Source organism: Dermacentor albipictus, chromosome 7 (genome assembly GCF_038994185.2).
Source record: "Dermacentor albipictus isolate Rhodes 1998 colony chromosome 7, USDA_Dalb.pri_finalv2, whole genome shotgun sequence".
NCBI classification, from domain to species: Eukaryota; Metazoa; Arthropoda; class Arachnida; order Ixodida; family Ixodidae; genus Dermacentor; species Dermacentor albipictus.
This window is the reverse complement of record NC_091827.1, coordinates 61200561-61269415: the sequence shown is the minus strand read 5'-3', so window position 1 is coordinate 61269415 and position 68855 is coordinate 61200561. Positions and strand designations below refer to the sequence as shown.

The window sequence follows — 68855 nt, the reverse complement described above, 5'->3', positions numbered from 1 at the left end:
GCGTCGGCGTTGTCGTCGGCCTCGTAACCAGCTCGCCGACGAATCTGCTCCGCCGCCGCGCATGAGCGCTGTCGGCTCTCCGGGCGAGGGAGGATGATGGAAGGGAGGAGGAGAGACTGTGGAGGAGGGCTTCTACACAAATGGCTTTTTGGCGTCCGTTCCTGGTTTTCGCGTCGGCGTTGTCGTCGGCCTCGTAACCAGCTCCGCCCCCCTTTCATCCCCCCAGCGCTAGCAGCGACCGACTGATACCGCTTTCGTGAGTCCGCTACCGCACTCACGAAAGACGTCGTGCACTTCCTGCAACTCGCATTAACCGTCCATCGATCCACACCGATGTTAGTAGTGGGGGACTTTAATGTTGACATAAAGACAAACAGCAATTTCCTAACACTTATGCGGGAGAACATCCCGTTCCTCTCGCTCGTAATGCGTCCCACGGCTGTGACAACCTCGCGAGGCACTTGTATACATCTCGTCTTTGAGAATCAAGCATTGGTGTACCAAGTCGAACATATATCAGTCTATTTCTCCGACCACAAAGCTTCCTTCATGACTGTCAAGAACTGTTAGTAGAGTCTTTGTTAAAGGAATACGTGTGAAAAATAAAAAAAAATTCTGTGATAGCGCATACATGTGTTGCTCGATTTCTTTGCCTCAATCTATCGAAAAGGTGAAACAGCTTATTTGCTGCGCTCAAATTTCGCATTAGGAAGTAACGTAATCGTCGGTAATTTTTTAAGTGCTTGTTAAATAACAACTGAATGAATTTAGGCTCGGGAAATGAGTATTAAATGTTCTATGTACGTGCAAACCAGCACAAAAGCCATGCAGAGCTGCTCTTTCTACTTTTGTCCCTTGTAACGAAGCTAAAGAGCAGACGGCGTGCCGCGTTATAGGAGGCACGGGGTTATTTTTCTTTCGTGATCGGGCATGTACTGTAGCGTTCCAATCCCGAGAGCTCTGCCAAACCAGTCATCAAGATATATACGTCTCGTTTATACCTAGAATTACGCGTTTTGGAAGTACGATTTTTTTAGCGGGACTATTTCTTTAGTCGTGGAGGCATTCGGCGGTCGTGATTCGGTCGGTCATCTCGCGTTTTGAAAAGTTGTACCCGGCTATAGATTTGCTAATTGCAAGTTGGGAAATTGTGATATGTAACGCTGATACATTACTATGGGACATTAGTGACCATTGTCCAGTTTTCATGTGTTATGATGATGCGAGCAAAACCAGAGGCCGTCAATGTGGCTCAATTGTGTTGATTGTATTGTCGACCAAGCGTTACAAGCTTTCAAGTCTCATATTTCCTCTCGCATAGTTACGGCAAGCAGCCTGGAAGTCTGTAATAATTGTGACGGACTCCCGGACGTTGAAATAGTATGGACTCCAGGACACGAGTCCCTCCGTGGAAATCAGCGTGCGCACGCTGTAACCCGAGCTCATGCCTTCCGGGCGCCGCAAGAGAGGGATACGGCCGCATCTATGAAGCCCGTGCCTTTACAATACAACGCCGCGCTACAATACCACAGATTGAACAGATCACAATACCCACTTCCACACAAGACCCTCTCACGTGAAGACGCCGTAACATGGCGACAACTAGAAACCAATAGATACCCCCATTTAAGCAGACTAGACCCAATACACCCTACACAATACTCAAACAAATGTCCCCTTTGTAACGACTATGCTTCCCTATATCACACCCCATGGGCGTGCTCCAAAGTGAAGGCAGCCCCGCAAATACCCAACCCCACACCCGAGCAGTGAGAGGCCATGCTGACTAGTTCGGACCCTCGTAACCAGCAGCAACTGGTGTGGCAGGCCCAGGAGACAGGCGCAGGAGCCCTCGACTAAGGGCGCCTCCCGCACAAGCAGAAAGACAGCCGCTTGTCCTTTCTTTTGTTAAATAAACGTTTTTCCTCCTCCTCCCCCTCCTCATATTTCCCCGCAAGATTGACCTTGCGTTATATGATAAGAAATATGCATATATGAAAAGTATAAAAACATGTATGACTATTGTGTTCTATTGCATTTTCATTATTCAAACCAAATCTTTAGGCTGCTTTTGGGAGGAACGGCTGCCCTACGCCAACACGTGCCTGTTATAAGTGCGTGCAGCGTGGACATGAGGTGTCTTGCCACCGTCTTCCTACACACAGCAAACTACGATTGCTATATCCACCTATCTTCCTGCAATTGTAAATAAATAAAAGGAAACACACTACACATCGAAACCTCCGTTGCGGGCAATTCTTTGAAATTATTGTAATAGTTGTCTCATGTGTGACGCTCATATTTATATCTCCTTCTTGTGCTTCGGTCGCATGCGGTTCTTGCTTCATTTCATTCTTTACCGATCCTGACTTCACTAGCAGCACATTTGCATGAAATGCTACCACACATGCTTCAGGTAGCATTTCAGCATTCAGAAGCCTTCAGTAGCATGTGTAGGTTTATAGACCAGTTGTCTTCACCAAAAAAGCTCAAGTATACGTGATGACTGCGGTAGAAAGGATGTTTCACATACGCCGCCTATTACATGAGTGGTGGCGCTGGCTAAAACTCTCAAGCTTAGTTCCGGCAGATAAACATTACGTGTATATATACAGGGTGTTTCAGCGAACACTTTCAAAAATCTTTAAAAATGGCCTGTGGCAGATATCACAATTTTATTTCATGAGCTGTTCTACTCGAGGCGGCGCACAACACTTGCACAATAAATTGAGATGCAAAATCGATTAATTATTAAAAATGCACGAATTAAATTTTTAATTAAATACATTATGACCCATATTGCAATTTACATATTTAGTCGTGGAGTTCGCAAGGCGGATCCACTTGTAACAAATTTTCAAGATGACACCAGTTTCGAGATATAAATTCCCCAACTTTGCGAAGAAATGCTTTGGCGATCCAGTTAACTTGTTAACAAAACGTCGTTTCATGCACTGAAGTACACAAGTAACTGGCATGCCAATGCATTTCTCCACAAAGTTGGGGAGTTTTCACCTCGAAACTGGTGTCGTCATGAGACGTTCAACCAAAACGTTCTTCAAACCAGTCGTGAGGACGGTATACTGAGACGCACAGTGCTTAAAACTCATCTTTACTTGTTATATTTTTAATATCCATAGTTGTAGCAATTATAACCTAGATTAAATCACGTAATATGCGCGCCTGTCTTGTGCACCAAATATTAATTGTACTAGCTACTTCACGTATTCCTGTGCCTCACTTTCTGTTCACTAACGGCGAACGGAACCAATAAAAAGGACAACCTCGGGGTCAAGGCTTCGGATAAGAAACATGAATGGTCGGTCCACCAAAAATTTAAGCTCCTCTTCTGGCATCCTCGCGCTACGGCACATCATAACTACAGCGGTAGCAGCTGCGGCCTCAGTGCCTTCTTCGTTGACTTCCACAAAGGCCTTGTGGATCACATCGGTAGCGACCAGCTTCCCCGCGTCGCTTATGGCAGAAAGATTCGCTACCGGTCCGAAGAAGTCGTTGATCCCCATTGCTTGTAACGTGGCCTTCAGGCTGACAGCTTCTTCCAGCTTGAATTTCGGCTAGTAGAGCTTGACGTTGGAACACCTGCGCATGTTCTCCAATATCTTGGAAAGTGCTGAAGCGGTCAAGCGCTCCTCTAGTTTGGACAACCCCTCGATGTCCTTGGGAAGAAGCACCACCATGGATGTCTTGCTGCCGTGGTACGGTATTTCCAAAGATTCCACCTCCATATCATTGGAGTGGCCCATCGAGAAGCTGGACTTCTGAAACATCATCTCAACTTGCGTCTTGTTTCTCGAGTCCAGATGGAAGTCGGAAGTGCGCGTATACTTTGAGTCGAGCTGTGAGCTCCATAAACCCTTAAAGTAGATGGCGTTTACAAGAATGAGAGTGGTCATCGCGTCCACGGTACCGCTCGGAAGGAGGTCCTTGATCCTTGATTCTGTCGCCTTCTCGACCCACGAGTTGACTTCCTGTCGAACGCTCTCGTACTTGTTCCTGAAGTCGACAGACTCTATCGTCGTGTTGTACTTGTCGCGAAGGAGCGCAACGTAGCTGGATAGCACCCGAAATGTCTGTTCAGCGTACATCCGGTTGGAGATGTTAAGTTTCACGTCAGCCGCGTAATCAGGAAGTTTCGAAAAGAAGCTCGCAACGTGACTGTGGACCTCGTCAGCGTCGACATGGAGGACAGCGGACAGTTCCTTAGCCGTGTTGCTTCGGGCGCCTCCCAGTGCCATCGAGAGGGCAGCAGAGATGCTGAACGGCGAAAAAAGGATGTTCCCGTCACCTTGGTCCTTTGCCATTAGCTGCTTGTAGAGGTCCACAGAGAAATTGAGGACTGAGTAAACGAGTGAGCTGGCGGCCATGGTCACGTCCTCTGTAAGAAGGAAGAACACTTTCAGAGCCTTGGACAGCGCAGCATTCCGTTCCTTAAAAACTTTGTTGCGAGATTCTTTGCGAATTAAGAAGAGTTCCGTTGCAGATGCTCGAATGCAATTAGTACGACGATAATGCGCGGCCGGTCCCAGTCCCGTTAAACTGGTAACTACAGGGAATACTGCAAACGATTCACCGCTTTAAGCTTTGTCTTTCCTTTCCTTGATTTCACAATTTTGAGCTGCAACAATGAGGTGGCGAAAGCTTTTCAGCACAAGGCACAGCCATGCTTATAATGGTGTCTTTATAAATGAAACAAAGATGTGAGACGGTAAATCCATTAGCACAGAAAGAAGTGAATCTCGGGGATTGAGGAGGTTGTCCGAGTGTTGACGCTGTCAGTGCTCTTACCATTATCAACACTTAAGAGACATTTTACGCATCCTAAATCGGCTACATACTACATGGGCACTGCAGCGGTAGCTCAGTGGCTATACACATTTCTGCGACTAAGCACAAGGTTGCAAGTACGATTCCCGATCACGGTGGGGGCATTCTATTTTTCCGATGAGAGCAGAATGCCGAACCACACGGAGGAAATCCCAGCTGGCCACAATTAATCTTGCCGTGGCATCCTACAATGGCGCCTCTCATAGCCTGTGTATTGGTAGAGATGTCGAAATCCATGAATTGCTTGCTCATTACCGTCTAATAGGCTGCAAAGCGACCAAAAGAAACAAAATGAGCTCGCGTTGTCTTGGCACACTTGCAGTCTCTGTTGTGTAGGGGCTTGCTACTCTTACGGAGCTGTAGTAGGGATTACGGTGATCACTCACATCGTCTCCCAGTAGTGAAGTGTCTCACTTTTGCGAACATTTCATTTTAGTGCACGGTTTTCAGCGCTTGAGTTAGTTGCAGGAGTTTCAAGCGTGCCTGTTGCTAAGTCTGGATTTTGCTCGTAAGCCACAATCAATAATCGACAATGGTGGATTTTTTTTTTTTTACTCAACAGGCCCGCGACATGGCGAAGAGGCTAGGTCTTTCTGTCCCGACGGGACGGAGTGCACATTTCGATGCACCTCAATAAATTTTTCCATCCATCCATCTAAGCGGTCATCCTCGCTTAAATTGAATTAAACAAATTACTGTCATAAAACAAATCGCCAAAGAAAGAAAGGACAGCTTTAAGAAAGAAAATATCAACGGGTTCGTTCGTATTCAGGAGGACGAAGTTTAAGCAAATCTATTGACTGCCCACCATTCCCATGATGCAGGAACAGCCACACTCAGAACTATCTCTGGTACTAGAGCAAGAGTGCCCTGTAGTATGTTTCGCTTATCTCCACTACATACACTGATCTATACCGGCATTGTTTGTGTGAACTTCCAATAGCGCGAGCACTTCCGCATGTTATATGCGCATTGTGACTTGATGCATTTGTGGGAATCTTGTGGCATAATTCACTTTCTGCTCAGTTTTCACTGATTCCACTATAAAACTTGTCACGATTTGTCGTGAGTGCCTGCTAACGTTCTTTTTTTTTACTTCACGATTGTGGCATGGGGTATGTGAAATGTTCGATAAACTTGTAGTCTTTACTAGATTGTAAACTTGGGGGAGCTGGCGGTAATTCATATTTTGGAAAGTAACAGCGCTTAACGGCCAAGAACATAGGCAAAGAAGAGCACAACACTGCCGCCGTCTTCTTTTTAACCAGCTCTTTCCTGTGACTGACCTGCAAATGCTCATTGAATTGGACCTCAACTAGCATGAAATGGCTATCGGTTTAACCACTGTGTAAACATTCATTGTACAGACTCGCAGGCCTCCTTGAAGGCCTGCCAGTTTGCTTAAACATTGTGATGAGTGAAGGCTGCAAAAGGAGGCTTGTGGACAGCGTCGCATGCAGCGGATATCGCGGCTAGTTCCGCCGTTAATGGGGCGTTTCAGACAGGGTGGCGGGGAAAAGTAGGCCGTGGTGGTGCGTGGGCTATAACACACTATGGCTGAAGCCTTGTAACTTAGGGCGACATTGGTGTAAACAGCGTGATGATTGGGAGGAGCGTCACGAAATAAAACGTTCCACAGAGACAAGATGTAGCACGCCTGAAGGCGGATGCGAAGCAGTCGATTGTAACGAAGGTTGGAAGAAAACATTGCAAAAAAATAAAAACAGATTTGAAATTTCAGAAAACATACGCTTCCTATGAGCGATAAACTATGGCGCAATGGGTGTACCGAAGAGCAAACCACAAAGCTCGCTGCCCTACATAACGTTCTAAGTTGTTTCAGGAAATTGCATGTAAGTGGCGCAAATGCTTTCGTCATATATTGTAACAACCCCTGAGGACTACAACATTAATGGTAATGTCATCGTTGCAGGCCTGGGCGTCGCCTACACTGGACGCTATGCTGTAAGAGTTGAGGAGGACGTCGGGATGAAAAACTTGGGAGGTTTATTTGCATTATTTACAGTGAAAGTCAATTAACAGTCTTAAAAGTCATTACGGGCCGGAAGCAACTCCGACGCTGCGGCCCGTGGCAATAAGCTCGAAAGAGATGAACCAAGGAATGCTCTAGGATTGCTCTCGGTCCGTGTCTTTTTAATTAAGCCCTTCGGTGTCTCGAAGACACGTCACGTTCAGCCGATGGGAGAGCCCGCTCAGGTGACGCCATCTTCGGGCAATCAGCGAGGGCTTACTTCTCCCTGCGGTCTTGTCTTGCTGACTTGCAATGCGCCGTCACAATAGATGGATGGGGGCGACACTGCCAGCTTTTCACGGCGCATTACAGCCGTCTTGCTTCGGGACCCACTTTACCCGCAACAGTGCCAGGCTCTCGCTTCACTTTCGGGAAGAGTCAAGCAGTGAATAGCTCCACCTGCGGCACACGAAGTGGGGGTCGCCAACTTGTTTGCACGTGCCGCGCCTCAGGATTGTGGTATCGGTGCTTCTGCGCTCCTTAATTAGCTGTGGTGCCATTCGATGTGGTCTGGTGAACTCGAAGTAGGCTCAGGAAACGGTCCCGTATCTAACAGCTCGTCCTCGCCCCGGAAGTTTGGAATGGCCGGTGAACTCAATTCGCTGGCCATGAGGAACGATGAAATAACCCGCAGGGTACTGGTGTCGAGCCTCGTTTGACGAACTTCGGGATCCTGGGCCCTGGAGAACGTACGTCAAACAAACAGAACAAGACAGCGCTGCACCACGTGTAAGCGTAGGCTCTTCACCCCTGACTCACCAGGCTATTACTGAGTCAAAAAGAACCCTGATCTTTTATTTCATCAATCTTGACAAAGCAATTCCAACCACCTTTCCAAACCGCTATCCATTTCTCGCCGAATGCCGACAAGACCAGAGTGTCATTGTTGTAGCAAAACATACGGTCGTTGCCGTTGCAAACGAACAATGAAAACAGCCGAACATAACTTAAGTGGCCTAACTACTCGAACAGCATGTTTCCAACCTATCGCAGTGGCGTACTGATCGCACGTATTGGTGCCACTGAACAGTCTGGTCAACTTCACAAGTACGTAATCACAAGCGCGCTAGCCTTGTGGTCACTAATCAAAACGCATACTTGCGTCGTAGGCAAACTTTTCATTATGCTTACTTACGTTGCTTCCTTTAGTCCCCGCAGGACACGTAACCTAAACGAAAAACTACACTTGCGTAACTTGCGCACACCGCAGAACCCTTAAAAAATGCTTCTGCTAAGTAGTAGTTCTACGCACGCTCACTAAAGAAGTCAGAATAAGGCTGCCCTCAACACACTCGAGCAACCCAGTCATAAATCTGCTTCCTTCCGTCCACACAGGACACGCGGTAATGGAACTAAGAACGCTTCTCAGTGCAAATCATGCACTCACTGAAAACCTACGCGGTTAACCTTAGAAAATAAAAAACGCTTATAAAAAAAAGAAGGTTAGCTAAAACACACGCGTGCTACGATAGGCCTCTCGCCGATAACCTTGACACTCAGGTTACTCACACACAAAAAAAGAAAGCCTATCTGCTTATTAATGAACACCTCGCGATACTACATGTTTACAAAAAAAACGCGTCTTTCAAATCTCGAGCTTCTCAAACAAAACATAAACAGAGTTCATACCTTACATATTGAAAGAAATTTAAATCGCGAAAATTATCCGAGTGCTCAAAAATAAAACAAAACAACATGCTTTACTTCCACGGAAGCTCTCTTGGCCTCCCGTTCCAAATGCTTACGTCTGACTCATACTTTCAGCCTGACCCGAGGTGGTCGCGGTCTGAAAGCTACTCTGGCTACCGAGGAACAACAAAAGGGCTGACTCACTATCAGCTCCCCCAAGACGTTACAGTCCCCTGCCAATTTGCGTGCTGGCGCCCCGCTTTCATCACGACCTCGATTGACCGCGTCGCTACTCCTCACCTGGTCTCGTCCTGCCACCTTGCGCTTCTTTGTACTACACGCTGAGCTTCGAAAAGAACGACGGAACGACGAGGAATTTAACTGTCCCGTGCCCTTTGTCCGTGTCCGTGTAGAACATGCTTCTCGGTCTCCTTTTGACCGGTAGCTCGAACGTGTTGGGTGCGTCAGCATCGTCAACTCATCTCACGATGTCTGAAGATGGTAATTGGAATAGCAATAGAGAAATGTGGCCACAGATTATATTCCCGAAGTCCCATTTATTTACCACGTCTCGTGGTAATTCTGATAATTTTGCTGCTTCGGCTACATGCCGCAAACTCTGATATCGTCCCACTTTGGTATGGCACTCGCTTGCCAAATCACCCACGAACATAAAGACATGACGAAGAGTGTGTTACTCTGACGATGTAACGTTGTAATGACGAGGCACGAATTATATTGATGACACCACAAAGGCGTGTAGCGACGGCGGCCTCACGACAATGAGGTGTCAATTGTTACATTACGAAGATGGTGTAGGAACGACAACGGGACGACGGCGACATGAGGGCACTGTCATGACAACGACTCTATGATGATGATGACATGACGACGTCGGTACTTGTGGCGAAAACCGGATGAAGAAGCGGGAATGACGACGATGCCACGACAAAAATTGGAGGACGCTTAAGCTTCGCCTTCAAGAGTGGAACGCGACAGCGTTCCCGTCGACCCGCCAAGGGTACGACAATGGGCTACGGCGCAGGGATCACTTACGAGGCGCCCCGCATAGGACGCGGAGAGCGTCGAGCAACGCAGCGTTCGGCGCGGCAACGAAATGTGCGCCTGAGCAAGCGAGCACGCCTGAGCCTTAGAAACAGTTCGTTTCTAAGGCAACACCGCATTCACTAGAGGCGCTTTTGTACCGCTTTGAAGCATCGAATTCGCGGCTCAGTGGTAGCGTCTCCGTCTCACACTCCGGAGACCCTGGTTCGATTCCCACCCAGCCCATCTTGCAAGTTGTTTTTCATTCATGAAGTGCCTGCTGGGATTTGTCGCTCACGGCCAACGCCGTCGACACCGACGCCGACGACACCGGCTTTTCTGGGACACGAGCTCCTTAACGCTGTCGCGTTAAAAATGCATGACGAGAGTGTTATGACAACGGATGCGTGACCGCGTCCGCGTGACGAGGGCTTAGTGACGATGATGGCATGGCAAAGATGGAGTAATCGCGATCGAAGAACGACAGCTTAACTTCGACAGAATGATGAACAATGAACGAAGTCGATGAATTGACAAAGGTGGTGTGAAGATGAAGACATGACGGCAACGGTATGGTCATGCTAAAGTGCTGATGATGGTGAAACGACAGATTGATCACGATGACATGACAACGCTATGACGACGACTGTGTGACGACAGTGCGGCGACGATGATACCATGAGGACGGCCTCATGAGAATTTCAGGATGACGAGCGTAGGGTTGCAATGGCGTTACAATGACCGCATCACGGAACCTGTATGACGATGATGGCGTGACGAAAGCAGCATTGACGAGAGTCGGTTTACGAAGCTGGAGTGACGATGACGGCACTGTCACGATGGCATTTTGGCGACGATCTGACAATGAAGTTATGGTAGTGACTGCTTGAAGATAAGGGCATGACAATGGCGGCATAGTTGCGATATAATGATGACATTATGATTACAATACAATGACGAAGAAAGGTTGACGTCAATGGAACGACGTAACTGGTTTGACGAGAACGTCATTACGACAATGAGATCACGTTGCTGAAGTGATCACAATGATAAAGCGACTACGTAATGACGACTGTGTGACGATATCGCGATGACTGCGGCTCGATAAGAGTCGGATGACAAGGCCAGATTGCCGGCAATGAAACGACCACGTCGCTATCACGAGCCCGGTTACATACCCAGTGGCCCGAGGTATTAGATAACTTTGACCACTGGGTCGGAGTAGAAGACGTGACGACAACAGCATGACGAGAGTAAGATCACGAGGCTGGAATGACAACGGGTAAATTACCATGACAATATGACTAAGGTGGAGGGGCAGCGAATGAAAGCTTGAATGGCGGCGATGCAACGACCATGATGGCATCACGACCAGGAGCACTTACCTAGCGTCCCGAGAAGGTAGTCAACTTAGGTAATGTCTCATAGATAGATAGATAGATAGATAGATAGATAGATAGATAGATAGATAGATAGATAGATAGATAGATAGATAGATAGATAGATAGATAGATAGATAGATAGATAGATAGATAGATAGATAGATAGACAGATAGATAGATAGATAGATAGATAGATAGATAGATAGATAGATAGATAGATAGATAGATAGATAGATAGATAGATAGATAGATAGATAGATAGATAGATAGATAGATAGATAGATAGATAGATAGATAGATAGATAGATAGATAGATAGATAGATAGATAGATAGATAGATAGATAGATAGATAGATAGATAGATAGATAGATAGATAGATAGATAGATAGATAGATAGATAGATAGATATTATGGGGTTTTACGTGCCGAAACCACTTTCTGATTATGAGGCACGCCGTAGTGGTGGACTCCGGAAATTTCAACCACCTGGGGTTCATTACCGTGCACCTATATCTAAGTACACGGGTGTTTTCGCATTTCGCCTCCTCGAAATGCGGCCGCCGTGGCCGGGATGCGATCCCGCGACATGGTGCTCAGCAGCCCAACACCGATAGATAGATGCTCTCCACTATTTTTGCCCGTTGTATATCATAGGGATGGCTTTAAAAATGTTTATGCCTTCATTCGGCGCACGGCCTAGTACAGGCAGCCGTACGGCGGCCGCTGGGCGACCGATGGGCCACTCCCCACGCTTATTGGCTCTCTGTCGTCGTACATGAGCTACCTAAGAGTGCACGCACAGGAATGTCGGTTGTTTTGCGCAGCCAAGAGGTGAGGTAAGCGGTGACCGCAATTTCACTTTGGAGGAGCAATATCAACTCTGTGGAAAAGGGGCCTCGTTTGAATAAGTGCGTGGAGAGAGATGGGCGTATCGTGGGAGATGCGTGACTCTGCGCGTGCCACTATTGTCAAGCTTATCGCTGTGGCACTAACAATGAGAGCAACGGGGAGCAAGATTATAACACTGTCCCTCTTGTGTATCATAGTAAAACTGATGAGTGGGTGACTAATCCTACTGAAGGGACGGTTAGCGGATATAGGAAGCAACGAGTTTCCTCCAACACTGTCCTGAGCCGACTCTGACGCCACTATCTAGGTGAGTTTAATAATGGCCGCTAAGAAACCGTGGAGACCTCGGAATATTGAAGATAAAGTTCGGCTTCAACATGGCTTGGCTAAAAACATGTGAACGATTTGTCATAATTTGTCTTCATAACAAGTCCTTTGCTATACATATATTAATGTCATGTCCATTCTCCTATGTTATTCTAGTAGACGAAGATAATTCAGCTAAACGATTGATACCGAAATTCAGGAAGCATAAACGTACTCCTCTTTCATTCAAATTCACAGTCACATGTTGCTGAATTGCGCAGTCTAATGTAGTACTTATGTGTTAATAAAAGCTGCTATTGTCATATTAGGGAAAGTTCCTCTGAACACGCTGTTTTACTAGAGAATAGCGCATTTAGACAATAAAAATAACCAGCTGTTGCGGGTGTCTTACTGTTGACTTTGCGCAGACAGATCGTAATTCGAAAATGATCCTCGCCCCCCCCCCCTCATAACTTCATTACTCATTAGCGTCTGTCACCTCTGCACCCAAGACTGATCCCCACCATACCCCTGTAACATGATAAAAAAATCAACATAGCTTGTTGTTTGACCAGTATACAAACAAGTCGCAACTAACCATTCATGATTCGGAAAAGAAAGCGTAAAAAGCACGGACATAGTAGAAACGAAAGAACACCACCATTGCAGGCGTTTAAATTGGTCTTGTAGTTGCTTTGGTGTCTTGTTGTTTTTTCACTTGCGCCTGCTTTTTCAAATCATTAATGGTCACGAACTCACTCAACTTTACGCCATTCCTGACACGCAACACACAAGAAGGCTTGTGCACGCAGCTATCACCAATTGTTTTGCACTGTCAGCAATTACATTTGCGTTTTCATGTATGTTCTTTGAAATTCCACCTGTTGCACGTGGATACTGACCCAGGCTGCAGTTCTCTTGTTCGCTATATTTCCCAGAGACCTCGCTCAGTGTTCAGTACATCGTACAAAATACGATACGCAGTTACTTATGAATATAAGGTGAAAACCGTTTTAAAAGAAATTATCGTGATGCGAAGCATTATGTAGTGCCTCTTTACTTTAAATGACCGAAACAACATATGGAAGGGCTCGAACGGTATCCCCTATGTGAACTCGCTGTACACTGCTTTTGGTCAAGGCATGTCTTCAGTCCGAGAGCAGGAGCAAATGTGGAGGGTGGCGAACAGCGCCGGGGTCGATATCACCCTCTTCGGCCGTCCTCCTCCTCTCCCATTCTCCAATCACTGCACAAAGGAGCGCGCGCCTCGGCACCAGGTGCGTGCCAGCTGCGCGATGGCTGCGCCCCTAACCTCAAGGGGGCGGGGCGTAGCGTCGGATTTTGCGGGTGATGTGGCCTTTGAGCCTATAGAACCCAAGACCGCAAGATTGTCCTGTGCTCCTTTTACTCATCCCAAATGCACAATTACTACATAGATAACACAGATTGTATATTTTCAAACTCCCATGTTAGCTTACCACTTCATACTCCTCGCAAAACTGAGACTCGGTTGTGCAATTGGGTTTTCTTTAAAATTTCAATAATTACGTATGGCGTATATCCTTATGATGTTTGTATACGATAGATATAATTGGGCTTAGTTTAGGCCGGTCACACTGTTTTCTTCAGAAAGTTGATTCATTAAGGTCGACCAAAATATTAAAAATGATCTTGCGTGATCCTGCTGAGAGCTTTATATTAATACTTCGCATTATAACAGTTTTCCACGCATGGTGTCTTGCGTTCCAGCAGTACTTTTATGGCCATTGGCTTTGTCTATGGCGTCGCTGACACAACAGGTTCAATTCAGTATGGTGTTTTGCATGAAACGTTATGGAATAGAAGTTTATTCTTCATAAAAATGCCGCTATGTTCCGAGCGTTCTACATGCCAATTCACACTTGTCTTGTGACATAATTTACACTGGTAAGGCAGTGCTGCGTTGACCGTTTTATGATGCTCTACGTCCCTCAGCGGCAACATAGAGCACAACCTTCTGCCCTTAAGTAGTGCAAGTGAATGCGTTAGTGTTATATTTCTTATATCTTCAACGAAATACTTATAAATGTAGTGCGAATCAGAAATTATATTGTGCACCTGTGAAAGAAACACAGAGCTCTTGTCGTCAAGGGATAGCTACTCAGTGCAATAACGCCTTAATAAGGCAGTGACATGTCATAGAGTGAATAGGGTAGTAGTATTTAACTGAATAACCGCATCGGTTATCTATTTCTTGCTCATTTATAAGTTTCTCGCGATAAATTTGAACGAGATAGAGTGAATGAATGACACAGTTGCTACCTTTTTACGAAGTTGCTTTTCTGAGGAATGCTGAACCCCAGTTTTATTTATTTTAGCTCGATTTATGCTACTCTTACCAGGCTGCTCTACAAACTCCTGTTTCACATGAAAATCTTAATGCGCGATTGTTCGCAGTTCGCCACCCAGGTTGGCAGACAAATCCGTTCTGGTTTTGCTAAGCCTCCTCTTTCCTCGAGAGGTGGCACCCACAAGCCTCATTCAAGCAATCCAATACCACATGCGTGTAGCAATATTATTATTATTATTCCGATCGCAATCATACGGAGACTCTAGGCACATTTACGTCAGCGTCAGCGACGTCTGCGTCGCCGTGATGTGTAAGCAGATAATCCCCCCTCCCCTTCCCTTCGTCGTCCAGGCCCCCTGCACAAAAAAAACACACGGACGGCTGACACATGGTGGTGTGACCGGCCGAATGTTCCATTGTGGTGGCGACTGCGTAGGGTGCGCCTGAACACGGCCGCGCGGGCGCTATACCGAAAGCGATATGCGATCAGTACAGAGTCTAGGTACGCCGGGGGCTCATAGCTTCGTGTGCGCTCTGTTCTCACCGCTTAGTTCGTGTTGAAGCAATAGGCAGCACGAAGGTCATTAGGCTCTCTGCTGCTGCCGCTCTTCCTCACGCCAGCGATTTGACAGCGAGTATCCGCGCTCATCGAGTGAAGTGTGTTTTAACGCGACAGCGTTAAGGAGCCCGTGTCGCAGAAAATCTGGCGTCGACGCCCAGCGTCAAACGTCACGAGGACAAAAACATTTTTTGAACCACATATAGCCAGGACTTCCATGTGACGCAAGGAATTTACTGAAATAATTGAATTTCCCAGTCCAAAGTACGTCGAGAAATCGTAAAATACGAGTTGCAAACAACCTGCGTACATGATAGCTCTTGGATTGTAATTTGACTCTACGAGAAAACATAATTCTGTTACGTAAAAACTCAAAGAAACCCTTTCACATGCGCAAACCGGCCGCGATGTCTGCCATTTTGCGTGAGCCGGCGCGATGGGTGTCTGGGGGTCACGTAGCGGCGCGCGCGGTTCCTTGTAGTACCTCCAGCTGGCGCTCGCCTCCGCCGCATCGCAGCCCACGCAAGAGGCGGCGTTTCTACCACAAAGCTCGCCTTCATGCATAGCGTTTGCGGCCAACGATTCCCGGTAAACATTACGGTTACATACGGCACAGTTGCCGGCAAGCGTGAGAAGCAGTCGGGGATCTTTGAATGGTATGGTGTTCCACTCTTAAAAGCGATGCTTAAGCGTCCTCCAAATTTTTATGTTTGCCTGTGTGCGCTTTACACCATGATTGGTAATTTAGCGAGTGAGAGAATATTTAGATGTTTATACTACTAATAAAGCCACTATCCCTACTTCGTATAGCTGCTTACTAATTTGCTATCGCAATCGATGCTTCGCCTTTCCACCGAAACTACGACTTTCCTCTCTAAACATTTTTTGTCTATATACATTTACAGTAAAAGCTCGTTAATTCGAACCGCAAGGGGAAGCCGCTTCAGTTCGAATTAACGAAAGTTCGAACTAACGAAAGTGAAGGAGAGCAACAGTACACTGCGATTTGGAAGCAGTAGGGCATGTCAGAAATTTGGCGTGTCAGAAAAAGATGGCGTGTGCCGCGGGCACACGCCATCTTGAAGTCGAAGCTCTGGGTCCGACTGTGCCACGCTACCGATGTCCACCGAAACGAACGTTAGCCGAGGCTTAACACCATCACAATGAATCGCGATGGCCGATACCTCCTAAGCTGAAAACAGACGTGCACAACCGATGAAGACTGCCGAGACAAAGACGCTGAACATGTGAAGGTGGCGAAGACCCTGATTCGTTCGTTCTTGATTGCGAGCGCAGCTGCGACGTACTTGATTCGCTGTGTTACGATGGCGCTTGCCATGCCATCTCCGCACAACATTAGCAGCTGTACAAGATTTGCAAAGCCTCCGAGATTCGCAAGGGGCATGAAGTCTCGAAGGTTACGTAGAACGGAGAGGCGGCAGCTGCCGCTGCCTTCTGGCTGACCCCGCGTCGGTTAGATTTTTTTCCGATTTTGCCTTCTCTCGCCGTTCTCTCCGTTTCGGAGGCAATACAGCCTTGTGTGTAGGCAGTAAGCGCGTTTCTCTGGCCGTGTGCCAGGCGAGCGTAGTTCGAATTATCCGTGAGGGAACCTTCTCGCGTTCGAATTAACGGACTTTTTTATACATACACTTCTGTGGAGCTTGGCCGGACCAAATCGCACAGTTCGAATTATTCATAAATTCGAATTTTTGAAGTTCGAATTAACGAGCTTTCACTGTATATACATACATTTTTTTTCACTGCATATGCATTACTTACATCTAAAAACGCGTGGACGTAGAACAAAGGATTAGCAGCCGTATGTCACAGCTTGTTTGTTTTTTGAGGAATAAAGCTTCTGTTATTTATTACTGAGCCTATATCAAGAACAGGTTCGCACAAAAGCGGTGGAGAAACACCGGACTACTTATAAGTGCGAACGCAGCCCCTGCGGAAATCTCTCTAACCTCCCCAGCGTAGCACTCGTTTGAAACTCAGTACAATTACCGTCATTTTCCCTTAAACCCCGCAACAAGCCAGGCGCAGTGATCTTGGCAGAAGACCTCATTGTTTGTTACTCTTCGTGTTGAAAACGTTTCTTGAATTCTATTCAAGAAACTTATCAATTCAAATATTATCAAGTTCAGTCTCGAGCGTTAACGTGTTTTTTGTGCACGCGTGTTTATTTCCAGAAGCTGTCAAGCCATGACTCCGTCACAAGTGCTCGGTGCCTGTCTGCTGAAGCTCTCCCTCAGCCTATACGCCCAACTACATTCCGAGCACAACGACGACAATGTTCTCTTCTCACCGTACAGCCTAGGCATCGCACTTTCCGTGATTCGTGACGGCGGCCGCAGAATAACCGCACGCGAAATGTCCAACATCTTCCAGTACTATCTAGACTTACACGAGCCCTTTAAGAAGTTTATCAGTGGTGTAGCTAGTTACGCACCAGACGTCACTTTCCACATGGCGAGCCGAATGCTATGCGACTATCGGTACAAGGTCCGGGAAGAGTACACGTCGCTTCTGGAGGATTACTACAAAACCTCCGTGCGGTTGGTGGACTTCAAGGAGAGAGCCGAAGGCGTTCGCGACGAAGCCAACGCCTGTGTCTCGAAGCACACCGCACACAAAATCAAGGATTTGCTGCCTCCCGGAAGCGTCAACGCCACGACCGTTCTGGTCCTGATGAACGCCATTCACTTTAAGGGTTTTGGGGAATTCCCCTTCATGCTTGCGAAGCCACAGACGTTCCATCTGGACTCCAACAAGAGCGTTACAGTGAAAATGATGAGCCAGGCGGGAAGCTTCAAGGTCGGCCGTTCTGAGAAATTGAAGTCCTGAGCTGTGGAAATGCTTTACAAAGGAGGCAAATGTTCCATGGTAATCATCCTCCCAGACGACGTGGAAGGACTGTCTCTCTTGGAGGAGAAATTGTCGGAGTCCAGCCTAGTGTCGCTGCTCGCAAATCTCACCATGGACAATGACGCGCAGTTGACCGTTCCCAAGTTCAAGCTGGAGGCAGGTCATTCCATGAAGGACATGCTCAGGGCTATGGGCGTTAATTACCTGTTCGAGGAAGACGAAGGAGACCTGTCGGGAATCTTCAAGGAAGTAATGACGCACTTGTCTGACCTGGTACACAAGGTGTTGCTCCAAGTAGACGAGGGAGGCACTGCTACGGTGGCAGCTGCGGTCGGGACTGCCATCGCTTCGCCAGGTCGAGTGACACTTTCTTCGTTGACCATCCCGTCATGTTTCTCATCAGGAGCATAGAGCCAGACGTGCTTTTGTTCATGGGATCGGTGCGCAAGTTGTGATGCCTGGGGACGATGCGAGTGTACGAGGACTTATACTGTGTAACGTTTTACAAGCCGTTGTGCGTAGGATCTCAAGTGGACTTCAGTGAGGAATGTCAATGTGCTGGCACGTTATTCAAGAAAGACTACAAAACTTGGATGAAGAAAAATAAATTTGATCAAGCTGTAAAAAGGCGGAAGGCAATGTGGCAGCAGCGCGAGAATCACAAACGCGAAACCAGCAGCTTTTTGACGAGTCATAAGCGTGGGCAGGATGCTACCAAACTGTGGTGCTGACACGTCGTTCTTAATGACCAAGCGAAAGTTTAGTATACCAAGTTTTCGCTCAGACGAAAGTTTCTGTCACCCTTGAAAGATCAACCATTTTGCGCTGAAACGCATTCTCAGGCCACCAGCTGTACGTTTTACCCATCGGAACGCTAGTATTCAAATGCCGCGAGCGGATTTGTTTTCGCCGAACACCTTCATATTGAACGCACGTACCTCCGCCTAAAACCATCAAGAAACATGGTTTAAAGATGCGTAGGATATAAAACTCAATCGCGCCCATGGGCCAATTTCCATTGCAGAAATTATTAGTATCTTTTCTTTTCTTAAAGAAAATGTTGCTTCCACTAGGAAAATTCATATCCGAGAAGCGTTCAAAAAAAAGATCTCCCCTGACCCATTTCACTTAGGCATGCATAAAATAAATTTCACAAAGTGTTATATCTGCATCTCTATAGGTCAGAAAAAACATCCAGCTCTTATAGGTAATGGCCTTGTGCAGATCTGAAGCTGAACATTGTGGGAGCATGGATCAAGTGAAGCGCCGGGTAGTTATTAGTTTTCTTTTCTTTCTCAAAGGCAATACAAGTTAACAAAGTTTTCCAAAAACGACGACAGTGTATGAAAGAAATTTCCTGTCGTATGACGTCGCTAAGTACTAGAATCGGCAATTCCAGTCTGGAAGGAACTCGGTTGAAACCGCACCGATTCCTGGTCGAACTTACTCATTCATTTATAGGGACGCTGCCATAAAAATGGAAGCTGCTATAATGTAATATCACCGCATCACATTTCCAGCACTAGCTGAAGGGGTCGGGATCACTGTAGGGTCATTTATATAATATATTATTCAGAAACATCTGCCCGTTCGATAGGTGTCAGCGCATCGGGTTCCAAGATTGCCTTCTGTTTACACAAGGAAGGCCGAGCAACCTGCAGCTGTGAACTTTAGACCAGGGGGTATTCTGTAAGAGTCCACCTAGTGGACTGCCCATTTTAACCACCACTGATTTGCTGGGTCTGCTCGTCTCTTCCTCGCTCGCACAGCTTCATCCTATCAGCACATCAGCAGCGGCCGAAATGGACATTCCACTAGGTGGAATCTTACAGAATCCTGGTGCCTTAAAAACGAAGGTCTCATTTAGGCCACGGGTTGCACGGGATTGGCTGCACGGGATGGAATATGGGTTCAACATTGTCACCTAGACAGTAAATGTGAATCTAAAGAGTGAAAGCACTGAGACTCCTCAAACTGCGCGCGTGCAAACTTCAGCTTGCCAGGTGGTGCTGCCAGGTTTTGGGATCAGCAATGAATGGTGATTACAAATTCCTGCTGAAAGGGGCCACCGCAATGAGAACCTACATTTTCCTGACAAAGTTAGAAGAAGCCAGCAAATTAGGCAGACGTGGCATGCTGTCAATAGGCATCCTGTTCTTGCAAGCCAGTGCTCCTGCTCGCAACTCGCATGTTACACAAATGTAAGCAAGCTCCTGTGAGTGTGAAATTCTTTGTCATATCCCCCACTCCCCCCCCCCCTACTTTGTGTCCTGAAATTTCCCCCTTTTTACGTCAAGCAAGATATTTTTTTAAAAACAGTCACCTTCCTGATGGCCACATGCTCATCGTCGAAGTGAGGCCGTGACTCAAAAGCCAACCTCGGGACTTCTACAAGAGTAGTATTTACACCTGCATAAAGCAATTACAGATGCGCGCGCAGAGAAACAAATAGAGGTGTGCCAACTTTAGTGCTCAAGTAGTAAAGGCAAGGCGCAGAAGACCAGGACTCAAGAAGAAGAACACAAACGACAGGACCGGCGCCGACAGGACCATTTGTGTTCTTCTTCCTGAGTCCTGGTTTTCTGCGCCTTGCCTTTACTACTTCAAGCATGAACCAACTAACCCAAGCAAGACCTTTACTTTAGTGCTCAGTCCTCAGTCCAGAGGAAGTGGGTCAGGAGTAATCATTATTGAACGTCCCTCGTACGCACGCAGTGGACGGCGGGAAATTTCAGTAACAAACGCAGAATGGTCAAGCTGTTCCGGCCGCTTCTAAAGATGAACTTGTAGACACCCCGACCCAATGCTTTAGTAGCAGATGCAACAATGAGCTAGAATGCTCTCGTTCACAACTTTAGAGAAACGAAGTGCAAGTGAAGAAATAAAATGTGATTAAACTGCAACGTAAAAGTTATGCCCCGTTATTGAATTAAGCCACAACTTTCTACCAAACACCCTTTTCAATAGTGAGAAAGAAACCGTTTAGAAGAAACATTTATTACGTATGATATGTGTACACTTACCACACATTTCATCCAGATGTAATGAAACGCGTACTCGAAATCATAGTGATTTTGTTATTATTCACTACAAATTGCAGCTGGACACAACCACGTGAGGTCCCGGATACGACGATGGCGGAATATATATATATATATATATATATATATATATATATATATATATATATATATATATATATATATATATATATATATATATATATATATATATATATATATATATATACATATATATATACATATATATATACATATATATATATATATACATATATATATATATATATATATATATATATATATATATATATATATATATATATATATATATATATATATATATATATATATGTAATATGGTGTTTCAGCGCATGCTGTCAAAAATCTTTAAAGTTGCCTGTGGCAGATATCAGAATTCTAGTTCATGAGCTGGTCTACTCGAAGTTGCGGACAATACTTGCACAAACAATCGAGCTGCAAAATCGACTCATTTGCAAAAATTCCCTAATTCAGTTTTAACTCATTACATTATGGCCTTTATTGCCGTTCACAAATTATAGCCGTGGAGTTCACAAGACAGATCCACTTGGAACGAATTTTCAAGATGACACCAGTTTCGAGATATAAATTCCCGAACTTTACGGAGAATGCATTAGTGTTGCAGTTAATTTGTCAACAAAACTTCGTTTCAGGCACTGAAGCACGCAAGTAACAGGAACGCCAATACATTTATCCGCAAAGTTCGGGAATATATACATCGAAGCTGGTGTCGTCCTGAGAATTCGTTCCAAGTGGATGCGCCTTGCGAAGTCCACTGCTAGAGTTTGTAAATTGCAGTATGGGCGAAAAGATAATTAGATGGATAGTTAATTACTGAATTGTTGTTAATTAGTCAATTTTGCAATATATTTTGCAGTCAATTTTGCATTTCCAATGTTTAATTAGTATTCCAACCGTTCTCCTTCCCGTAAATGTTATCATTGCAAAGAACTAGAAACTACGCAGCATTTCTTTATAGAATGTCGCCGGTTCGACGTGCAAAGAAAAGGACTACTGTGGGGTCCCTTTCGCAAACATGGATTGGGCATTACGCTTCCTGTGGTACTATCTCTTGGGTTGTCGGCACTACGATGTTGCAATAGGGACGTATGCGATGCCATGTTTATTTCGTGAGTGAAACAAGGAGGCTGCCATATTAGTTTTATTGTTTTATTTTCCACATAGGATACAGAGATACGAACTTCAAGTTTTAATATAGTATCGCCTGAGAATTTATTTAACGATTAGTATTCATATAATATCATTCTCAATTCCCACAACTTCATTTTGGTTTTCTTCCATTTTTACCTACTCCGGCCCGATTGTGACCAATCGTCTTTAGTGAGTTGAGCCATTCGCGTAATATCGAGCTACTGTGTGAATTTTCCGATTTCTTTCTTTTTCCTCTTCTTCTTCTTTCTCCTTTTATTCCCTTTGCCCCATTCCCCAGCACAGGGTAGCCAGCCGGTACTTACATTGGCTAACCTCCCTGTCTTTCCTCCTGTTTGTCTCCCCCGCCCCCCATATGCAACAAATAAAACCAAATCTGAGAGCGAAGAGCGGGCAATCTACTGTGAGTACGCTGAGACGGCAAAGAAACACGAGAAACAACCATTACCGACACCCGCGTCTCGTGCCAAAGAAGAAGAAGAAGAAGAACGCCGGGCGCGCATGCCACGTTCGCTTCAGGCGCTCTCCGCGAAGAACGACCGGGAAACGGCGTCGAATATTGTCCCTTAGATACTCGAGCGAGTGGTCCACCCCCGAAGCGCCATGGCCGCCCCTGCAGCCCGCCCTGCTCCTGCCACAGCGGCCAAGAAGCCGGTGCTGGTCCAGCTGGACATGGAGTCCAACGATGGCGGTTCTAGCCCCTGGTTCAACAGCAAGGGGCGCTCGATTGTGGCCAGCCTGACCACCGATCCGGAGAATGCCGGCCTGTTCAGCGAGCTGGCACGCGAAGGCACTATGACGGCGCTAGTCGGCTACCTGGACACGGAGCAGCCCTCGGTGAGCCGCGTCGGCCTCTTCTGCTACATCCTGCTAGGCCTGGTGCTGCTCGTGCTCCTGCTGGTGCTGCCGCTGGGCGCCTTCACCATGCGGCGCCACGCGTCGTCCGTAGGCCTGCTGCCGTGGCTCATCTGCGAGTTCATGCTCCTGAGCTGCGCCGCCGTCCAGCTTCTCAGCCTCTTGTCCATGGTCAGCACCTGGTACGGCATGAGCGACGGCCTCAACGAGAAGACGCCGCAGGCCTACGCGTGGACGTTCGAGCTGCTGCGCAACTACACCGAGATCACGGCGCTGCAGGTAAAGGAGGCCAAGGACCCAGCGGCCAAGGACATTGACAAGGTCCTCGCGCTCACCACGAGCAGCATCAAGTGGCTCCAGGGCAACCTGTCGGCCTGGGAGAGCAGCTTCTCCGGATACGCGAACCTAATCGGCATGCTCACCGGGCCGCTCGCCATGTTCCAGATGGCCATTCTGGGAGGCGCGCTGGCCGTCGCCGTGGCGTCCGCACTGCTAGCCTGCGGCGCCTGGAGCAGGCGCACGAAGAATCTCGAAGCCGGCGGCAAGAGTCCCGTCTTCGTGGCGCTGGTGCTCATGGTTGGCGCCATCCTGCTGCTGAGTCACCTGCTCGTCGCTCTGCCCATGATCGCGCGCTGGCTGAACGTCTGCGTGCTGGCGGAAACGTACCTGTGCGCGCCGTACCGAGGCGGCTCCTACGCCATACTCGACGAGGGCGTCGCCGGCGTGTGGCCGCTGGCCAGCAGGCCGGAGCCCTTCTGCAGGCTCGTTCCCAGCGAGGTGCATCCAAAGTGCGCCACCAAAGGCACGACTTCTATCGCACATCTGAAGGCGTGCCCGGCGGCCAAGAAAGGCAAGAAGCTGGTGGAAGACGCCGCGTACGCGGAGTCGCAGGTCCTGTGGCAGCAGAAGCCGAAACAACAGCCGGGAAAACCGGTGCCACCCAAAGCGGTGAAGAAGGTTAAGACGGTGAAGGTGCCTATCGGCGACTGCTTCTACCCGTATAAGATTATCGACACAGACATGACGGCGGCGTGCCCGCTATTTACGGACGATTTGGTGGGCCACTGGATGGCACTCGCCATCGCGGTCATATTCGGCTTCTTCAGCTCGCTCGCGGCGTGCGTCATCACCATCATATTCTTGGCCGTCGGCGAGAAGAAAAAGAAGAAAGTCAAGAAGGTTGTGCGCAAGAAACTCGTCAAGAGGAGGAAAAAGAACAAGAAGAAGAAGAAAGAGAAGCCACCCACCCCACCACCGTCATCCCCTCCCCCACCTCCTCCACCGCTACCGCCGCCTCCACCCGAACCCGAACGCATAGAAGTTCCAGTTCCGGTCCCCATCATGGTGCGTTCCAAGAAAAGCCGGCGACGTCCACGGCCGCCGATGCCACCTCCCATTTTCGTTCTGCCGCCCCCGATGCCCGCTCCGTGCATCCACCGGCCAAAGTCGAGCATGGTGCTTCCCATTATGGCGGCGCCCGTCGCGTATCCCTCTCAAACCATGCTCTCGCCGGTGTCCACCTCCGCAACCACCTCAGAAGCGGTGATGAGCCTCCCCGGACCCTCATATCAGCTGGCAGCCGCAAACTACAGCAACGCGAACCTCCACAGAAGCGGCGGAGCGTTGATGGCTGCGCCGCAGTGGCAGGGTGGCACGCAGCAAGTAGTCACGAGGTACCGGACGTACCCCCAGCAGCAGAAGCCCTCCACGTGACAGTGTGTCGACGGCCGCCGAGGCTGCTGTGGTGCATACTGGCCTTTTCTCTACGGGAGGATTTTAATTCAGCGGTGAACAATCATTAAAAGCTGCATGGTGGCGCTTCTGAATTGATGTGGTGTTGGTATGATGCATGTTACGGGACACGCGCGAATCGGCAGGGAGCAAGGCGAGTTGGCGCATAATGACACAGATAGGTCCAGCGCACGATATGCAGCAAGAAAAATCGGCAAAAGGGAGGAAAGGAAGAGGGGGGGGGGCGAGCTGATCGAGGCTTTCCTCGTAGCTTTGTTACTACGCTGCACTATAATGATGATGATACTATTTTATGGCTAGTACCTACTGGGGGAGATAGCCAGAGAATCGAGCGGCAGGAGATAGCTTAATTTTTATTTCAAGATGAGAAAGGCAAATTAAAAGGAATAATTAAACTTAAAAGGAATAATTAAACTTGTATGCCAGCGAGCAGTCAGACTAACTGAAGGGAAAATTTTGAAAGATTACTATCAAGAAGATAATTAATACAATGTTAACGAAGAATTTGAAGAAACCGATTTCAATGAGATGGTTGTTGCTCAGATAGGTAAATTAAAGCTACAATAATTAGCAGGGTAGTCGTTTTGCTTCAGTTAAAAACTTTACTCGCCGTCCCAGCCCTGCGAAAGGGAATGTCGAGCAAAGCTGTTGAAAATGCTCACTACAACCGCTGAGCAATGCAGTGACCTATGCAATGCTATATTAAGTTGAAAGCCTTAATTAACTTGTTCATACCCCCGATGACCTTGGAAGAAACATGTCGTCCGGTTCAATGGCAAAAAACTTCCTTCATCAGCAATGGCTCAAACTCCCCCAAGCAAGCGAAAAATGCAATGGCTCGTTCCTCTCGTCATGCGGCTACAATCACTCAGCAAATTGAAGCGTACAGTGATACATTTAGTGGAATCACGCAAACAACGCACAGAAACGCTGCGTCTAGTCGAGTGGAACAAAAAATAAATGCGCAACCTTCTCAGTGGCTCATACCCCCATAAGGTTGAGGCTACAAGCGCTCAGCAAAGTGAAGCGAACAGTGCATATAGTCATTGAAATCACCCACACAACACGCAGAACAGCGTACGTTTCAATCCCCTGCTGAGGTGATGCAACGCAAAGTGCTGCCTAACTTATTGTTTAAAGTAATGGTAGCAACAGTAACTTAGAGTAGTGGTAGTGATGGGAGTGACTGCAATTTCGATAGCACGCCGCCGCCCACAGCGGTGTTGCAACGACATTGAAACCAGTTGCTAGGCTGGTTCTTTTATATACCAAAGGCTATCGACGTCACTCCCCACATCGCAAGCTGACGTCGCCGCGGCATCTTGCGCAACAGCCTTTACTGGAAAACGTATGGGGGGGGGGGGGGGGCTACGTACTCCGCGTTGTTGTCAGGAGCGCCATATCACTTATGTGGCTCGGATGCTTGCTTTTGCTTGTTTTTTATTGAAACGTATGCTGTTCTGTGTGTTGCATGCGTGATTCCAAAGAATGTATGCACTGCTCGCTTCACTTTTCTGACTGCTTGAAGCCTCTGCCTTACGGAGGTACGAGCCACTGCTATTGGGCAGAATTGTCGCAGGGATCGGCCCACATTTTTGCTACCGTATACGGACACGAAAAATGCCGACCACCGAGGGGCTAACAGTTTCGCTGTAAAAATCAAATATTGTGCAACAAAGGCCTGTGACAAGTCTAGCGGCGTAGAGTGTAGCGTATTGTAGAGACCCCAAATGATAATATTACCTTTATACTTAATCCTACCCAATTTTGGAAACAAGCTTCGAGTAATATCTTTCTATAGTTTGAGTATCGCTGGCATGATAAAAAGAAGCACTTGATCGGTTGATATAATTTTTTTTTTGCTATTGGAGCATAGAGGGGACATCAACAGAGCAGTTCTATGTAAATAAAAATTCAATTGCGGGATGCGACAGCGTAATTTGGTGCATGTAGCTGCGAACTCCCGAGAAGATCAACACTGTATATTCCAGCAAAACCCAAACGCTGAATGGCTGAAAGTCTTCATATGTTATCAGAGATAATTTCTTTAAATCAATCTGTAGGCAAGAAATTATGTATCTCAATGCAGTGACATAAGCTGTATCCGGTAAAACAGGAATCGAAAGTCCATTTATAGACGTTCTCACTAATAAATATCAGATTTCGTTTAAATATAACCCGCGGTTGTCTAACAGTAAATTTATTGCTGTGAAGTTGCAGTGACTACATCTTTTAGTGCACTTAATACAGCTGTATGCCGACAGAGAATCTGTAACTTCGACAGTTGACGATTGATTCGCGGGAAGTTTGCGTAGCGACAGAACTTCCACCAATCCGTTTCACTTTCATATCCACACACCTTGGTATACTAGTAACGTTTCGCTTGAGTAGCGGCTCACGTAATGAATAAATAAGGGCATTCCGATAGCGAAATTACAGAATGGAATCAAATACAACTATTTGGGAAAAGTAACATCTCCTCTATTATTTCAGCATATAAATATAACATAGGATCAATTACTGGAAAACATTTTCTTGCCATTCGCATTCTCCAGGAATTTCATTCGAGTTGATATATGTCTGTCCGTATCTAACTTCTTTCGCGCAGACTTGCGTCACGGGGTAGTCACATTCGAATCGGCAGAGCATCGGGCAGCCGTGCTGAGAGAAATGGGTTTGATGCTAACCGTATCGGACACGCTTTGGTGTGATTCGTCATGTTTTGCAACTTCAACCTGGAGCCGGTGCGTTTGTAGTATCCTCTTTGACGTGAACTGGGTACGTACCACTCGACATGTGCCGCTCTACAGCGACAAACGAAACCTTCATAGTTTATTCGGTGCAGTGCGGAATCGAACCTGCGTCACAGACGTTCATACAAACTTGTCTAAGCATAGTACACTCGCACACGCACCGCGCGCGGAGTACGCGGCGGCACCGTTAGATGGCGCAACGTGCCCAGATGGAAGCGCGAGAGAGTAGCCCGGATGCATTACGTGGTTCACACGTGACGATCATCGGCGGTGGCAGTACGGCGTGTGGCTAAATTGCTACAATGCCAATTGCATTAGCGTCGACCGTCATGCTGAGTTGCTGCCGGATTCCTTTTTTTTTTCGTTCCTAAACAAAGTGAAATTTAAGCCTCGAGTCCGATTCGGTTTGTACTTACATTGTAGGACACGTGCATGCAACACTGCTCGCAACTGAAGGTCGCGTAATTGAACGACAGCTTACGGCTATGTTGTGCTACACGATAATTACAGTCACGAAGCAACAGAAGAGCGCGTCACCAGGCACGCATAGAGTGTAGTTTTCGTTGACGGAGAGCATTGCAAAAAATGCATGGACTGCACATTGTTTTAAAAAGATGGAAACATGGCGAGAGTGATGAAATAATAAAGTACTTCGGCTAAACTGTGGCAACAAATCCGTATATGTGGTGCCTAAGAGCGAGGCATTCTTATTGAATGACTGGAAATTATCGGGCCATCCAGTGTAACAAAATTTTATCATAATCTCTATCATCATGATGATTTGGATAAACCGCAACTGGGCTCGCTTCCACCGGGTGGCTCGCTTGCACTAGTCTCCGTACCTCGAGAGTCGTGAATCCCGTATATTCGAAAAGAAAGTAATCCTGAACAAGTCGGAAATAGGGAATTCTCGATTCGAACATGAATTCAATCGCAAGAAAGATTCAGCTCGTGTGTTAACTTTTCAGTTTCTGCACATGCCTATACTAACAGGAACTCGGCCGACTGTTTAACACACCTGAATATTTCATTGCTATATATGCCCGATCGTGGTTCAACTTATTTTTAAAGCGAAGCTTCGTTGTCCATCGCTACCCCGACAACGCATAAAATAGAAATTCAAATTGGGGGTCTTACATGCCAAAACCACGATATTATTATGCGGCCCACATTAGTGGGGAACTCCGCATTAATTTTGACCACGTACGGTTTGTTAACGTGCACCTAAGTACACGAGCATTTTTTAGGGCTCAACGTCCCGCCCTCGCTTCCTCCCGAAATGTGGTCGCAGCGTCCAGGAATCGTATCCGCCACCTCGTGCCTAGAGGCGCAACAAAAACTATACCACCGCGACAGGCCGGAAAGTGACTGCGATGGACGGCGGTACGTTTAGCTTGTTGAGGCATACAGCTGGGTAGCCATTCGAGTTATTGTTGATTCCTAAACCCTGAAAACTCTGCACACACCTTGTTCAAGCTCACGGAAAGCGGTTCCATCCGAACAAAACTAAACCATGCTCGCGACAATGAAAGGGTCTTTTTTTTTCAAAGCTTTAATTACTGCCACGTTTTCAAAAATGTTCCCAGGCAACGCAGCAAACTTCAGAAACATGGACTCATGAATGAAACAGGCGGCATCGGTGGCACAGTTGCGCTGAAGATATAGGAGTTCCGGAAGATAAAATTTCTATAACATTCGCCGGAAACCTCATAGGAAAGCGCGTATATTCATAAACCTTCATAAACTTCGCAGCATGGCAAGTGCTGCGTGAAGTGAAGTTGTTTTCGCCAGACTTCGTTGCGACGGTGGGACAGAGATGGTGGGAAGAACTCGCGAAGCAACTTTTCTCCTTGTTTAAACGGATGCGTCATGACCAAGTTCATCAAAATCCGTGAATTCAGGCTGTAAGTGAGACCGCTGTAACTGTCAGTTCTATACAATCTTTCAACGTTTATTGCCAACAGCACCTGTTTCTTTTTCTTCTTTTAGTTCGCCATGTGCAATAGCAATTACATATGAAATGCGTGTATTCTGACCCCTGCTGCCTACTGAAATACTGCTTTCTTTTCGTGTATTCCCACGTGTCAGTAAGAAAATGACGCGCACCTTCGATAATTTCGGAAAGTTAACTGCGCTTCGTATTCAAATCGTCGGGAGCTGGAGAAACCGGAAAGGGGATGCGTCGCTAGCTCGTTCATAGCATCAAATGCATACGACACGGCCATTAAATTTCCGTCAAACGTTAGGAGCATCGTTGGGGTACATACACCAGGCGTTTAAACAAGTGCACCGAGGGGCCAGAGAACTGCGGCGATTGGTTGGAGTTGCCCTCTGGAGCGCACGCCGTAGCGGGCGTGGGCTCCACTCCAACCGTGGCAACGACCGACTGAACAGCCAATCCCGTTCCGAGGACGAACGTGACGGGGCCCGCGGCGCGACCGCATGACGCAGCACTCTGGAGGCGAGCACTGACTATGGCGAGATTCGCCGCAGCCGTGGAGGAAGGAAACAACAGGAGGGAGCATGCCGCAACGCTATTGAAGCCAAGCCTGTCGGCCCAAAACGCGATCGCACGTCAAAGTGCGCAGTTGGTTTTAGCGTTCCCGCTCTACAGACAGAGCCATGGCAGGGCAGCCGAACCAGCGCGCACCGAATAAAAACTAGTGACATTGCTAGTGGGAACCAAACGTTTGAGTAAATCTCGATCCTTGCTCCGTGATCCCGACGCAAGAGGTCACGTGCTGGGCCACAACTGAGCAAATGTATGGGCTCCGCAGAGCACTCGCCTGCCAAGGCTGGATGCGTTTACGTGATGCTCCCCCCTATCTTTTTCCTTCCTCCATGGCGGCACAGCTCAGCCGCGGTGCCATGCGCGCCGGCGAAGTGAACTGTATACCGGATCGACCTGTCGGGGTGAATGCAGCTTGAAGCGGTTGCGCCGAAACGTATGCGTAGCGGCTAAAAAAACTCTCATTTCATAAAAGCGCGGATTGCAGCTCCTCTTCCGACGGTAGTTGCAGAGCGGCAAACTCCCGCTTCGCTTCGCGCAACAGCTCGGCGTCCGTGAGCACATCGAGCGCCGTCAGAGCCAGGACCATGGCCACCCTCAGCGTGGGAGGCTGGGAGTCCGCGGCGTTGGCTACGGCGGCGAAACCTCGCGTGTGGTTGGTCGATCCCTCGGCTCCTGGGACGGCGAACAGCGGGTGGATGGCGGGCACCCGGTGCGACACGTTGCCGCAGTCCGTGGCACCTCCCGATGGCGGCAGGTTCTTCACGACGTCGTCCACGAAGGACACGCCTACGATAAGGAACAGGACAGAATGGTGTAGCATGCCCCGAGGTGTTTTAGATAGATAGATAGATAGATAGATAGATAGATAGATAGATAGATAGATAGATAGATAGATAGATAGATAGATAGATAGATAGATAGATAGATAGATAGATAGATAGATAGATAGATAGATAGATAGATAGATAGATAGATAGATAGATAGATAGATAGATAGATAGATAGATAGATAGATAGATAGATAGATAGATAGATAGATAGATAGATAGATAGATAGATAGATAGATAGATAGATAGATAGATAGATAGATAGATAGATAGATAGATAGATAGATAGATAGATAGATAGATAGATAGATAGATAGATAGATAGATAGATAGATAGATAGATAGATAGATAGATAGATAGATAGATAGATAGATAGATAGATAGATAGATAGATAGATAGATAGATAGATAGATAGATAGATAGATAGATAGATAGATAGATACTCTTACGTACGGGCCCAGCGACACATGTCATCTCGCCATTATAGCAAATGCTTACCGTTTCATTGCTTATCTCCTGAATAGGATTACAAAAGAGCGACGACTAGCAATCAAGAGCAGTCTATACCCGGTGTTTCTTACAGCGGAGCTTTATAAGTCTACCCTCCCGTACATTTTTTCAATGTCCGTGCCTCAAAACTTCCGCGCCCTCTATGGGGACGCAAAGCAAACCAGTAAGGCTTGTGCTTACGCCTGGCGTAGCAAGAGGAAAGCTAAGAAAACACCCAATACATAACTTCATACGATAATTACTGGAGGGAATACGGCGCTAGTGTCTACGGGAGCTGCAACCGGGGCGGTTCAGTCAGCATGGGAATTATCGGAAGTACATAGATTTGCCTAAACTTCGTCCTTCTCGTTTTAAACGACTCTTCGAATCGTAAATAATTTTCAATAATGTAGTGTGTAATAAATAATCAAATAAACATTACCGAAATCATCCGTCGGCCCAGAATCCCGACATTAAAACCATTACGCCACGGACGCATGCATCGACAGGTGACATAGAACGTCCTTATCAATTTTTTGTGGGCCAGCGCATTCCAATTCGGACACTTCGACAGGTTGAGCCGCTATAAGTATCGATTGTGCGACTTCGCAGAGTATTATACAAACGCGGAAGGGAAAAGCCCCGAAATAAGTAAACTTTTACACTCAGTGGTGTGCTCTGTCTTCTCTACAGCTCCGCTGGTAGCCCACATACACATAGTGGAAACACTTCGATATTTTTTAGGTGCAGCAAGTTACTCAATGCGCACCTCGTAAGACCATTACGTTTCGGGCACGAGTAAATGTGTAGAACCAATTTTGTCCGAAGGCCATTGTACTGAAAAAGTTGGCCTTTTTTCCCCAAAAAGAACGAAGTAGACACAGCAACAGCAAAGTTTGGCGTAGCGCTTGGACTCCTCGAACGGTGTTCTCACTAGACGCCGGTGCAACATTGCTTGGCTCAACGCACCACGCAATGTAATTTCCTGCTGGCCAGAAGGAAGAGCGCCCACGTGTCTGTCACGTGTCATACAACGTTGGCGCGACGAAGAGCGCCGCCAAGGGCGTCGCACCCGATTATGTCAAGCAGGCTCGGCGATTATTTGTCACCGTCCCTTTTCGAATAGGATGTCAATAAGTCATAGTTGTCGGCGCCATCGTCATCTCGGTGGTGCACGACTCTGAGACACGCGGGAAACCGTTGGTGTTCCTCGGTGCCCACTAAAAATGCCAAATAAATTTAAGCTTCATGTTTACTACCCGTTACACTCTGACCAGTGACACAGCAGCGCAGCTGAGCAGAAACACTACTAGCAGTGCACGTTAACAAAATGCTCGTGCCAGCAGCGGAACGTGCAGCCATTGTCCTTCCATAGTATCCAAGGACCTTATGACAATGCTGACCCTCGCTATACGCCATCGAGGCGATTGAGAGTAGCGTTCATTGAGAGTAGCGTTGACGTGATACGTCCACTACTACGCTGCACGTTTCCGGGTGACTCTCGCTCTAAACCTTCGCGCGCGTTTTACGCATGCGCTGTCTAGCAGAAACGCACAATAATGGCGGCGCCTCGGCGTCTTTCTTGCCTTGCCTACCGCGATATCTTTTTTTTTTTACTTCAGTGGCTGTCACTTAGGCCAAGCTACCTGTCTAACACATCAAACAAATTCTGGCGATGCTCTTCTTGTCCGTGAACGCTTGCATCGTCTGTCCGGGGTTGAGCGTGAGCATTATATTCAAGGTGAAGCTGGCAAGGTGTTTGCTAAGGTATTCGTCGAACCATATTGTAGTACATGGACGTCACCAGTCGCCTTGGTCCAAAAATAATAGACAGCCCTCAAGCTCAATTCCACCAAATCTTGGCCGCCACCAAGTGACAGTGCTTCGCCATCTTGCAAACGCTAGCGGCGTGCAACCGGACCCGGGGAAAATCTCCGCCATCAAGAACGTCCCTCTTCCTCAACTCTACAAAGGACGCTTGCAGCTTCCTTGGACTATGCTCGTACTCGCGCCGCTTCATGCAGGATTTCGCAGTTATAGCGAGGCCACTTACTGCGCTTTCGAGAAAAAATGGCCCTATTTCATGGGGCCCGCAGGTGGCGTCCACACGAGATATCGCGAGATATCGACTGGCGTGGACAGCCTCTCTCGCGCGGCACGTCGCAAATGGAGTGAAGTGTGGCACAACTGCCTCGCCAATCTGGAGCTCGCGACAGCCGGCCTGTGAGTGACGCGAAGGCACGATTCACAGCAGCCGCCCACGACAGACCTCCGAGATGACGCACGCCACTCTGGCGCCATCTGGTAGTCATCGTCACCGCAATACGCTTTTCTTCTCACCCTTTCGCCACCCCTCCTCCTTCCCTTTCCTCCTCGCGGCTTTCATCCCCGCTGTGCTTTGCATTCGCTTCCACCTTTTGCTGCGCTCGTTCGCTCGGCTACGCCAACTATCGCCGCAGGAGTGGCGCCTAAAGAGTCGTGCTCTAAAATCAGAAGGAGGACTGCGTTCATAGCAGGTGCAACTGCGGACCGTGAGAAGACAGCGTTATGAATGAATACAACGGGCACGACGACAATGCCTTCAGGAGCACAAATTCTCAGGCGTTCCTTATTGAGCTAATTGGCGGCGCATCTTAGTGTGTGAAGAGTGCAGAGGCAGAGAGAGATACAGTTGGGACGAAGACAGCACTCGTCTTCGTCCCGTTTGTGTCCTTGTCTGCCATTACGCAGTTCACCTACTAAGATGCTGAAACGTCTCGCAGCGCCGTGGTTGTGACTGCACCTGTGACAGACGTCAGCAAAACTGGACAAAGCAACACTTGACAAGTTTTTACAAATATCAGCGTGCAAATTTTAGTTGCTTTCATGACACCGACCGACCGACTCACTCACTCACTCACTCACTCACTCACTCACTCACTCACTCACTCACTCACTCACTCACTCACTCACTCACTCACTCACTCACTCACTCACTCACTAACTCACTGGTACCGGATTCAAAATTTTGGCAACGAGTGCATTATCTCACACGCTTCGCTACAAAATCGATTCGCCAATCGCTAAGCGAATGAAGGATAACAATATCTGATGTAAAATCTTTCAGCTATACCTAACAGTTGGCTACCAAACGCGGGGCAGACATTCCAGATTTGGCACAATCAAATGCGCTGAACACCGAACAAGTGGTTATACCGAAAGCGTGGGCGTGCTTCCGGTAGGTCTCCGCAATGGAGGTGTTGTGCACGACGTTCATGTACGACGTCTGCCTCTCGATGTCCAGGGTGCAGCCCGTGGCCTCAGCAGCCGCCTGGAAGCAGAGCTCCACCTTCCGCCGAAGCTCGACCAGCTCCTCACTGCTCGGAGCGCGGATGCTGAAGCGCATCTCCGTGTCCTCGGGGATCACGTTCACGTACTTGCCGCCCTCAGTGATGATGCCTGCAAGGCCGAAGTGGTGAGTCTCTCAGCCCAAGCTATGAAGCGAAAAAGAAGGTTAAGAAGCGAACAGAGTACTTTTACTTAGATTTTATACCGGTTACCCGATACAAGTGTAGAATCAGTACGAGCTGTGTTCTACAGCAGCGCATTCGCCTTCCTTATGTCCGCGCTCCAGAACATATTTCCAGAAAGACGTCAAAATTGAAATGCCTTTTTTTTTGGAAACGTAACTATGACAGCGCTAAAACACAGGGAAAAAAATGTGAGGGAGCGTACACACAGCGCTGAATAACAGCCGCATGGACTTATTGCAAGAATCTCGACACTAAGGCGACACACACGTTACACTTACAACAGTATAGACGTACTGCAGCGATTTCAACTTACATGCAGCGATCCTTGCGATAAATCGCATGGCTGTAAATGAGCGCCGTGCGTGTATTTGCTTACTGTGTTCTCTGTTTCCGGGCTGTTGCAGTTCTGTTCCCAAAAAATGCCGTACCTGCCAGCCTTAGTAGGAACTCTCCGAAGAAGTTCTCCTCCACGACTGAAACTGATACGCTCTGCGATTTCTGAAGTTCAAGAGTAGCTGATGTTGGGCATTACTGTGCGTTCACAGTTTTATTAACTATCCACAACGGGCATTTACTTGCCTTCGGCTCTCGGTCCAGCTGTTGTGCAAATGACTCTATTTCTTACCTATACCTAAAGTAAAAAAAAGGAAGAGCACGAATCTCAGTGACATCTGTATTGTACGCTATTCTGAGCACTGCGGTCATGCGCACTTAACCTAACGACTGAACATCTTGTGCATTTTCCCGCAATATCAGATTTAAGGATTGGCCCGTCTCTGCAGCCCCGCATGAATAGTTTCTACGGGCCGTCCACGAGCTCACCGCGAAGCGGCCTTCGATTCAAGCGAAGTCTCATGCTCAGTCGGGCTCTCATGCAATGGGTGACTGCGACTCATCTATAGCGTCTAAAACGTAAATGACTCAGAAGCTCCAACGCAACCATCACTTAGTTCTTGTCCACTAAGAAAAGAGCTGTAGGACACGAGCATGTCTGGGATGGCTTGTATTTGGGAAGCACAATGGTCTCAAGTTGTCGTTACTAACGCTCTTGTTGACGAAGCCTGCGTGCTCTGCAGTCACCCTGCACATCGCGATAAGGAACGCTCCGTGCTACCCGATGAGGGTGCGTTTTCAATTCTCATTGGTCTTCTTTTCTTTTTTGTTTTAAAGAAAACAATGAGAATACTACCCTTATTCGGCGTTATTGTGGAAAGGGAACGTTAATGATGCACGCGAAGAGGCGCAATGATATCAGCAACGATCTCTCCACTAACGTGTGGCCTTTTAGTGGAACAAGGGATGCAGAAAATGCACGCCGCGCGCACCCTCTAAGCCACTCGGTCAGACAGTCATGGCTAAGCGAACGAGCGCATCACTGTGCACACACCCTGAATCCTCATGCTGGGCTTCAGCCGCTGTCGGAGGAGGCTGACATTGACGTAGGCTGCGACGGCGGCGTCCAAAGCGTTCAGTCCCTCCCACGGCGTCGCACCCGCATGAGCAGCTTTGCCTTTGAAGCGCAGCGCCAGCTGCAGCAGATTAAAGGAAGAGCTGAGAACGAAGACTTTGTGGCAATTATCTTGGCCTTTAGAGAACTGGGTCCTCAGAAATCTAAAGTAATATTTATTACAGACACTCCTCTTACTCTGTACGCATTTAATTTCTATATTAAGCGGTTCCGTAAATTGTCCTGACTTTTCGGAAGCTCTGCGGTACACCTTTCTTCCGTTCGCAATGCGTTTTCATCACTTCGCCTTATTATTTTTCGGAACATGTTCGTGCCCTTATCGATGACCTCAGATTATTTGTGCCCAGTCGCTGATACCAGAAGTTCCCATTATTCTGCGTGCCCTATGTCTCCACGTTCCAATTCGTTTCTATTTAGCTTGAATTCGTGTGATAATTTTCCACACCATGCAAAGTGTCTACCATCGCGTATTCTCGAGGATCTCCTTCAAGATATACCTGTTCAATTTCCTAGTCGCTCGGTTCTAGGGACGCAACTTAAAGTGTAGAAAAGGCAGGAATCTGCATCTTTCCACTCAACTTAGGGGTTTCTTCGCTCCCTGCCTGCCTGATTACACCCGGTATGTATGGCAGGATGTCTGGCAACTATCTCGGCCATCGAAAAATTTAGTCCTCAGAAATAATTATTACAGATGCTCTTTCGGATTGTTCACATTTACCTTTTGCTAAGCTGTCGCATCTGCGGAATATATTTTTGATACTTGTGCGGTACAGTTTCTCTGAAGTTCGCTTTCTTTGAGTACTCATACACTGTAGAATCCTGTTAAATGAGTCCGCAAACTCGCTCGCATCCTCGTCACTAAATGGTTCGGCTTTAAATGTTCTTGCAATGTTTTCTTCTTTTATTACAGGAGCTTGATTTGAGCGTCTTTTGTTTCTGAAATATAATAAATCGTCACTGATTTAGTCTGATGATTTCTGACACCTACAGTTCCCGTGGAACACGAGCAAAACCCTTTCACGACAATCAAGTTTCCACTGTAGAGTGTCACGTCTGAATGTGTACGTCTTTATATTGACACGTGTATTTATATTTATCGGGCGACCAGGTTTCACCGCCTAACAAATCTTATCGCGCAGCGCGGGACGCGCTTGCATGTATCCGAAGTTTCTGGAAAGTTATCGATGCTTCTATCCGCGTGTCTGTTGTCGCCGAACCTTGTGTTATCAGATTTCATCGCGTGACATGAATGGTGTAGAACTTTGTGGAACACACGCGGGTCCCATCCGGTAATCTGGAACATTCGACGACCGATCTATAAAAGCCGACGCGCTTGACCCGCTGATCAGTTTTTTCCGACGATCGCCGACCGTGTTCGCCGCTATCGTTCTGCTATAAGTGTAGCCTGTTTTGTGGGCACAGGTTCGCCCAATAAAAGTTAGTTTTCTCGTTCACAGTATTGCTACTGTGTTATTGCTTCTTTCTTCACCGTCACTACCACTTGACATATGGTGGAGGTGCTTTTCGTCCATGTACAGGACACCCCCGACAAGCCGTGATCCCAGCCCAGACCGCGAACAGAACACCAACGTAATCCCGGACCAGCGAGCAAGCCGCCGTCTTCAACAGCTGCCCCCGGAGCACGGACTTCTACCTGAGAAGACCAAGAAGATTGTGGCCAAGGCAACCGCAATGGCAGCCCCAGCGTCCCCCATCGTCCTGCAGCAGCCCAGGGAACCACCGACGTTCCGCGGTTCCACATTTGAGGATCCGGAAACCTGGCTGGAAACGTATGAGAGGGTCGCTACGTTTAACAACTGGGCAAGCGACGACAAGCTACGACATGTCTATTTCGCATTGGAGGACGCCGCCAAGACGTGGTTCGAGAATCGAGAAGCCACCTTGACGACGTGGGACCTCTTCCGAAGCGGCTTCCTGAAAACATTTCAAAGCGTCGTGCGAAAAGAACGAGCCCAAGCTCTACTGGAGACAAGAGCGCAGCTGCCGAATGAGACGATCGCGATTTTCACTGAGGAAATGAGCCGTCTGTTCCGCCACGCCGACCCAGAAATGTCCGAGGAGAAGAAAGTACGTCTACTGATGCGTGGCGTAAAGGAGGAACTTTTCGCCGGTATGGTAAGAAGTCCACCGAAGACCGTCGACGAGTTTCTTCGTGAGGCGACGAGCATCGAGAAGACACTGGAATTGCGGAACCGGCAATTTGACCGACGCACCAAGCCAACAAGCTACTCCGGAATTCAATCACTGGCCACGGACGATTTATGCGAGACCATCAGGGCCATCGTGCGCGAAGAACTGCGCAAGGTCTTGCCATCGTCGCAGCCTCAAGTGGCCTCGATCGCCGACGTCGTGAAAGAAGAGGTGCACCGATCGCTAGGAGTTCCTGAGGTGCAACCACAATTACCGCAGCCCCAGCCAGAAGCGATGACTTACGCCGCCATCGCACGCCGTCAAGCTCCCCCTCCGCGACAACGCCAGGTCCCTGTAACGCCGCAATTCCGTCGTCCACCGCCGCCGCCGCCAGCACGCCCACCCGTCGCCCAGCGCACCTACGCGAGGAAGACGGACATTTGGCGCGCCCCCGACCACCGCCCGCTCTGCTACCACTGCGGCGAAGCCGGGCACGTGTACCGCCGATGCCCATACCGCGACCTGGGATTGCGAGGCTTCGCCGTGAACGCACAGCGCCCGAGGGAAGGTGAACGCCCTCGTGACATCGCCGATTACCTCGCCGCTACTCAGTGGAGCCCTCGACGACCGTCCCGTTCGCCGTCACCAGGCCGCTACCTGTCGCCGCAGCACCGACCATACACCGGCCCAGCCCGGGGCCGCTCTGCGAGCCCATATCCGGAAAACTAAAAGCAGCAACCGATGGAGGTGCGGTTGCTGTTCGTCGAATTGACGAAGATCCTCCGCCGCCGACGAAGACGACGAAGAAACCGTCTCGACGACCTAATGACGACACGCCGCCGTCCCGACGAAGTCAGGAAGCCAAGACTACACCGACGAAAGACGACTTGACGAAGCGACGTTCCAGCTTCAGTTCAACACGACGTAGCCGTGATCCGACGCCACGACCTAACTGCAACGCCAGACAAAGAACCACCGACCTTGACGTGCTTCTCGACGGCCACGCAGTCACTGCCTTAGTCGACACAGGGGCCGATTACTCCGTAATGAGTGGACGCATCGCCGCTCAGTTGAAGAAGGTGAAGACTGCATGGGAGGGCCCCCAAATTCGGACCGCTGGAGGGCACCTCATTACGCCGACTGGAATCTGCACGGCAAGAATTACCATTCATGACCGGACTTACCCTGCCACCTTCGTGATCCTGCAACAGTGTTCACGAGACGTCATTCTCGGCATGGACTTCCTGAACCAACATGGCGCCATCATCGACCTGAAGTCGCAGTCAATAACGCTGTCGGAAGATCAAGCGATACCATCGGAGCACCCTTGTAGCCACCACGCCTTGAGTGTGCTCGAAGATCAAGTGAGCATCCCGCCTCGCTCCAGCATCGTTATTTCGGTCGGCACCGAAACACCCGCTGACGTAGAAGGCGTCATCGAAGGCGACCAACGTCTACTACTCGACCGTGAAATTTGCGTCGCAAGAGGAATCGCTCGACTGCACGGAGGAAACACGAGAGTGTTGCTGACAAACTTCAGCCAGGAGTTCAAGCACATCAACAAGGGCACGACGATCGCATCCATCGAGGAAATACAGGAAACCAGCGATGCCTTCGTCCTCTCGGATTCTGTTGCATCTACCCCGACGACCGTAGTTCCCGAGCCAGACTTCAACATAAATCCAAGTCTCCCCGTGATTAAGCAGCAACAGCTCAGAAGTCTGCTTCGACGATACAAAGACTGCTTTTCGACGTCATCAAGGATTCGACAAACACCAGTCGCAAAGCATCGCATAATCACCGAAGAGAGCGCTCGACCACTACGCCAGAGCCCTTACCGAGTTTCGACGCGAGAACGCGAAGCTATAAGACAACAAGTCGACGAAATGCTGCGCGACGACATCATCCAGCCGTCGAAAAGCCCGTGGGCGTCTCCAGTTGTTTTAGTGAAGAAAAAGGACGGAACCCTACGTTTCTGCGTCGATTATCGTCGACTGAACAAAATCACGAAGAAAGACGTATACCCCCTCCCACGGATAGACGACGCATTAGATCGGCTCTGCAATGCTAAATACTTCTCATCGATGGACCTCAAGTCTGGCTACTGGCAAATAGAAGTCGACGAAAGGGATCGCGAAAAGACCGCCTTCATCACGCCAGACGGCCTCTATGAATTCAAAGTTATGCCGTTTGGACTGTGCTCGGCGCCTGCAACGTTCCAGCGCGTGATGGACACGGTTTTAGCAGGATTGAAGTGGCAGACCTGTCTTGTTTACTTGGATGACGTCGTCGTCTTCGCCGGAAATTTCGACGATCACCTTAAGCGGCTTGCGACAGTATTAGAGGCCATCAAGTCATCAGGGCTCACCCTGAAGCCGGAAAAGTGTCACTTCGCTTACGATGAGCTTCTATTCCTAGGCCATGTCATCAGCATATCTGGAGTACGCCCCGACCCGCAGAAGACAGCTGCCATCGCAAAGTTTCCGCAGCCAATCGACAAGAAGGCAGTGCGCAGATTCCTTGGCATGTGTGCCTACTATAGGCGCTTTGTCAAGGACTTTTCACGCATCGCTGAGCCGCTGACGCAGCTAACTAAATGCGACGTCGAGTTCAAGTGGGAAACGCCGCAGGCCGAGGCATTTCAAGAACTCAAACGACGCATGCAGTCGCCGCCCGTACTTGCGCACTTCGACGAACACGCCGATACCGAAATCCACACTGACGCCAGTAGCCTAGGCCTCGGCGCCGTCCTGGTGCAGAGAAGAGATGGACATGAACACGTGATAGCTTACGCTAGCCGGTCGTTGTCAAAAGCGGAAGGCAATTATTCTACAACCGAAAAGGAATGCCTCGCCATCGTTTGGGCTACAGCGAAATTTCGCCCTTACCTATATGGCAGGCCATTCAAAGTCGTCAGCGACCATCACGCCTTGTGTTGGCTAGCGAATTTAAAGGATCCCTCAGGACGGCTGGCACGGTGGAGCCTCAGACTACAAGAATACGACATCACCGTAACATACAAGTCCGGACGAAAACACTCAGACGCCGATTGCCTATCCCGCGCCCCCATTGACCCGCCGCCGCAAGATGACGAGGATGACGACGCCTTCCTTGGAATAATAAGCGCGGAAGACTTCGCCGAACAACAACGAGCGGACCCGGAACTTAAAGGCCTCGTCGATTATTTGGAAGGGCACACCGACGTTGTCCCCAAGGCATTTAAGCGCGGATTATCTTCATTCACGCTTCAAGACAGTCTACTCGTGAAGAAGAACTTCTCGCCAGTCCGCGCCAATTACCTTCTTGTTGTCCCGTCAGGACTTCGTCCAGAAGTATTGCATGCCCTACATGACGATCCGACCGCTGGACACCTCGGATTTTCCCGGACACTATCAAGGATACAAGAAAAGTATTATTGGCCGCGCCTGACCGCCGACGTCGCCCGTTATGTCAGAACATGCCGAGACTGTCAGCGACGCAAGACACCGCCGACAAGGCCAGCCGGATTACTACAGCCAATCGAGCCTCCTTGCCGACCATTCCAGCAGATCGGGATGGACTTGCTGGGACCCTTTCCGACGTCAATAACCGGAAATAAGTGGATCGTCGTGGCGACGGACTACCTCACCCGCTTCGCTGAAACAAAAGCACTGCCGAAAGGTAGCGCAGCCGAAGTGGCGAAATTCTTTATCGAAAACATCCTGCTGCGACATGGCGCCCCAGAAGTCCTCATCACCGACCGAGGAACGGCCTTTACAGCGGAGCTCACCCAAGCCATTCTGAAATACAGTCAGACAAGGCACAGGAGGACAACGGCTTACCACCCGCAGACGAATGGTCTTACGGAGCGGCTGAATAAGACCCTCGCCGACATGCTAGCGATGTACGTCGACGTCGAACACAAGACCTGGGATGCCGTCCTGCCGTACGTAACATTCGCTTATAACACGGCGGTGCAAGAAACAACACAGATCACGCCGTTCAAGTTGGTTTACGGCAGGAACCCGACGACGACGCTCGACGCCATGCTGCCGCACGTAACGGACGAAGAGAATCTTGACGTCGCTACCTATCTCCAGCGCGCCGAAGAAGCCCGACAGCTCGCCCGCCAGCGAATCAAGAACCAGCAGAGGACCGACAGCCGACACTACAATCTCCGACGACGCTTCGTCGAGTACCAGCCCGGCGACCGTGTTTGGGTATGGACCCCTATACGCCGACGAGGACTGAGCGAGAAGCTTTTGCGTCGCTATTTTGGACCGTACAAGATCATCCGACGTATTGGTGCACTGGACTACGAGGTCGTGCCAGACGGCATTTCGCTGTCACAGCGGCGCCGCTCACGACCTGAAATTGTCCACGTTGTGCGGCTCAAACCGTACCACCAGCGTTGACGAACTTTGGGACTTCGCGTAACTGACCTTTGGACTTTATTTCTTTTCGTTGTTTTGTTGCTTGTGTTTAATAGGTGTCCCTTTGTGTTTCGCTCTCTTTGTAGCATCGGGACGATGCTTTTTAAGAGGGGGGTATTGACACGTGTATTTATATTTATCGGGCGACCAGGTTTCACCGCCTAACAAATCTTATCGCGCAGCGCGGGACGCGCTTGCATGTATCCGAAGTTTCTGGAAAGTTATCGATGCTTCTATCCGCGTGTCTGTTGTCGCCGAACCTTGTGTTATCAGATTTCATCGCGTGACATGAATGGTGTAGAACTTTGTGGAAGACACGCGGGTCCCATCCGGTAATCTGGAACATTCGACGACCGATCTATAAAAGCCGACGCGCTTGACCCGCTGATCAGTTTTTTCCGACGATCGCCGACCGTGTTCGCCGCTATCGTTCTGCTATAAGTGTAGCCTGTTTTGTGGGCACAGGTTCGCCCAATAAAAGTTAGTTTTCTCGTTCACAGTATTGCTACTGTGTTATTGCTTCTTTCTTCACCGTCACTACCACGTGACAATATATAGCTTCTCCATAGCTGACATCTCCCCTTTATGTAGCAAACTAAAGGCAATAGATGATTTACTTCTTTCGGGCGGCCGCTTTTCTTTCCTCCGCAGAATATTTCTTGTACTTTCGATTGGTGATCTGGGCTTAACTATAACGACATCAGACCTGTTGTCCTTTCCTGCCCTTCAGTTAGGCATGAGCCACGGGTGTAGTGTAACTGCTCTGCATAGGTTCGTTAAAATGTCTGGAGGTTTACGCTCCTAGAGGTGCCGACGGTAGGCTAATTTATTTATTCATTTATTTCCTTTTTTATGATTTGGCCCCATCATTTTTTTTTTTTGCGTGCATCAAGTTTCATTTGTCATTGTTTCCTTTTTTTGCCCTTTAGTCATTCGTTGTGTGCTCTTTTCATTATCTCCAGTGTGGCCGATTCAATTCATGGGTATGGACCAGGACTTGAGGCCACAAGAACAACAATAACAACTTCCTACCTGAACAATATGCTTTAGTTCGGACTTCACTATTCCGACGCATAAAAGAGCGCCGAAAAGGCAGTCGGCGCACTTACTCGAAAGACATTGCTTCCATTTGAAAGACATGGCAAAACTCTTGCAAATGACAGTCACAGAAATTCAATGAGAATTTCAATGCATATGCTAAAAGTTGACCAAAATCGGGAAGCTTGTAGCAGAAACTTGACCACCTTGGATCTCTGCAACAGAACCAGTTAGTTTGTCAACAAACACCGGTCGATGTGCGTTCCTATTGCTACGGAAAAGGAGGCTGATGAAGTGCGAGAACGCAGAAACCTCTTCCGGGTCTCATGAAAAGGGCATTTCTTGCCTCAAAAGCTCAGTAAGGGGCTTCGCTATGTACGCAAAATTTTTTGTGAAGCGGCAAAAGTATATACATATATTTATAAAGCTGCGGACATTCTTTGCAGATCTATAAACAGGGAACTTCTTGACTGCGCAGATTTTTCCCTGGTCTCGTTGTTCGCCATCAACGCCTACGAGATGGCCAGGCACTGTGATTTGGCGGGAGCCAAAATTACATTCGGACGAGTTTGGCTGCAGTCCGGCCCGACGAAAAACGTCGAGTACGGCTGAGAGGCACTCTATGTGGGCCTCGAAAGTTGATGAAAAAATGATGACGTCGCTAAAGTAGCATGAACATGTGTAGTGCGGAGTGGACATTTGAAGCCTCTGAGCAGAGTCCATCATGCTCTCAAAGGTGGCCGGAGCTTTACAAAGTGCGAACGACATGACCTTGAATTGGTAAAAGACATCATGTGAAACAAATGCCGTCTTTTGACAATCCATATTGTCCACAGCAATCTGCCAGTACCTGGAGCGTAAGTCGATGGAGCAGAAATCGCGGTACCATGCTGAGAATCAAGAGCATCATTAATGTGTGGCAATTGTACACGCTATTTTTAGTAATTCTGTTAAGAGGGAGCTTTAGATCGGGCCCAACTCCGACGCGGCCTGTTCAAATACATGTAAAGCGCAAGAACGCTTTTCCGAGATAACCCTTGCACTAATTTTAAACAAATTTGTTGCATTTGAAAGTGAACGTTAAATTTTTGTGACCGTTGGAAGCGGAATTTCGATTTAGGGCCTGAATTTTGCTTTCAAAATTTTCAAAAATCCAAATTTTCGCGAAATGTAGCAGCACAATGTTTACAAATTTATAGTTCTCCGTCAAGAACAGATATTACGTTTCTGTAAACGACATTTATTAGATAATTCAAAGCGGACAAATTCGTTATGTCAATTCATATATAATGTTAATTCGTTACGTTGTATACAAAGGTTCTGCAAAAGCAATATTTACAGATTGCTAACAGATTGCATGTACTATGAGATGCAATACACAGAATTGTGAGATAATTTTTCACTGATTAGTTACGCAGTTCTAAACTTGATAGTTTCGTATTCCACAATTTGCGATTTTTGCTAATCTGTAGCAAAACATTTACGGCCTAAATCGAAAATTCGAAACCAACAGTCCCTACATTTTAGGTTTTTCTTTCAAATGTAACAAACCTCGTCAAGTTTTGTGAAGCGGTTGCCGAGAAAAGCTTATTCTCCTTTGACATGTATTTAGATAGTAGCACCCGAGCTAAAGCTTCCTCTTCAGGTGCCGATAATCCACACAGAATAGCCGTGTGCCGTTTTTTTTCTTGTTTTCTTTTTACCAGTATGACAAGTGATGCCCAGCTACTGAAAGATTGCTCGATGATCTTCTTGGCGAGCAGGTAGTCAACTTCACTTCGAATAATCTCACGCTCACGAGTGGACACCCGATATGGGCAACGATAAATAGCAAGCGCATCGCCGGTATTTGTGAGATGAGTTACGCCAGTGGCTTGGCCCAAGGGACGGCCCCTAATGTCGAAAATGTCAAGGTAGGAAAGCAGAATGAGGTTGAGTCTGCTGAAATGTTAGGTCAGAAGCGATCATCGACTTAATGGCGCTGTCAGGGCAAGAATCGGACTGCTGGCAAGCCAGGTACGTCACGTTTATCATCTGCTTTTGACGACCTCATATTGTCATCCCTGACAATATGATTAAAATTTGGAATTTCACTGGTGAGATTCCAGAGGACTGGGAATTGGCGTGTGTGGTACCCGTATACAAAACAGGCGATAAAAACGAACTCAAAAACTGTCATTTATGCCTTACGGCTGTCGTATGCAAACTTCTTGAACACGTCCTTTTTTCTCAAATAATGCGATACACCACTAGTAACCACATCCTGTTTGCCAACCAGCATGGTTTTCAGTGAGGCCGGTAGTGTGCGTACCAGCTTTTAGAACTAACTACAGACATTCACCACAACCTCTAGGAAATTACACACACTGACACCGTATTTGAAGATTTTACTAAAGCTTTTGATGATCATGATTGGAGTTTATTGGCGCAATGGCCAGAAGTGGCCAAAGGGCGCCAAGGACTTTTTCATTGTGTGCCCGATAACCACTTAACATTCAAGTTGAAACGGATCAATGCTGACAAACAAGTAATGAAGTAAGTCGAAGACTACTTAAGCAGCAGGCGACAAGCCATTGCAATTATTGGTGTCTGTTTGTTATTTCAACTTATTTAGTCCGGTGCATGCCTCAAAGTTCAGTTTTGGAACCTACTCTACTTTTAATCTACGTAAACGATATTCATGAGGGTATAGATTCAGAAATACGGCTATATGACTACAACAGTGTTTTGTATTGCCCCGTAAAAAGCTAATATTGATTCTGATAAATTACCAAATGATTCAAACACGATTCAAAGATCGCGTTCAGAGAGCGCGAGAGATGCAAATGAGAATAAGGCAGAGAGGGCAACCAGCGTTAAAGCCTCCGGTTTGCTACCCTGAACTAGGGGAAGGGAAAGGGGAAGTAAAGACAGAAAGAAGAGCGGGGACAAAAAGAAAGGCGGGAAAAAAGGGTCGGATGGGATGGGATCATTATAGTCTTTCTAATAGGCCACTGCCACGAAAAAAGGCCAACAAAGCCTTGACCGACTTTCGGTGCGACGACAGTTCACGTCGGCATTCCAAGACTGTCTGCTCTGAAAGTGACCTGTGGTCAAGAATTGTAAATAAGCGTAAGTAGAAGAGCTGAGCTTATGAGATTTACCAATCACAGTGAAATTATTGATGCACAAATACAAACTAAATGGTTAAACTTTAGAAACCTGGGACTCCTTTAAATATTTGGGCTTCCATCTTTCTCCTATTTCGTCCTGTCATTATCATGTAAATTGTACTGTCTTCGACGTGCAAAACCCTTAGCGTCAGTCATCGTACGCTTCATAATGCTATGAAGCATAGGAAAGGAAAGTGATAGGAAACTTGTCGCAAACACTGCCATACTTTCCCCAAAACTTGAACGTGCCTCATTTCTCTCACGACCACACAAGAGGCATTTTATTGACAAATTCGAATCATTACAGAACATGGCAGAGGCCGCTTTATTGCAGGCAACAATTCCCGATTTTGAAGTACCACCAAAATAGAAAATGGCATTGGCCTCACAAACTGCAAACTAGAAGGAAGGTATGTTGGTCAACTTTCTTCCGTCAGTTTTATCACCACCCTGACTCCACCTCACAGGTACACACCTTGTCCGCCGAAAGGAAATTCCTACGACTTGATAATGACTGTAAGGTCAAACCTCCATTTGCCAGTACGAACTAAGTGAAGTTTTTATTCCTTCACTTAGCCGTTTCCGAATCCAAAAGTCTTCCTAAACATATAGCCGAAATTTCTGACCGTAATACATTCCAAAGTTAACTTCATGAAACTTTCGAAAATGAAGAAATTCAGTATATTCATATTAGTGCACTTGCACTTTCATTAACACACCCAAAAATTGTTGAAACTTTCCTGTAATTTCTAGCTGTAATTGTTGTGAATTGCTGTAACCGTGTTATGCTCTCATTCAAGCATTCCTACTGTAAATGGATGCGACTAATTCAGCTCGATGTTGGCGTCTATCTCATTCTTGCTTTTGTTAATACAGATTGCATATCAGATGCTGTTTGAATGCTCCACTAAAACATAGGTTTGTTAACAGTTTTGTTTATCAATTCTTGTCTCTCCCCTTTGCCCCCCCCCCCATTCCTAGTGATGCCCAAATCTGCTTTTCAGGTACGTAAATGAAAAAGAGAATTATCGTTCATCACACGGCTGGTGCGTGTAGAGGCATGGGAAGGACCGGGAGTGACTGTGTGGATTGGAAAAAGAAGGGTGCGTGGTTCGAATCTGCGGCCGCGCTCACCATGACGTAGTCGCCCCAACTGTCCTCGATAGAGCTATACACCATTGCAAACTGTGGCCGACGAGAGAGGAGACATGTTATAGCTTAACGAAGCGGGAGCCTCACGGGATCATTCGGATTACTTGGGAGAAAGATGAAATAAAATTCAATTCAAGAGAATTAGGCAACGAGCAAACATAAACAGTAGGTGGAAAAAAAAGTAATACCGATCCTAGATATTTCATTTCTAAATCAAGCCGTAGGTGACCACTGAAGCTGAGACTGTTGATCAAGTAATCGCAGCGCTGTACAAGTCGCGCGTGGTTTTACATGGTGCCAGTCGGCGCGAATAGCACAGTCACAGCGTTTCTTGCTGGTGACATTTCCTCTGGTGATGTTTCCTGACTCAATCTGTTGGTCCTTTTCGCGTTCAGTCCTCCCTCTGGACGACCCGGAACCGAGACAACGGCACTTCGGCGACTGTGGGTCGGCGTAGCTTTTGGAAAATCATTTGCTTTCTGCATCAAAATGGCTGGCAGTGGTGATTGTGGCGAATGCGGCAGCGAGGAAACTGTAGATTTCATCTTAGTGGCTGTCCTCGCTACAGCACACACAGGCAATCGCTCACGACTACGTTGACCCGTATATCGACGAGCGTCCGCTATCTGAGTGGAGCATCCTGAAATTCCGGCCGTTACGGTTGTGACACCAGAAGTCGGTCGAGGCCCATTGACGTTTCTATGTTCGAGCGGACTATACACTAAACTGAATCCTGGATTCGCACTTGCGAATACCAAGATCTGATTACGAGGCGATGGGAGACCGTAGTGGGACACTCCGGGAGGATTTTGAACGCCTTGGGTTGTTTAACCGGCACCGAGCCGGAAGTACACGAGCGTTTTTTTTTTCTTTTTTTTATGTTCCACTCCAATTTAAAAACGGCCGCCGCGGTGGTGATAGAAACAGCGTCTTCAAGCTCGACAGCGAAATATGATAGGCACAGGGCTACCGCACCAAGTCCCCGGTATTTTTGAAGGCCTTGAGAGCTCCCGAACGCAATTTCGCTGTCTTTGATGTATGAGTTTCTGATATTGGTACAAGTTTCTTCTTCTTCATCATCATCACCATCATCATCATCATCATCATCAACCTGTTTTATGTCCACTGCAGGACAAAGGCCTCTCCCTGCGATCTCCGAATAACCCTATCTTGCGCGAACCGATTCCAACTAGCGCCCACGAATTTCCTAATTTCATTGCTACACCTAGTCTTCTGCCGTCCTCGACTGCGTTTTCCTTTTCCTGGTACCCATTCTGTAACCCTAATGGTCCAACGGTTATCTATCTGGCGCATTACATGACCTGCCTAGCTCCATTTTTTTATCTTGATGTCAATTAGAACATCGTCTAAACCCGTTCGCTCTCTGATCCAAACCGCTCTCTTTCTGTCTCTTAAAGTTATGCCTGGCATTCTTCGTTCCATCGCTCTTTGCGCGGTCCTTAACTTGTTCTCAAGCTGCTTTGTCAGTCTCCAAGTCTCTGCCTCATATGTCAGCACCGGTAAAATGCACTGATTGTACACCTTCCATTTCAATGATAATGGCAAGCTTCCAGTCAGAAGCTGACAATATCTGCCGTAGGCGATCCAACCCATTTTTATACTTCTTTGAATTTCTTTGTCATGATCAGTGTTCCCTGTGATTAACTGACCTAGGTAAACGTGCTCCTAAATTTCCTAAACGCGCACGCAACAAACATTTCTTTATCTTAGGGTGCCCTGATGGGCACGTGCTCGTAGATGGGACGCGCCTGCGCAAACCACATACCTGCTGTGTCGCAGCGTAGTCGATCTTGAGGATGTCCTGAGGACACGGGTGCGCCATGAGTGCGGCGTCGACTCCCTCCAGGGCTCCCTTTCGTGCCAGCAGCTCCTTACCGCCGCCACTTTCCTCCGCAGGCGTGCCCAGCACGACGAGCTGTCGAAAGGTTCGCGTATTTAGAAGGCTCAAGCATATTCAACTTGCTCCGCTGAAGCCAAAGACTGAAATTCGTGGTAGCGGTCACTTGACAGCGATATCAATTATTCGACTGTAGAACGGGGCCTAAAGAGCAGCGCTACGGGTTGCGTCGGATAAAATATGTGACTTGAATACGTTAGTGACTTGAAAGCAATTCCTTTTTTGTCTGTTTGTAAAGCGAATATCTTTCCTCGGCTCTTTGGCTCGTTTTCGTGATCGGCTGTTTTTAAGTTGCCCGCCGATACTAAGGCGTCGATGCAAAGGGCACGTGCTACTTATTTGCTGGGCACACAAGGCACACAACACAAGCGTGGTTGAAAACCACACAAGCATGGGTTTCAAAAGCCGATGAGTTCGAAATACGACATTTGCAGTGGTATAATGAGTATTCCATTGCATTTTAACGCATCCGAGTTCTATTGCGGACGTTGTGAAAAAACAAAGGGAGGAGGGGGTTAACGGGTGACAGTGAGAATGCGGAACTCTGCTCTGGTGTACAGACACACTTTCGTGACTTCACCTGCAGCTGTGCGTGTAGGCGCAGTAACCATGCTTTGCCGGCGCCTGCTATGGGGGCTGACTTGCCGGCTGCTGAGGGCTTTGGGCCCTCGGAAGGTTTAGATAGTTTAGATTTGGTGACGTCACCACTCGGAAAAGATGACCCACCGTCCACCTCTTGATTGTGGCGGCTGCAAGAGTGGGCTCCCCACCGTTGCAGACGGTGCTGGTTAAGCGCTCTAGTCTCTACTGAATTACGCAATGAACCAACAAGCGCCACCTAAATATCCTCTCCGAGAAATACATACATTTCCAACCGTATCGTTGCTCTAATAAAGCGAGTAGCTTTCCACAAGTGTTCGCTTACATGCTTACATGGACCACCATAGTCGATGCTTTGTGCACAATTTTCTTTTTAAAGCGAAGTTTTTTTTCTGCTCGCCTGGTGGCTGCGGATGAGTTTAGTCGGTGAAAAAAGAGAAGGTCAATACGTTGAGTAATTTGTTCTCTTAATATTCAACGTAATCAACACGAGGGCCAGCTGATGAATTATTTAGGCTCTCATAAGCTCTTCCTACGTGCACGAACAATCAATAAGCGTGCTTTCTTTGATTATTGTTATTTGACACAACAGGCAATTCCGCAGCTAATATGCAGGGCGTCCCAGCTAATTCGCGCGCACAATTTAGTAATTAAAGAGTGCGTAAATTAATCTACTTTCCTTATCGGTACTTCGATTAGGAAAGCAAGAAAGGATCATCCTGGTGCGGTACTTCACTGCAGACGTAATACCATCGGTTGCGTACTCGTACATTCTATCGTTTTTTTACAAGCCTGGCTAGCGTTAGCTTGGACGCCCCGTATGCCACGACAATTACTTCTGCACTTTGCCGCCACCACTTTGCCACTTCGACGCGCGGTTTCACGCTTTGCCAGGACACCGAGTTTCATCCATTTTCGGCCACCAAGCTTACTCAGCACTAATTGGAATGGCTGATAGTCCTGCGTGTGATGTTTGCGCATGCGAGGCGAACATTGACCACATATTGTGCCATTGTCCTCAATTTCAAGCACAAAGACAGTATTTGTCCGACACATTGAGGAAACTAGACGATCGTCCTCTGAGTGAACAGACAATATTAGAGCACCGTCCCGACCGATCATCGGCTCAGAAGGCAGTGAAGGCACTTTTGTGTTTTCTCAGAACTTCTGGTTTGCTCGAGCGACTTTAACTGAAGTGCTGTCCGTACACGTACCTACACCTTCTCTCTCCCTTCTTTCTCTTCCCCTTCTCCCTTCCCCCACTGTAGGGTAGCCAACCAGACTATTGACTGGTTAACATCCCTGCCTTCCTGTATTCTTCTCTCTCTCTCTCGGCCACCAATCCCTCGTCACGACGACGAGCTTCCTCGTACTTTGCCGCGAATGTCCTCGTGGTTCTTCATGGCCTCGCACGCAGCCAGTGCAGCGCCCACGGAGGCCTCGGCGATCAGGTTGTGGCCGCAGGCGTGGCCGATATCGGGCAGCGCGTCGTACTCACACAGCAAGGCCACGCAGGGTCCTGCGTAAAGATAACATGCCGCAAAACACACGATAAAACGAGATAGGGCCTTCAGCGCTATAGGCCACCGTATTCGGCGATAGCACTGACGAATCGTTCCGTTAGCCTGCACCTCTTGAACTGTTTTGGAAGATGATAGTAGCTCTATTTGTTTCCCGATTACTGCCAATCTACTATTGATATCTTACCTTGAAGTGTGGCAATAAAAAAAATAACAATATCGCGATGACGCATTGCACGTAATATCTCCTGAACCACCACGATCGATTTATTGAGCTGGCGGCCTGATATTACGTGTGTGAAAATACGCGCATTGTGTATTTGGCAAAGATAACATTCCGTAAAACGTGAGAGAAGACACGCATCGCGATCGGTCAGCGTATTCAGCGATAACATTGACGATTCATTGGGTTCGCCTGCTCCTCTTCAACTGGTTCAGAATATAGCTAGGAGCTTCATTTGTTTCGCGAGTACTGTCAATGTCTTGTCGAGAGCTTAACCGGGAGTGGATACCTAAAGAAGTAACATGGTAGAGACGTATTAAAGAAAAGCCAGCTCAAGCACAGAGAAGGGGTCGATGACCGGATGAGGTGAAAAACGCAGATTGCAGACAAAAGCTATGGCACTCGCCATAATGAAGCTGGAGCTCCGACGGCTGGCGGAGTATGCTTAGGAAGCTGTAATGACGATGCGATCTGCAATATAGCTTAGCCGGCTTAGCCTCAGAACTGTGTACCTGCGCGAAGATTAACACAGAAGGCGCAAATCGCGTCTGGCCAAGCCATTCCTTCGGGGAAAACCCATAAGATTGAATGGCCGCACTTTCACTTTTTCGAAATAGTATACAGCTTATTTCATTGGCTATGTAAAGAAGAACAAAAGATCAGGAACTTTCTAAAGCTCTCTGTTTTACATTGGCGCTCTTATTATCGGAGCTGTTAGTGAGGCGAATAACAATATGTGCGTACTTGCTCCTTTGTTCATATAGCCGGCTTACAAGACGAAAGGACTCGTTATGTCAGTATCAGGAGCATTGGATTTCTGCGTACCACAAGAGCTCTAGCGTGATAAGTATTGTGTCTTCCCTGATTCCTTCGAGACATTGTCTTAACTGTCCAGCTCTAGCCTATTTAACCTATAATGCCATCTTTGCTTTGTCTCAATTATGCAGTGCTCGGCGATTGAAACGCGACACTCGGACCCCGACGCGGCCAGCGCTTTTTTTTTTTTTTGTCTCCGGTGGGCGCCGGGTGATCTCTGAGATGCCGAATACATTCTTTTTTTTACATTGCGTAACAGACGCTCTCGCTTTCGTCACTTGCGAAAAAAAAAATGCATCAGCTCGGTGGCCCCGTCCTCCTCATAGCACTGTTCGAGCTCTCCTCGATTCATTTTCCGACACATTACAATGTGCGGGCGGCTGCGTGTTCGCGCAGCAACTCTGTCTCTCTCTCTCTCTCTCTCTCTCTCTCTCTCTCTCTCTATCTATCTATCTAACTCTCGCTAACTCTCTCACTATCTATCTATCTATCTATCTATCTATCTATCTATCTATCTATCTATCTATCTATCTATCTATCTATCTATCCTTCAATGCGAGCTTTTTCATGATAAACTACGTACAAGTATTTTATTCTCGTGGAGCAATTGGGCCGCCCCATCCGAACGAGCCCTTACCCACGCTCGGGCTACTCTTCGTGCAGCACGTTCAGCACATCCGAGGAATTTCCCAACCCAAAAGCAGTTCGCGATAACCTTGATACTGGCTTGAGCAGCTCGCACAAATAGTCGTCGGGAAACAAGGTTGACGTCTTTCCAATTTTTTTTTTCTGAATACCTTGCTTCCATTGTAGCTGCAAACTTTCCAGTTGTGATTTTCCAGAAGCGCGCTTTAGTGGCCTAGAACACGTGTCACAAATGCTGCATTTTTAAGCTTTTGGGGGTCCTATTTTATAACAAAGTTGTATATGGCTAGCCGATTCGTCCGTCCGTCCATCTGTCGCCTGCACGCCGAAATATCCTTTCGCTCAACCCCATGCGCATGCGCGAGAAGAAAGAAAAAGAGGCGTGCGATTGCCTAGCGGCGCCTCCGTTGCTCTCCGTCAGAGCCCAGCGCGCGCGCAGCAGTTTCTCTCCGGCTACGAAATGGGTAGGCCGCACGTTATACGTACTCCTTGGGAGCAGGCAGCTTTTGATCAGCAACGCCACGACCGGAATCGGGAACGAGCTTGTCTACACCACACCGATGCTGCAGCATGGGCACAAGCGCGGGCTCGTGCAGCCGAGCGCAAGCAGGAACTGCGTACCGAGGATCTGGCAGCCTAACGAGCCGTCATTTAATGAACCGTCGGGATTAACCAAGTGATAATGAGCACCGGGCTTGCACGTTTCAGCCTCGCTGGTTAACTATCTGCACAGAGTGCTTGGACGGTGATTTCTTTTTTATGTTGTCGTTGGTTTCAAACAATTTGTATGATCTTGCCGATGTAAGTTTTATACGCCAAAGGTGTATTTTCATGCGTCCTCCTCATGCGGTACACTCCTCAGGCTAGCTAACATTCGGACTAAATGAGTAATAATGATAGTATTAGTATTAGTAATAAAGAATGATATTGTAATAATCATTAGGACTGCAACACATAACAATATTAAGTATTATGAGAAGAATAAAGTATCAAAGCAGCAATGTACTTGGCTCATGATGAACGCTTAGTAAGTTCTCTTCAATTATTTTGACCACCCGGGCAAAGTTCGCACAGGAACATGCCTGCCACCCACCACCATTGAAGTGCGGTCGCCGATATCGGGAACCGAATGCATGACCTCGTGAAACTCTTTGCAAGCGCCATTTCTTCATTTTACGACGACTCATTCATTCAGCCACTCAAGTAGCCACTACTTCAGGAGAACAAACAGAGGCTGCCTAATGTTCCCACCATGCGTGCTCTGAATGTTAAGCGAATGTCAATAATAGGCGACACTCTAAGAAATGTCTGTAAATGGAGAGAAAGAAAACAATGTTTTACATCTTTGTCTTTTTTTTTCAGGTATACAAGAACACAGGCTCCATCCCGAAGCGCTTCACATGTTTCACTGAGAAATCATCAAGATATAAGAAAGACGCTCAAAGTACTAGATCTTTGACGCCCTCTCTCGCGTAAAATATAACAGAAAAGTGATGAAGGTCACAGAAAGGGCCTTAAAAACGTGTGGTGTTTCATGGAAGGCGGCGTTGTGCGCCCTGCGACTGCCCATGCGCGGCTTATAGTTTAGCTGTTCCTTCTTTGTAAAGCGCAACATCGAACATTTTCCCCCTAGGTTGCTGCGTATAAGTTAGTCAAACGCTGCTCAATGTGACGGTAATTTTATTCTGCTGAGACAAATTGCAGAACCCCTGTAAAAAAGACAGGAAAAAACACGTCGTTCAGCTTGTAAAAGCGTTAGCAGAAGATTTCGTTAAATGAGAATACACAACACCTGGGCACGTTTTTCCCAACACTTTTCTTGATTTTTTTCTTGGAGTGTAGCATTTTGTTATCCTTCAGTTTTTTTTCGGTTCGGCGAGCGTAGTGCAAACCTCGGATGCACTGCCTATTGGGGGGAGCAGGCTAAAATGAGAAGGTTCGAATTGTGGGGCTCAACGTCCCGAACCTGCAGAAATTGGACATGATGGACATCGTAGTGAAGGGACCCGGAACGTTTCGGACCATCTTGGATTTCTTCAACGTGCACATGAGTCTGAGTAAACAAGCATTTTCGCATTTCGCCCCCATCGAAATACGGACGCTGCGACCTGCTATTGATCAGTCGACATCGTTCGCAGCAGCAGAATGCCATAGCCACTTATTCACCACGGCGGGCTCGCTCAAATAAGCGCGAAAGGGTAATAAGTATGTCATATTAAAATAAAAGTGACGGGGATTTCGTTTTCTTTTGCCTTCCCACAGTTTTACTAGCACACACAAATAGGTACCAAAGTTGGGGATTCTAGAGGCGCGTTCACATTAAATATTGAAGTGCGTATGCTCGGTTAATAACATGCAAGAGAAAAAAATTGTTAATCACATATGCACCCAAGCGGAGACGGAAGATCGCATGTCGCGCCTACCTTCCGTCCCTCCAGGAGCGTCGAATTCCGCTCTGAAAGCCGTGTCCAGGAGGTAGCGACGCGTCACGTTGAAGCCGCGCCGTTCCAGAAAGTCGGCGAGCCAGTCGTGGCATTGGACCTCGTTGAATGCGAGCTCCGGATGCTCCCAGACGAAGCGACTCAGTTCCCAGAGATCCTGCGAGTTTGCCTCGACGACGTTGTTCACAAGCTCCTTGAGGTCCCTGGCCATCTCTTCTAGAGGTAAGGTGAGACTCCACCAAGTGTCACCTATGGGCACGTAGGCGTCGGTAAGCTATATATATATACGTGACAGGTTGAATCGAAATCTTTTGCTCTGAGCTAGAACCTCCGTTGCTTTACGTAGTTATCGCAGCCCTTCTGCATTTTTTGCTTAGAGCAGCCGGAACGATGTCCCGTACAAGTTGTGTGGAAGGGAAAGACCTTTGAGTTCAGACGAGAGTTCTTATCGGACCATATCGTTTAGGCTCAGCAGTGCAACGGGCTGAGCCAGCAGGGCTCAGCAGTGCAACGCGTACGCGTGCTGCTTCGGAGAGCCTATCTTTTGTTTCCTACGCTACATTGTCGTAAATGGTGCTATTTGCTTCGTTATTTTTTTCCAAGCAGAAGCATGAATGTAGGTTATGTTTGAGTCATCAAACCGAAAATTCCAAATTTGTTACTTAAGCAACAATCAAAAAGGAAATGCATTTTACACATACGAGCACAAGCACACAAAGAATGTATCTATCAATCGATCAATGAATCGTTTCAAAACGGAACTTTATTACATGATTAAGAAAAGTTAATACAGAAATATTTCTACCGATAGCCTAAATGGGTAGTCACCGGTCAAATACAAAAATGGTTAGCAATTTTGTACAACTGTTACGGGTAGTAAAACAGATAATTGCTATACACACTTACTAATTAACAACCGGCTGTAATTTTACAAGATGAACAAGCACATGATAATCCGCATCAGTGACAAAACACACACACAAGAGAAAAAAAATTAACTAATTAAGGGCAGTACACGAAGGGAAAAGTACATTAGCACAAGGTCAAGACAATTCTTGGTTAGACAGGAAGTAGCGCTTACATGTTATGTCAAAATTTGTTGCAAGTTTTATTTCAAGAGGTAAGTCATTCCACATCTTAGCACTGGAAAATCACCACACCAGCACCGAAAGTACCTATAGCATGGTCCCGCATCAGACTGGAGTGAAAAAATATCCACAAAGGTCCTTTCATATATACGTACACGCAGACAACACGGTCCCGACATTCAAGGTTCGTTAAAAAAGAAGACAATGCAGAGAAGACAGCACGTAATGTCACTTATGGGCAGTCCAGAAGACCAGCGTCCACAAAATAAATCGAGGCATGGCCATGGTCCAAGCACTGCACTTCGCTCACTGTGAGAGGACGTGTGTCAAGGATGATGGAGTCGTCACGCAGACGAATCCACTCTCGATAATAGTGAGGACATTCTATGATAATATGCTTCACTGAAGCGTCGGAGTTTGCACAGAAACTACACTGTGGTGGCGTTCTTCCTTTGAGGCGACACAAGAAGTGAGACGTGTAGGTTGAGCGTAAGCGTAGACGATGGAGGAGCGGATCGAACAGGCGGCCAAACTTTCGGTACGGCGAAAACCGCAAGAATGGGTCATTTCTGTACAAGGGTGGAGACATTGCATGTTTGTCAAACCACGTGTCCTTGCGGAGTTTCTGCCGCAGCTCGCAAAAAAATCATTCTGGGCACCTGATACAGAAAATGTCACAGTTTATCAGAGTGCCAAACGCGTTTGCAGCAGTAGGTTATCGGCCTGGCCCCTCGTTTCCTATCATTTCACTGTGGCTCGATAGCCTCATGAACTCATGACCATCAAGGTAAGCGACTGTCAATGTTTTCATAATTCCATAGATCACGAAGTCATTTAGATGAAAATAAACAAAGATATTCCTCCTAAGGATATTTTTACGCTCGTCTTAGGGTTCCGTTAGGGTTTCACTGTACCGTGTCGACTGCGGTCACTCTCGGCAATAAATCTTGAAGATTGTAATATTGCAGATAGCTCTACTACCGTAGACAATGTCTTGTGGGATAGTCATTAGCTTCTGCCTATTTGATACGCCGGAACATGGAAAGCCGCACTCGAGCTGTGATTTGATGTAGCCCTGTCAGTGAATATGGATGTGCAACCTTCCTCAATATTGTGCATTTGCTAACGGGAGCGATTTACTTCAAGTTGGTACATTGTTGATTTCCTCTCAATCCCTTGGAAGTTCATCGCCACGAGGCACGATGAGCTGCCAAGGAGGATGTTTAATACCTTGACCCACAAAATGATGTCGCTCGTGGAGGGTGCGAGATTATGGAAGATGTCTACGTCGTTGCGCTTCGGTGATCGCGGTGAGGAGTTCAATCATGGCTGCGGCGACCGTATGTCGATGGGAGCGAAATGCTAAAAGCGCTCGAGTACCTAGATTGAAGTGCGCTTTAAAGAAACAGGGGTGGCCAGAATTAATCGAGAGCCCCCTACTGTGGCGTGCCTTATAATCACATCGTGGTTTTCGCGATTAAAACAAACAAAAAATCTGGAGCTCCTAATGTGTGACCTTTTCGTCCACTACTTTCAAGAATATTGTCACGTAGCGGGCAATTATGATGCCTCGTTAGTAAGCCCACTGCGTGTCGGAAGAATTCCCGAAGGCAACAAATTTGAATGGGTGGTTCTTTTGCTACGACAAGCAGTGACGGTCTGGTTGACTGCGTCGAGACACGTTCTTGTAGATGATGATACTGCAGACTTCTCGGCTGAAACGTCCATATCGCGCTCTGTAATAAATATTTATATTTTGCTGAATCACTTCTTGTGCTTCAGCGCTCTCGTAGCCCGACGACCAGAGAAAGAACCCGCTGTTGTTGCTTAGTGGCTATGGCGTTGGGCTGCTGAACACAAGCACAACAAAACAAAAAACACGGTCAACACGTTATCTATACATGTCTACAGTTATCAAGAAATAAAAGCTCTTTCTTGGTTAGGAACAAAGATGGGGCGCTTACACACTTCTCGGGGCCAAGTTTATAGATGCGATAGGCTTCAATCAGTTCTCTTTCTTGCTGAGTCTTCGCCTTCGCCAAGATTGAAACGTCATTGAAGATTGGATCACAACCGCACTCCTTACAATGCAGCGGAAGATTACCTCCTGTGCCTGTGGGTATTAGATTTGCATGCTCACGCATGCGATCATTGACACAGCGACCGGTTTGTCCTATATAATCTCTACCACATGTCAAAGGGATACTGTACACTACACAAGCGTCGCACGTGTGGTTCTTCACAACATGCTTGGTATTGCACGTACTCTTTCGCGAACTGTGCTGTGAGACCCTACTGCAAAGTTTTGCAAGCTTACAAGGCGCAGAACAAACCAAACTGACGCCGTTTCTTGCCGCAATCTTTTTCAATCGATGAGAAATGCCATGTACATACGGCATGACCACCAAGTTCTTCTTTATTTTGTCTCGCACTTCGCGATCCTCCCTGTTTTTCTTTTTCAAACGCTTGTACACAGATTCAGCCACTGCAGTGATCGAAGTCTTTGGGTAGCCTGCCGCTAACAGTCTCCTTTCTTGCTGGGCGGCACTGTCTTGCATTAGATGCGTACAACTCTTTTCCACCGCATTCGACCAGCACAAAGAGGCTATGCCACGCTTGACCAGTTTCGAGTGAGCGGATTGGTACGGTAGCAACGTCTTTTTAGCTCTTGGACTATAGGCCCAGCAAATGTGACCTTGAGGGTGAAAGGTTAGAGTCAAATCTAAAAACTTGATGGAATTTTCTTGTGGTGCCTCGTGTGTGAAACTAAGATGCCGAGAGCAATGCTGAAAAACTGATAAAATACTGCAAATGATATCAGGGAGACAATCACTTCGTCTGATATTTAAGAGAACCAGGAAATCGTCGACATACCTGAGCACCCGGGCAACACGGTAATCGGTAATGGCGTCTGACAAAGACCTGTCGAATTTCGCTAAGAAAATACCACACAGTATCGGCGCAACACTTGACCCTATACAGATACCATTCTTCTGTAAAAACCTCTTGCCATCGAATTTAACAAAAGTTGCCGACAAATAAAAAAGTAAAAAGTAAAAGTAAAAAAAGTAAAAAGTACAAGTACTGTAAAGGAACTGCAACATATGAGATGTTTATAACGCCTGGTAAATGCGATACCAAGGTTAATTAGGTGAATCAGGCTTGCTTGGTTTTGTTTGGCTTGTGCGACATAGGGATCTTCACTAAAGTGTCCCACTTACGCCATCGCCTACGCTGTCGATCTGGTTGTGTCAAGTGTTTAAATGGGGAGTTGCGTCTGGGCGTAACGCAGCCAGGCGTCGGTGCCGGCTCGTGAGAACGAAATTCGTACAATGCGTAGGCGACGTTCATAGAGTGTGGGTGAATCAAGGCATTCGTAGTGAATTACGAATGCAATTTTAATGCGCACCGCCATCTCTAAGGAAGTTCTTGGATATACTCGACACGCTGAAGATTAGTGTCGTTTGCCTCTGAACAAGAACTGTGCTTGTTAAATTATGAAAGCCCGACCTTTCTGCGTGGAACTGCCTACTGTAGCTGCCTGGACCTCACCTTTGTTTCACGCTCCTTCACTGAAAAGGTCAGGTTGTTTTCGGATATTGAAACGCGGGGAAGTGACCACCTACCCACTTATCTTAGGATTGAAGGGCTGACGGGCTCCAAGTTAGCCGGCTTCACACAATGCATCGACTGGACCATGTTCAAATCAGTTGTCGAATACAGCTGTAGTGATAACTTGTCCTCTAGCCTTGAGGACATCATAAAGGGTGCCCTAGAGGCTGCCACACATTCGCGCCCGAGACGGTGTACACGCACCGAATACGACATTGAGCTGGAAAAGCTTCGTGCAATTCGTCGCCGTGCAGAGTGAAGATACAGGCGCACGAAGTTTGTACATGACTTGAGGTTGGCCAGAAGAACTCAAAAGAAAATTCAGTGTCGCATGGACAAACTTGCATCGCAAAGATGGAAGTCAATTTGCGAGGCTTTGGACCCACGAAAACCTTTGTCTCACATATGAAGAACCGTTCGTGGTCTCCGTGGAATCTCTCAGCAGTGCCACCCTTTTAAGTCTTAGGTCCTTCACCAACAATGCAGCGAGATTGACGCCGCTGAAGCTTTCTGCAGGAGGATTGCTGGCGAAACTAGTTCCGCTGGAACATCGACGCTCCGCCACTCAGCCATTTCACGCGATCCCCGCATGGACAGTCATTTCTCTATGCACGCACTCGAAGCTTCACTGCCCTTGTGCAAGCGTTCAGCTTCACCAGGACCCGATGGTATAACCTACCGTGCCCTATGTAATCTCGGCGAAGAGGCTCGGAAAGGGCTCCTGCTTTTGTTCAACTCCTGGCAGACAGGTACGGTTCCCTAAGAATTGAAGACCAGTCGTCTAATTCCACTGCTCAAGCCTGGCAAGTCGCCTGTAGACGTTGCATCATACCAACCAAATGCGCTTGCCAGTCGCATCGGAAAGCTAAAGAGAATAGTTCTAGCACGGCTATAATAGTACCTCGAACATTACCAGGTATATCCAGATGCAGTGGCCGCTTTCAGGCGTGGCCGTTCTTCTACTGACAACGTTATCGACTTGGGGACGTACGTGGAGCACCAGAAGTCCTGCAAAAGGCTATCTGCTGCCCTGTTTCTGGATGTTAAAGGAGCGTACGATAACGTAACGCACGAAGCTTTTTTCGACGGGTTAGAGGCAGTATGACTTGGCGGCAAGGTCTAGTTCGGCATAAGTAACTATCTACATAAGAGATCATTTTCCATACTTACCGAAGATGGCCCGACCTCTCAGCATTACAGTAACCGTGGGTTGCCTCAGGGCGGAAGACTGAGCCCAACGCTCTTCAGTCTAACACTCATTGGACTCGCCGACTTCCTGCCATGCACCGTTAGGTTTTCCATCTATGCCGACGACGTTTGCATTTGGATGTCGGCTGTGACGCGACTGCAGCTTCGCGCGCGGCTTCAAAAGGCAGCCACATTAACATCATCTTACCTTCAAGAACAAGGACTTCATATATCATATGAAAAGTGTGCAGTGTTGGCGTTTACCAGGAAATCAATGTCTCCATACGTGATATCAGTTGACGGACAATTGATCTCGTACAGCACGAGTCACAAATTTTTGGGAATGGTCATTGACAGAAATCTCCCTGGGACCGCTCATGTGAATTATGTGAGAAAACACATGACTGGAATTTGCCTTATGTTTAGGTTCCTGGCAGTAAAGACCTGGGGAGTACCAATACAATCTATGCTGCAAGTGTGCAGGGTCCTCTTTATTGGATTCCTGCGGTACAGCCTAGCGGTCATGTCCTACACCTGCAGAACAAACCTGAATATAAACCAAAGCATCCAAGGCCATGCCATCAAGATATGCCTTGGCCTACGCGGAGTGCGTCAACGACTGAAGTTATTGCAGTCGCTCAAGATTCCACTATTAGAATGCACATTAGCATTGAAACAATGCGTGTACACATAAGGCACTTCACCCGGACCCCTACCCATCACCTCGCAAGTCTCCCAGAAGATGGGCCCCACACGAAATTCAGTGCGACTGTCTTCGCGCACCGTGCTTCTCTCAGGTCAGGTTACACACCTGCGCCAAGACCTTCCATTACTCCATGGTGTGTGCGCCGTACTCAAGTAAACCTTACAATCCCAGGACTTCAGAAAAAGTCGGACTTGCCATCATCAGCAGTCAAGCAACGAAATTTACTTCTTTTGTACGAGAAATACAGCGACTGCACACACATCTATACCGATGGATCAACTACATCAACCAGTTCCGGTGGTGCTGTAGTTATACGAACAATGAGGATAAGCGAGCGGTTCAAGACTTCCCCTGTCACTACGTCTACTGCTGCAGAGCTCGCGGCTCTCCGCGACGTGCTTCATGTGATAAGTGCTGAAAGTGCTAGGAAATGGGCAGTCTTCTGCGATTGAAGGCCGGCCTTGCGATGTGTGCAGCCATTTCTCCAGCGTGGAACTCATGATCAGCTTCCATGCGAAATTGTGGAACTTGTCCATCACTTAGAAGAAAAAGGTCATGATATATCTTTTCAGCGGATACCAGGTCATTGCGGTATCATAGGAAATGATGAGGCAGATAAGGCAGCTCGGATGTCAAACCAAGGAGACCGCTGCGTCCCAATTCCCCTCTCAAGGACCGACGCGGCGAGAGAACTTCGCAATATAGCTCGCAAGATCTCTTTAGCAAAGTGAAATACCGCACATACAAGGCCCACAATACTGCACAGACTAAACCCATCACTTCAACTCAGACCACCGGTCGGTCTGCACCGGCGCAAAGCATCTCTTCTGAGTCGGTTGTGGCTTGGAGTTGCCTTCCCGGATGCCTACTCAGCACTAATTGAAATGGCTGATAGTCCTACACGTGATGTTTGCGGATGCGAGGGGAACATTCACCCCTTATTGTGCCATTCTCCTCAATTTCAAGCACAAAGACAATCTTCCAATGAATGTCCAACGCATTCAGGAAATTCGATGATCGTCCTCTGAGTGAACAGACAGTACTAGAGCACCGTCCCCAGCGATCATTGGCTCAGAAGGCAGTGAAGGCACTTTTGCGGTTTCTCAGAACGTCTGGTTTACGAGAGCGACTTTAACTCAAGTGCTGTCCGTACACGTATCTACACCTTCTCTCTTCCTTCTCTCTCTTTCCCTTCTCCCTTCACCCAGCGTAGGGTAGCCAACCAGACCATTGACTGGTTAACAGGCTGCCTTCCTATATTCATCTCTCTCTCTCTCTCTCTCTCTCTCTCTCTCTCTCTCTCTCAAACACTCTCTAAACGACTAGAGATATTATTGCACATTAGCATCAGGAAACTTGCCCAGTTCATCCACTGCAGTATCCGCAACGCTGAATGCTGGGATGTAGGTGCAGGTGTTTCATCATAATAATAAAATCAGCTTGAAGTTATACATAACAATGGCATAAACAAGTTATAGAATTACAATGTGCGCACTTTTGGGACCCTACAAATTTGCTAGAGGGCCCCTACAGATGGTTATTAGGGAAGACACTTCTGTGGCAGCTGCTATATTTTGCGGGGTAATCACACAAAACAAAAGTAGCTGAAATGCTCAAAAAACGCAGACTAGTGCTGAAAATTGTACGCAAAAAGTTATAAATTTCGTAACAATTATCTTTTTAACCTATCAAAAACATCTTCAAGGGAATAGAAAAATGAGCATGTGTGTAAGCGCAATGCTACGCATTGTCAATAAAGGATTGCGTTAACTTTTTAATAAATATATGCAATGTTATAAAAATGGTTAGGCTACTATCAAGCCGATTCCAAACTGAAGTACCCGCAAATTGTAATGCAGAGCGACGATATTTAGTACTTACCCTACGCAATAAAAAACTACAGCACCATGCTTCCCAAGAGTGCAAAGTGAGGGGCAAAGCGAGACTGTGGTCGAGACGATTTTTCATCAAGTACTTGACGCATGAGGAAGGTGATGTAGTATGTTGTCAAATCGTAAATGGTGAGAATGTTCACCTTTTTAAATGAATCTTCGCTCTTAATGTGCGTGTTGTGGGGTGCTATAATACAAAGTGCTCTTTTTTGAAGTGCCAATACCGGCGAGAAATGAGTTTTGTTTGTGCAATTTCAGATCGCTATGCAGTGACTAATGTGAGAGTGAACGAATTAGTAGCAAATTATTATAAGTATGTCAGGAGAGAAATAGTATCGACATTACGACAGCACGCGCGAGCCACATAAAGCCTTCTGAACTAAAGAGCGCACATGAAGGCGGAATTTTAAATGGTTATCAACAATAACACCAAGAAAGCTTACCTCACAAGATTGTTTTATAGGATGGTTATCGTAAGTGACAATTGAATGAGCAGTCTTTCCCTTTTTTTTCAGGGTGAAATAAGATACAAGCTAACTCCGTTGGGTTCAGGTGAAAGGCGTTGAATGAGCACCATGGGTGCAAAATTTCTAATTCAGAGCTAAGCTTATTCATTAGGTTGTATTCCTCACGTTCAGCTAATATAAGCTTAGTATCGTCTGCATATAGCGCAAAGGCAGCACACGCAAGCTGTGAAGGCAAGCCATTTACGAAGAGTAAAAGAAATAAAGGTTCCAGTACGGACTCCTGAGGAACGCCGAGGTTACTTAGGGGGATATCCGAGTGAATATATCTTGAATGAACAGTCTCGTTTTCTACGCAACTGCTAATTAACTTCCAAGGTGTTCCATTAATTGCGTAGCGATGCAATTTATCTTTTAGTATGAAAGTATTTCCAGAATCTAAAGATTTCGAAACGCCTACGGACAATCCCGCCACTAGATACCCACTGTGTGTTGATTTTCTAAGTCTGTAAATGTTGAGACTGCAGTTTGTAGTAGAAAGGCCTTTTCTAAAGCCATTTTCTTCCGGTTGTGGCTAACGCTTGTTAGGATTGGGGCCTCAATCCCATCGCTCATAACCCGTTGTCAAGATTGGAGTCGGGCATGAATTAGAAGGTAGCTGGCCCATGCCGTCGTCCAACTTATCGACGCTGAGGACGTTAATGAATGGAAGGACTGCTTCTCATCGAGAACGAGGAATATGAGTTTATTTACAGTATCTACATGCAGTTCATCAGTCTAGCATGACTGCGAGAGAAAGTACATCAGTCTAACATGACTGCTTGAGAAAGTGTTCTGAGCAGCCGCACAACAGCGGTTTATAAACACTCGGTCCTCCCTCGATCCCAAGGTGAGGGAAACGGTCGCCCAGTCATCGTAAACAAGTCACCTCTCTACGCGACGGCTTACACACACACACTCACACACACACACACTTCTTTTCGTGAGGTTCACGGTCTGGAGCCGACGTCAGACGGACTTCGTAGAACTCGGGGCTTACGTCAGGCAAGGCGCCTTTTATTCCCCGAGCTGACCCCCGCAGCGCGCCGCCAGGTGCCCATTGTCTTGCCTCTTGAACGGCGCGTGAGAAGGAGCCTCGAACTACGTTCCCGCAAGCACCCCCCCGCTCGCGGCAGACCAGGGCGGCGGTGGCGGGCTCAGTAGCAATAGTTGGTCCGCCGATCACATTTAGTCACAACGGCGATGAGGCTAGAGCATAACGGTGGCGTTCCAAGAAAAAGTTGCCGCCGCTGTCGCAATTGGCTGGCAAAACGTGCACTTCAGCTGGCCGTTCTTAACACCCTGTGCAAGTACGACACCACCTCTGGTCTTGCACGCTCCCTTTATCTCAAGAGCTCGATCTGAGTGCTGATTCTTCAGTTTCCGCAGCAGTGATTCGAAGATAGCATTCAAGATCAACCGAGGTAAGCCAGCTCTTTCGAAGTCCTCTGATCTGATTGTCAAGAGCAAGCCTGCATCATGTGCGCGCACGACATGTGCAGCACCATCTGCTGGCAAAGCAAAGCGGGGCCGCGCTTCATTGTTTCCGAGTGCGCCGAGTCAAGGGGTACCGGTGCCATGCACACGTTAGGCAATCAACATCATCATCAAATAGTTATGAAGAGATAGTTCGACAAGCTTAATCACTGTCGTACCGGAGTAGGCGCACGTGCTATCTACTTGCGCGATTCACTAATTGCGATTCACTAATTGCGGTTCACTAATGTGATTCACTAATTACTGTTCACTAATTGCCACTCACTAATTGCGATTCACGCATTGCGGTTCACTAATTGCGGTTCACTAATTGTGATTCGCCAATTGCGATTCACTAATTTCGAATCATTAATTGCACCGTGCCAAACATTGCATGCCACAGAATTATTTGCAAAGCGCCCGTCTACAAGCAGCACAGTAGCCGAATGCTACGGTTGCAAAACGAATTCCGGAGCTACATACCTAAACGTCCGCATTGTTCAGTTACCACCGATGTTCGCAGTTTCACATAGTAAACGTACGCTTACGGCTTCTCGCTGCAAAGGCCACAGGGAAGGCACTCCACTGTCGACTGAGAAGAGGCGTCAGCTGTATCCTCGCGAGGAAATTTAACACTGATCCCATTGCAAGGGCGTTCAGTAAACTCACGGTTATCTGAGGGGAAAAAAACAGGCGATGAAAGCAAGAATGCTGAAACAAAAAAGCAGCTTTTGATACTATTGTTTAGAAAAGGCGCCGCTGTTTTTTTTTATTTAATGCGCAAGTTCTCTAGACGAACATGACGGAGAAGCTGCTGCGGCCACTCCTCGAGGTTCATGAACTGAATTTTTTTTAAAGAACATCCTTCTACTCCGCCGTTAGCTGTTCCTCATTAAGGGGGCAACCTGGTCCTAAACGGCCGGAAATTGCAAGGAAAAAAACGAATTTTGAAAACTGACTTTGCGAAATAAGTAACTGTTTTGCACTCATCTGTGAAGTATCTCGCTTGAGGGATCCCTATGTTGGTCAACCAATGAAAAAAAATTAATCTCCATAGACCCTCGTTTCTGCTATGTGAAGTTTTTTTAACGATGTTCTCACTATAATTTTTTTCCTACTGCAATCTGCCAGCGGTGATATCTCAGTACCCAGAGCAGATAGAAACACACTTTTATTTTTTGCAGCAGAAAGGTATAACGTATGTATAATACGTGGTATCATGCAAGCAGATATTAAAATTGTGCCATCAAAATTTTATTATTTCGCTGCCTATCTTGCTTCATTGTTCCCACATTACAAGAAGGGATCTTCTTGTCTTATATTGACACTTATATTCATCATATTATTAATTTTTGAACTACTGACCACGCATTAATATTAACATTTTGTTTTCCTATTTTCTCAGAATAGAGGCCTAGCCTGGAGCAATAGTATGCAATTTTTCATTCACTTCAAATAACTCGTTAAATACATCGCCAGCACTCAAAACAAAACAATATTTGATATTAGCCTGAAAAACTAAAAAGCGGCGCTATAAAGTAAACTATTCCAAAGTTTTCTGTTCCGTTTCCAATAATCAGCCCTCCACGACTGGTCAAGTTCTTTTCGGGCCACTCCCACTTCTCTGGTCTGTCGCACGACGTCGAAAAAACCGCGGAAGCTCCTGTTTTTATCTGACCTGTACACACCTATTATGCGTGATCAGGCCGAACAAAAGAAAAAGTCGCAGTTTAACCCGAAAGGTGGAGCATCGATTGCGATAGCGATTTAGTAGGCAGCCATATGAAGTAAGCCTGTCAGTTTTGAAATTATGCGGTTTTACGTGCAAAAACCACATTCGGAAGCAGCTGCGAGCTTATTGACCTTCGCGCTGTCTCTCACTGCAACGCGAACTAAACGTCGAAAGTACAGCGCATACGAAGCTATCGGCACTACGAAGCTATCGGCAGATCGCTTTGAAGATGAGGCCCATGCGGGCACACACTTTGTCCACGTCGAAGATCGCTAGCAAGATACGTTTCCCGCGCGGCCGCACCCTAAGCAGCAGACGCCGGAGTAGAACGCCCCTCACCCAC

General features: G+C 47.4%; 1 protein-coding gene and 2 pseudogenes across 1 annotated transcript; 1 reads left to right on the top strand and 2 right to left on the bottom strand.

Moving 5' to 3' along the window:
- Nucleotides 1-3251: 3251 nt before the first annotated feature.
- LOC135904782 (ipis-1-like) lies at nucleotides 3252-4386 on the bottom strand (annotated as a pseudogene).
- Nucleotides 4387-17349: 12963 nt separating this feature from the next.
- On the top strand, nucleotides 17350-18299 carry LOC139047839 (ipis-1-like; annotated as a pseudogene).
- Nucleotides 18300-28988: 10689 nt separating this feature from the next.
- LOC135904725 (xaa-Arg dipeptidase-like) lies at nucleotides 28989-56706 on the bottom strand. Its single transcript, XM_065435661.2, has 6 exons — nucleotides 56298-56706; nucleotides 52044-52189; nucleotides 49939-50088; nucleotides 36167-36308; nucleotides 34463-34705; nucleotides 28989-30734 (listed from the first exon to the last, which is right to left on the bottom strand). Exons 1-6 carry the CDS (start codon nucleotides 56524-56526, stop codon nucleotides 30412-30414), a joined length of 1233 nt encoding a protein of 410 aa, XP_065291733.2. The 5' UTR covers nucleotides 56527-56706; the 3' UTR covers nucleotides 28989-30411.
- Between the last annotated feature and the right edge of the window lie 12149 nt (nucleotides 56707-68855).

Excerpts from the sequence above, each read along its gene's own strand:
- LOC135904725 (XM_065435661.2), bottom strand. The coding sequence starts at position 56,526 with ATGGCCAGGGACCTCAAGGAGCTTGTGAACAACGTCGTCGAGGCAAAC. Across the intron at positions 36,309-49,938 it reads ACTACGCTGCGACACAGCAG|CTGGCGCTGCGCTTCAAAGG; the intron begins GTATGTGGTTTG and ends AATCTGCTGCAG. Across the intron at positions 34,706-36,166 it reads GCCCAGCATGAGGATTCAGG|GCATCATCACTGAGGGCGGC; the intron begins GTGTGTGCACAG and ends TCGGCCTTGCAG.